Source organism: Poromitra crassiceps, assembly GCF_964638095.1.
Source record: "Poromitra crassiceps genome assembly, chromosome: 9".
NCBI lineage: Eukaryota > Metazoa > Chordata > Actinopteri > Beryciformes > Melamphaidae > Poromitra > Poromitra crassiceps.
The window spans coordinates 28,769,831-28,841,919 of record NC_139630.1 but is presented as its reverse complement, the minus strand read 5'-3'; the positions used below and the strand labels follow the sequence as shown (position 1 = coordinate 28,841,919).

Genomic DNA, 72,089 nt, shown 5'->3' with positions numbered 1-72,089 from the left:
ATTAAAACAGAAGTGGATTTATAGTTAGAAAGAGTGCTAAAGATAGTCCGGTCTGGTTATGACGAGTCTCGCTGGGTACAGTACGCCAAAGCGATATCCATTGACTCGATGATGCTGTTGTATGTTGCGCGTTTCTGTTGCACCAACGCGGAGAGGTCCTGCGGACGAAAAAGCGCGTACCCTCCCAGGTGAGGGGCTTCTTCCCCGCAGCCTGGAGGATGAGTTGACGGTCGGGCCAGCGGAGTAGGCAGATGAAGATGGCCCTCGGTGGCAGGCCGGGGTCTGGACGTGGCCGAGGCGCCCGGTGTGCGGGAGAAAGGAGGAGGAGGAGAAACCGCCACCTCCACAGCCAGCCACCTCACACACCCCAACTGTTTAATAGTGCCCGGCTCGCATGCCTCTCGGTCGGCTGGCCGGACAATATGCACCCCGCTGCAGCAGCAGCTTCGGGAGGTTTTCTCACTGTGTTCGGGACTTCGGCTCTAACTCGGCCAGATGGCTGGACACGAGTGAAACTCTTCACGGTTGCATTATTTTCTTTAGTGAGTGAGTGGATGGACTTCTGCACGTTTTCAAACTTGTTTTCAAGCTGCTCAAAACCTCTGAGCGATGTCGGACTTAATCGATAGTGTTTCACGGAGTAAAAGTTTAGCCCAAGCGGTGTATCTCCAGCCTCCAGCAGGTGAGTCATTTCCTCATTCATGGCGTGATTGCTTCGTCTTTTTCTTTCTGCTTACCTGTGTTGTGTTATGTTATGTTATGTTATGTTGTTAAAAGAGGGCAAGAGAGGAAATTAAAACAGAAGTGGATTTATAGTTAGAAAGAGTGCTAAAAAAGAGAGTTTTTTTTTTTTTTTTTGGAAAAAATCCATAGATAAGACGCACCGTTATATAAGCCGCAGGGGGCAAAAAAGGCCAAAAAACGGGAAAAAAGCCGCGGCTTATAGTCCGGAATTTACGGTAGTTGAAGACAGTATAATGTCGGACGTGGACAAGAGTAGAAACTCGGGGGCAGGTCACCGCCCAAAATGGGGAATGTCCCTGAAAATGGGGGACGTCTCGTCACCTAAACACACATTAATAATGTAACGTTTTAACGTTACCTGATAGAAGACTTGGCGCAGGGTCCACCACTCATCCACTCACTCGATATTTCGGCATCCATCCAAAGCTTTTCTCATTCTGCAAAACATAAGCAGGATTTTTAAAAGTGTGAATCATGCAAAGCTTCACTAACGTTACTGGAGTCCTAGCCCTGAAAAGGGCTTGTGGAGTCCCAGAGTAAATACAATATAATAATAAAATACGGAACTGTAAATTAGCATAATAGGACGAATCTGCGTGACGTCACTTGCCAACCAGAAATGCGGAACCCCGCGGCAGTTAACAGTATGAGTTGTGCCAAACAAACGTAAATATCTCAACAAGGCCAGGTCGACACCTGGCAAAGGGCCGGCATGGTATCGTCACCCATGTCGCGAAAACAACAGGAAAAGTCGTGTAATAATGGATGACAGAAGAACATGGAATTAAAATGCATGTTTTGAGTCTTCATCATACTTTCTGTGGTGTTCAAAGATAGCTGGGGAAGGCTGCCTCAACTGAGTTGGTGCTGATTCTGCTGGCATCTCATTTGACTAAATAGAAAATGAGGAAATGTGTTCAGTAGAGCGCAGAATATAATAATTTCTGTTCAGTCTACTTTAGTAAAATCCTGAGTTTGAGCTTCATCATTAAGTGCCAGATTTACAGTTAATGTCACGTATGTTTATTATTTTTCACAATAAAATGTACAGTAGGCCTATGTGGTATGTGGTGTCAAGTGTTTTCTTGTTTGTTCATACATGTAGGTGAGTTTTTGACAATTAGTATAACATTAATTATGGATTATTCGAAATAAATAAATAATTTTCAGTGTTATTAAAGCTTTTACATGGTAATATGCAGTAATCTGATGTCCCTTATACTTAGTGTATGTGATTTCTTTAACAGTTAACGTTATACAGTTTGCAACCTCATATCACTCTTAAACACCGTCATGACTCAATAGCCTACCTCCTTGGCAGAGGTTAGGCGCTCGCCTCGTCAAACGACGCTGAAAAACGTTTGCTTCTCACAAAATAAATCACACTCACTTGACGTTATCACATTCGCTTAACTGTCACACTTTGTACTAGTCGGATCGTCTGTTGGAGAGATGCTTTGGCAAGTGGACGTGTCTCCCTTTTGCCTGTGTAAACATCGTTTTACAGACGGACAGCTTTGTCACTAGACACAGACAGGCAAGGCAGAGAGGAGAGAGAGAGAGGGCGGGAGGGAGGGAGGAAAAGCCAGCAGCACCCCGCACACAATTTACAGGCAAAATCTGTAGAGATTCAACACATTAATGTTGCTTCCCATGGTCAGGAAAAGTCGCCAGATTTGTTGCTAGTCACCTTTGAGAAATAAAGTCGCCACGTGGGTCTGAAAAGTAGATAAATCTATCGACAAAGTCGCCAAGTTGGCAACACTGCATGTCGGCTGAAGAGAGGAGTGGAGTGGAGAGTGGAGTGTTGTGAGACAGGGGAGGGCGGACTTGGCACGCCCACAGGGAGTTGAAACAGACAGCAAAGCTGCAGCACACAGACTCCGGTGGAGAAACAGAAGGGGCCAGGGGTAGGTGGGGCGGCGCCCTCTAGTGGCCGGCCGCCACTGAGACATTACCGTGTGTGGAGTCGTGCATTATGTGCTTGCGACAGAGGGGATAATATAGGCCCGGCTGCCGGCCCTAAAAACTATACATCACACCACTTATATTTTGACATTCTGAGTGAGAGCAGAAGTAGCTCAAGAGTTCGATGTATAATATATGCATGTCGTGTTAAAAGTTGTGTGAACTGTCGCAGTTTTTAAAATGTAAACAGAGTCAAGCCGGCTAGAGCAGACACTCACGCCTCGCGCCACTTGGGCTCCATTGCCGTTGCCACCCGGTGACGTGGTTGGTTTACCAAAATGCTGCTCGGCTGATCCCTCGTATCCACCTTATTTTTGAATGCCCCACTTACAAATAATTGTGGGTACAAGTTCCGATTTAACGTGTACGGCAACCATTTTAGGGCATCCTCCTCCGTCAGAGTATAGGCTGTCATTCCTCAGTCTAAGCGTTGTCAGTTGTCATGTCTCCTAGTAAACCATGTCGAGTGTGCTCTGAAACACCTTCAGTCCTCACACGAAAACGCTGTCATTCTTCCTGCATTACTGTTTTACTCCTCACGCGTCAGTCATCGCACAATACGGCATCACTCGTCAAATCATCAGTCCTCATTCCTCACTCGTCAGTCATCACTCCTCACGTCTCACACGAAAACGTTGTCATTCCTCCTGCCTCACTTATCACTCAAACTAGCTGTCAGTCCTCACTCCTCACGTCTCACACAAAAACATTGTCATTCCTCCTGCAGGCTAGCTGTCAGTCATCACTCCTCACGTCTCACATGAAAACGCTGTAATTCGTTGTTTTTGTTATTCTTCCGTGTGTGATGGGGAAACCGCAATAATGCCTCTGTGAATTTAGCAACAATTTTTTACAACTTCACTTCCGGTTGAATGATTTTGCCTTCAAAATAAAAGCACATGTTTTTTTATATTTACAATATAGATTAAAGTAGTAATCTATGAGACCCAACAGAATTAAAGCCCCAATCAGTAATTCTTTTGAAATTGTTTACTGTAATATAAGATCTTTTTAGTCATAGGACATGGTAGATTGACTTGTAATCGGGAGACTCTCGACGTGAGGAGTGATGACTGACAGCTAGTCTGCAGGAGGAATGACGTTTTTGTGTGAGACGTGAGGAGTGATGACTGACAGCTAGTCTGCAGGAGGAATGACAACGTTTTTGTGTGAGACGTGAGGAGTGATGACTGACAGCTAGTTTGAGTGATAAGTGAGGCAGGAGGAATGACAACGTTTTCGTGTGAGGAGTGATGACTGATGAGTGAGGACTGATGATTGACGCGTGAGGACTGATGACTGACGAGTGATGCCGTATTGTGCGATGGCTGACGCGTGAGGAGTGAAACAGTAATGCAGGAAGAATGACAGCGTTTTCGTGTGAGGACTGAAGGCGTGTTTCAGAGCACACTCGACATGGTTTATTAGACAACGACAACGCTTAGACTGAGGAATGACAGCCAAACCTCTGAATGAGGAGGACGCCCTAAAATGGTTGCCGTAAACGTGACTTATTGTTACAGCTTGCCATTTCCTTTGTTATACTCTGGCTGCAGGGTGCCGCGTCTATGTGCCGACAGGTCGCAATGCCGATAGCCCACAAGCAGAACCAGCTGAGCGAGGCGGCGTGCAGCGTGTCGGTGGAGCTATACCTCTCCCAGCCCCCACGCCACACTTAACCTCCCCCCATGCCTAAACCTAACCTCCCCCAGACCCTAACCCAAAACCTAACCTCTCCCAGCCCCCACGCCAAACCTAACCTCCCCCCATGCCATGCCTAAACCTAACCTCCCCCAGACCCTAACCCAAAACCTAACCTCTCCCACCCCCACGCCTAAACCTAAGGTCGGCATTGCGGGTGGTCGGCATAGCAGGTGGTCGGCATAGCGGGTGGACCCCGGCTGGGTACCCGAATTATAAACCGGAAACTGGAGTACGTTATAAAAGTTATAAATATAGTCACGTTATAAACAACTAACCAACGCTGGGGGTCCGTATGGAAACAGTGTTACTCGAAATGCTTAAAAGTTAAATCAATTTGGTCATTTAGTGGCGTTTTACTGCCATGTAACATAGCTAGCTAGCCGCTAACATTAGCCTGCGCTCTTAAAGTCCCTGGAAACCAAAAATATTTTATTATTATTTAGCATTTTGAGTTCATCACATCACAGGACCCTATGTTAATAAGCCACCAGCCAAATTTGAACGATGATGAACGTCGCAAAGTATATAAATTTAGGTTTGACAGGTGTGGCAAAACGCATGAAAATCGATTATTTTTTAGAGTGTATTATCTCCCGCGGAATGTGTGGGCGTGTCCCATCTACAGCAGGGAAATTTCTGTCTCGGAGAGCGCGAGAGAGAGGGGGGAGGGAAACGGAGAGAGAGAGATGAGTGCACACACCGTGTGTGTGTGTGTGTGTGTGTGTGTGTGTGTGTGTGTGTGTGTGTGTGTGTGTGTGTGTGTGTGTGTGTGTGTGTGTGTGTGTGTGTGTGTGTGTGTGTGTGTGTGTGTGTTCGCGCGTTGCTCCCCTGGTTGCTCCGTGGCTCTGAGAGGAAGAGATCTCTGTCCGTTCTCTCTCTCTCTCTCTCTCTCTCTCTCTCTCTCTAGTCCGAGAGAGAGAGAGAGAGAGAGAGAGAGAGAGAGAGAGAGAGAGAGAGAGAGAGAGAGAGAGAGAGAGAGAGAGAGAGAGAGGAGCACATGGCTTGAAACCCGACACCTTGCTAATCTCACACACAGGCACAGGGAGACGGACAGCGAGGGAGCGCTGTCACTGGGGGCAAAGAACAGACTTGCCATAGGTGGGTGCGGATTGCACGCGTGTACAAAGGTTATATAGAGCTTATGACGTCATAAGCTCCTACATTTTAGCACCTCACGCGCTGCTCTCTTCAATGAGGAAGTATCTTGTAGAATCTTGTAGAAAAGTGTCGATTTTAAGGCTTTGGGTTGAAAGTAATGCATAATAATTTCGGAGGCATATAATTAGTAACATAAGATCCTAAATAACATAGTTAGAACGTTTTTGTGGATTTTGGTTTCCAGGGACTTTAAAGGGATATTTATCGACGAGATTTCTGCCAAGCTGGACCTGATTAGTGATTTGCTCCGTTCGCCCAGACGGGTGTCAAGCTGTCAGCAACAAGGCTAGGAGGATCACACAGAAAGAAAAACGCATAGGCATCATGGCCGCTACAAATAACAGCTTGCCTTGACTCCATACCATTCCATACACACTTGCCTCTTCGCTTTGTGCAAAACTAGCCGTATCTACACACGCCTCGTGCAGAACGATTACCCGGGGACTTCCCGCTTGTCGATACTCGATTCACCCGCAAGTTTCTTGAAAAAAAAAACTTACTCAAGGAAGGCTTCAAATCTTAGATCTCCACGTTACTCCCAAACAAGTAAACAAGTAACCAAACCGGAAAGGCTCTCCTCCTTCTTCTTTATTGCAATCTTGACTTTGAAGGCGCCTACCGCCACCTAGCGAGTGGAGTGGATACAGTAATGATATTTACACTAATGCCATGGGAAATAATATACCTAAACACCCTATTAGCCTATTTATGCTTCCCACCCAATTCACCCATTTTGTGTGTAAAATGCAGAAGTAACACAGGTTACAACACATTAATTAGGGGCGCGCACCGGAACACCTAAATGGGTTGGAGGTTGGAAACCCTCATTAGTGTTGTGCTTGCACCTGTGTTACTTCCTGTCTTTTGAACACAAAATGGGTGAAATTTGACCTTACATTACACTATCTATAATTCGCTAGAGTCACAGGGCATTGTTAAAATGAAAGCTTCATATTGTAAAACTATTATTCGATTATTAAACGATTATTCTTTTTTCTTTCTTTTTTAATCATCACAGTCCCACTAAATAGTGCATCCATAATATACCACTAGAAACAATTGTTAAAACATGTCAAAACAGTGCATACAATGGATATTTTGTACAAACAAAAATATCAATTAATGTGTGGATATAAAAATGTGCGACCTGTGCCTATATGAACAAATAATGTAAAATAAACATTATATATGACAATGCAAGGCTGTGTGTATGGGCTCTTTATTTGGTGCCTGCTGATAACTGAAAATTCTGATAATTACAAATCCCATTGATATTTGGTTATTAGTATCTAACGTTGAACTATGGCAAAATCCCTAGACCGGAGATAAAAAGAAAAGGCAGATATACTGGATTCTTCACAGTGATTTTTTTAAGGACAGGAACTCTTTATTCCAAATATGTCTAATTTCTGTGTAGTAAACACAAGGGGAAGGAAGGAAGGAAGGAAGCAAAGACCACAGAAGAGTGTGGTGGAGAACCATGGTGGATGTCCAGGGGCCAAGAGGACAAAGTCAAGTAAGTAAAATACAAGGGAAAGTGGTCCAAAGTAGCCTACAACACCTTATTTCAGAAAATAAAACATTGAACAATTTAATTTCTTTATATCTAATTCCACCATAGACTAAATTAAATCCATAATACGGTGTGTGTGTGTGTGTGGGGATTGAGAGGAGGGGGAAAAACGGAAGGAAACTAGAACAACCGCACCGTAGATATATGCCTCCACCAACAAGTGAGCTGTCTACATGCATGTCTGTCCAGACTTTGACGTTTGAGGCAAATGTGAAGAAATTTGGTCAAGGTGTTACTGAGATATGGTGTTACAAAGCTTGAAAATGGCGTTCATGAGGTCACAGTGACCTTGACCTTTGACCACCAAAATGTAATCAGTTCATCCTTGAGTCAAAGCGGACGTTTGAGGCAAATTAGATGAAATCTCTTGCGCTTCCGCCCCTCCACAGAGGGAGGTCAGTAGAACAGGACAAATGACTGGAAAGAGTACAATGGGCCACTTCAAATGGACTGAACCCAAAGAGAGGACTGGAGCACATATCATCACTGGAAAATAGATTTAATAAGGTGCAAAGTCTGACGTTTCGAACCACACAGCGTCTTCTTCAGAGTCAAACCACTCAGTTTGAGTGGTACAGAAACAGGAATCAAATCAAAATACACATTATAGACCATCAAAATGAAAATGTCATGCTTTTAACTGTGTCATTATGCAGTGTATACACTGTACTTCCTGACTTCCCCCTATTTTAATTACTGGCACACTCAGCTTGTTTACATGTTTACATCACAGCTTCGTAGCAATTACTGTAAGAAACCACCCCAGTTTGATAATTAACAAAACCTTTCTTTTCATTGAGAGTAAAATATGATTATCTTTTCAATAAAAGTAAGCTACATCTACTAGCAATAGATTAGGAATGCTTCTTTTTACATGAGGTAGTCAGACAATGGACTAATTAAGAATGAAATGAATATAAAATGAAATAATTAAAAGCACATAGAACAGATTGCAATAATTTCCCTAAGGCACAGCTCAGCCATAATACAAAAGGGAGGGGGGTAAAGGAAGAAAAAAACTAGGGATGCACGATATATCGGCAATCATATCGGTATCGGCCGATGTTGGTCATTTTTTAACATATCGGTCATATCGGTATCGGTCAGATGTTGCAATGTTAATATCGGTTATCATTATCAGCCAAATTCTTCACATTGATATGAAATAATGCAGTAAATCTATGATTTATGGGCTTTTCCAAAGGCTTTGCAAATAAAGAAATGCATAACTTTTTCAAATTCAGTGTTAACATGTGTTTTTCAGTATGTACAAAATGTGATGATCATAAAAATGTGGTTTTATACAGATCATATCGACATCGGTAAATATCGGTTATCGGCCATAACAGCAATGTTAATATCGGTTATCGGCATCGGCCAAAATTTTCATATCGGTGCATCCCTAAAAAAAACTAAGGAAAAATAACATCATACACATTCAAACTCAGACATTCCTAATATGCATAAATGACCAATATACAAAATAAAATAAAACATCTGACTGACATTAGCTGGAAGCATTAGTTGTGGAACTTTTTAAACAAATCCATATTTGCAGCTCTTCACAATCTTCAAACATTTTAAGAGTCCCAAATCCTTGCTGCAGTTACTCAAATTCCCCTTGTTTTGAAATAAAAGAGAAAAACAAGGCAGCTTTAAAATAATAGTTTGAAACCGTACGTCCATCTCTAGATTTTATATAAAGATTCAATGAAGAGCTTTTTAAATGCAACCATCATATGAGAGACACAGAATCCTGACAAGAAAACGTTTTGAGCTTTTGTACTTCGTGACGGTTTTCCTCCTCACGGAAGTGACCGTTATTTTTGAAAACTTCACTTTTGTCTACCCAGCTGTCTACGTAGTTAGAACATTTGGGGTGTGCACGGCCAGGCGAAAACTCGCCGTATGGGAGCCTCGCAAAGGGATGTGTCTGCTGCTGGTCTGACGTCACTTGGCCGCACGGACGCTAGCGGTCCTCGCGGATGCGTCAGGTATAATAATTTGCACTTTATGGAGGTAGGCTACAGGGGGCGATACATATCTGGTGTCAGCCCTTGTTTTGTTTAACTGCCAATCACCAAACACCAAACACAAAGTGCTCAACCAATGCTCTGGTGTCCGTGTATGACCTCTTTTGTAGCAGCGTTAGTGGCTGGAGAGCCATTTATCAAACAGAGAGACACTCAACAAGTTTACTACAGATCACTTTAAACATTTTCCAAGTAACCCAGGCAAGTGTATAGTGTTTGAATCTGTTCAGGGTTCAATGCTATTGCCAAGGATATTTGTTTAGCCTCTGATACGATCCATCATGTAGGACACCAAATATCATTCTCCTCTTTAACATCGACTTCTTCTTTTGGCTGCACATCTCCATGATGCAAATCAGACCCTCCTGGATGAACATAGATGTTAGCTGGTCCGTTTTGTGACACAAGGCTGGTCTCACCACTCTCAGGGTCCTGCCATGTGGCCCACGCAGCACATGGGACCTGGTATTCCATGTCCTCAGTGTTCGGTTCTGTTTTCACGTCACCATCATCTGGATCATATTTTTCCTCCTTAATGTCCATGTTAAATGATCCATTTTTCTGGAGAATGTCACATTCAACCCTCACTGTACTCCCATCGATCAGCATTATTGTCCCTGCTTCTAGAGGGCCTGCCTCAGCTAGACCAGGGTCTTCATAAATGAAAGTACCATCTCCTTTAGACTCTGTCTCGCCATAATGGAAAACAGGCTCCTCATCAGTTTTGACCAAAGATTTGGCCCCATCGAGAACACAGACACGATTGCCATCTGTATGGTATCTCATTAACTGCACAAATCTACCCATTTTGACACCTTTCTTGTGTGGTTCTTGAAGGGAAAGTTTGGCTTTTTTCGTTTCATTTCTCTCTGGTCTGACAGGCCTTTTTGAAGCCTTTTTTGTGTACTTTTTTGAGTACACAAAAAAGGGTAGCTTAAAGACGTTCTCTCCAAAGATTGGATATCTCCGCGTGCCCATGGCTTTGACCATGGCTTTGACTTTGTATGCAATCATTGAGGAAAATAGCCCACCACATTGCATGTGATGTTGTGAGCTAAGATCAAAGTTATAATCAAGGATGTCATACAAAGTATATGCATAGTTAATTTCTTTTTTTGTCTGTAGTGTATGTTTATGCAGCTCATACACTACAGCCCTAGTCAGTAACTTCAAGTCAAGTTTTACTTTGACTCCTGATTTGGATTTTACATCAAGGACCAGACCTATTTTTGTGCAAAGATTTTTTAATGCAAAATTGCACGTATATCTTTTTCGTTTTGCCAAAGGCCTTGTGGAAGTGGCACTTGCCTTCCGTCTTTGCAGAGCCAGCTGTCTTTTTTCTGTTATTTCTTTCCATCTTTCACATTTCGTCACGATTGACTCAATTTTCCGCGCTTTTGTGGTGCCAGCATAGAAGGTGCCAGGAACTTTTTGGTGGCACGGCTGAGTTTCAAAAACTTGATCAAACCATGCAGGCCCTCCTTCCATTTGTCTTATAACTGGACGAGTATAGAAAAACTGCTGGGTAAGATCAGCCTCTCTGCTTTGTATGCCAAGGTTGAAATTGTGTTCAAGGACATCATTCATGATGCTATTTATTTTTCCACACAGTTCTGTTGCAAAATTGGCCACTTCCGTCATAACCCAGAATGTCAGCAAATGCAAACCAAGTTTCTCCCTTGGCTGGTCTTGATCCACACAGAGGCTCAGACCTATTTTCTTGCAGTAGGGGTAACTGTTCATTCCTATTCCTTCTGATGTTTGGCCAGTAGAGGGCAGATTCCTAATAGGTTTGTGTAAACCTGTGTCCGTCTTGGCATGTAGACGATGCATGAGATCAGAGCCAGATTCATCCTTTCCACAAAGTTTATGATTTCTTTCTTGATCGCATTTTGGGCAATATGCAGGTTTGGTATAGTTTGCTTTGTCAATATACTTTTGGTCAGGCAGCTCAAAGGCTGCATTTAGCTTGTCTTTCCTTATTTTAGTTGAATTTGATATTTTTCTCAATCTTTTCAGAGTTTTGTGTGCAAAGGCAAACCGAGAAAGCTCATTTTTCAAACAGAGATCAAAATTATATTCCAGTATATCTGTGATGAAATACTTTTGGGCTGCAGACATTTCTCTTGCAAAGTGATTGATTTCAATCATTATACCATTGGTCAGTAATTTTGGATCAAGATTTAGTTTTACACCAGAACCTACATTGAAATCTATGCCCATTTCCTTGGATCTGGAGTATGAGTAAAATGGGCAGGTTTCCACATGAGGCATTGAGAGGATTTGTTGAGAATGCTTCGCACGCAATTTCCACAACGTTTTATCTTGTTCTTTTTGTTGGCTCTCAATACAACTGGCTGAACTTTGGCCTGTGATTGGTTTGTGTATGTATGTATTGCTATGTAGAATAGGGAGCATGTTGACATCCCTATCCCATCTCAACCGTACTCTTTTTTTTGTAGGCTTAAGGCAGGTTTTTAGACGCTTTTCCTCCAATATAGCAGGGATTCGTGCAAGAATGCATCTAGCAACATCCGTTTTCCCATCTTGCAAATCAAGATCAAAGTTGTGTCTGAGAACATCAAGAACAATCTGCTCAAATGTTCCACACAACACTTTTGCAAAGTTTGTCACTTCAGTCATCGCTCCTTTAGTCAACGTGTTGAAATCTAGTTTCTCGTTTTCTTGGCCTTTGTTGAAATGTAGATTAAGACCTATTTCCTTGCAGTGGGGATAAAGCTCCACACTTTTCTCAGTAGAAAGTGTGTGAGTCTCAGCTTGTGAATCTCGAGGAGACACAGGAACACTGTTGTCATCCACTTCCATTTGCAAAGTACTGTCAATTTCAGGATTAACACTGCCGCTGCACTTGTACTGATTTGCAGTGTTAGTTGCTAACTTATTCAGCACTGGATCAGGAAGTTCAAAAACCTCTTTTGAGAATTTGAGGATATCTTCACGATTCCTCTGCAGTCCAAAATCAAAATTGTACTCAAGAATTTCCACAATGAATTCCTGCTGGGATGAATTCATTGCTATGGCAAATTTAGCAACCTCAAGCAAAAGAGAATTCTTCAATGATTGAGCATTGAGGTTTTGCTTCAACCCAGATCCAACATTGAAATTTAAGGGAATTCTCTTACATATGGAGAATGTATATTCCTTGGCTAGTATGGACAGGATTTGATTTGCACAATTAGCGCGCAACTTCCACATCTCCTTATCTATTCCCGCTTCATTTTGTTCATTATTAGTCACATCGTCATGATCTTTAAGTAGTTGTATGCTTTCTTGATTACCAATATTTTCTGGGTCTGCGATATCATCAGATTCCAAGTCAGACTCTCCTAGTGGACACGTGTAGGAATGCACATCACTCAGACCCTCGTCCCACTTTGCAATTCGACTGGTGTACAAATCTGTTCTATTAAAGAATCCATTTCTTTCTTTTGCTTTTAAAAGAGCCATCTTTTTTTGCTTATTCTTTGAATCAGATTGTCTTCTTTTGGTTACTTCCGTGAACTGAGATTTAGGGGCGGGGCGCTGTCTTTTCTTTGCTTTTTTTCTTACTTTCATTTGAAAAGTTGTCGCAAATGGAACGACCTTACTTTCAAGCCAAGTGTTTGATTCGATAGTACCACGCTTCATATTTAGCATCGTCTTTCTCTGAATCTCGTGTATCTTCTTGGACATAGCTACATGCCTGGGTTTTGAACTTTTCAGATCAAGTTCAAAATTATGCTCCAACACATCAAAAATTATAGCATAGTAAAAACCACACAACATGTTGGCGATTTGATCTACTTCTAACATGACTCCATTTGTCAGCAAACCTAAATCTAGACTTTGCTTTGACCTTAAGCCAAAGTTCAGCCCAATCTCTTCACAGAAAGGGTATAAGTTGGAGAAAAGGTCTCCTTTCGATTCTTCTGCTGATGCCATTCTTGGAGATTTGACTTCATCTGGATGTTCAAGTCCACCATCTACCTCTGAGAGGCACTCTGTCTTAACATGTTCATTAGATGTGATGTTCTTATCCTTTTTGTAGAAGTTTGAAGATCTCAGATTTGACGTTGGCTCGCTTGGTAGGCTCAGTTGCTTAAATGAGATGCCACGAAGACTAAAACGTTCTTGTTTATCTATGAACGGTCTTTTTGCATCCTGAATTCTCGGACGAATTCTGTTTAAAAATTCATCCCGCTGTTCTTCATTTTCAAATTCAAGATCAAAATTGCTCTCCAGGATGTCAGTGATGAATTTCCCTCTACTCTTGCTTATCGCTTTAGCAAAGGTACAGACATCAAATAGAACCCCATTTGTCAATAACTCTAAATCCAGTTTTTGCTTAGGTTGGGACGCTACATTAAAATGCAAGCCTATTTTTTTGCTGTAATGGAATGAGTCATTAAAACTTAGAGACCTCATTACATGCCTGATGCGCAACTGCCATATCTCATTATCCATCTTCTTTTTTGCTACCTTTGAAATCTACAGTTGAGAAGTATCCAGGATCAAATCCATGGTTGTCCTTCACACTGTAGTTATACTTGTTGTCTCCTGTCCTCCCTGTATATAAGCACAAGAAAGAAAAAACATTTTAGTACTTTAACATTTCAAATAGAGAGTGGTATTATAGAATACTATGAACATAACAGAATTGGTAGAAATGCACAGTAGGCCTATTCATAGCTTTCATGGAGCGTTACGTGCTGCCGGGAACGCCCACCTGACGGTCAAAAAAAAGAACTTGTTCATTCCGCTGCCCGCCGGATACCTGTTGTGCTATCGGTTGCACTAACCGACGAGGAGACACGCCTGGCTTGTGCTTTTACAGAATCCCGTCGGAGAAAGAAAACTCAGAAAGGAGGAGGTTGTGGATTTGTGCGATTAGACGTGGTTCAGTCGCTGGGGAGGGCAAATGGCTTTTTTTCTACCATCAAAGTACACACGTCTTTGCGGCCAACATTTCATCAAAGGTAAGCTCAAGTAACGTTACAATAATGATTAAAATACCTCGTTAACGTTACTTGAGCTTACCTTTGATGGCGAGAACAAAAATGTGGATCTAGCTGTCAAGGAAGTAAGTTGGAGTGTTCATCTTCCGTACGATCTTTTTGTGCAACATGCAACCATGCACGTGACATAGGAGAACGCCAGGATTGGAGGGGGGGTTTCTGTTTTCCCCCGTCTTGGGCGTGGTTTCTGAATGATGACGCGTAAAAAACTGTAAAACTAATTAAACCCTACTCCTCCCACATTTTTTCTTCAAACGACACCAAACTTCTGCATCGTTAGACTGTCCTACACAAAAGTATCAAAACAAGATTTTCGATCGGTCAAAAATTGAGCCCACAGTGCATCAAAACGTTGAATTCTGGCCCCGTGTATAGCCTAATTGCCTTAATTACCTATGGCAATTAGGTTGTATTTGTGATGTCATCAGTCAGTCAAGCAATTGTGATCCATCACTGATGTCACTCGAGCAATTGTGATGTCATAATAGCTCAAAGCCTTAAGACTTGCCCGGCCACGACCCATTGCTGCGCAGCAGCTATAATTATCTTTGTATTTGTGGAGATATTGACAGTTTAGATTTAAATATTTTAATGAAGGCCCCTGTCTGTTTAATTTATTTGTTAACTGGGTTGCTTTTACATGCGACTAACACTGCAATTGGATTGAATGTTATGCTTGTGTAGTCTATTGTGTAGACAATTATCTTTTACTTTTATTTCAGCGCATTAATCTAGTAATTATGCCTAGTATGTCAGTTGGTGGATTAATTGTATCAGAGGCAGAGACACACCTTTGCCTGCATGCAGTCAGTGCGCACAGCGCGAGAGGCAGGAATGCAGACTCAATATCATGGGAGAGTGAAAAGAAAACTGTGAAAGATAGCAGCAGATGCAAAACCACTTGGTTCATTCAAGTGCCCTATTTCGGAATCAAAAAAGGTGACTGTCTCCTAAAAGTGACTAGTTGAAGACAGTATAATGTCGGACGTGGACAAGAGTAGAAACTCGGGGGCAGGTCACCGCCCAAAATGGGGAATGTCCCTGAAAATGGGGGACGTCTCGTCACCTAAACACACATTAATGTAACGTTTTAACGTTACCTGATAGAAGACTTGGCGCAGGGTCCACCACTCATCCACTCACTCGATATTTCGGCATCCATCCAAAGCTTTTCTCATTCTGCAAAACATAAGCAGGATTTTTAAAAGTGTGAATCATGCAAAGCTTCACTTACGTTCCTGGAGTCCTAGCCCTGAAAAGGGCTTGTGGAGTCCCAGAGTAAATACAATATAATAATAAAATACGGAACTGTAAATTAGCATAATAGGACGAATCTGTGTGACGTCACTTGCCAACCAGAAATGCAGAACCCCGCGGCAGTTAACAGTATGAGTTGTGCCAAACAAACGTAAATATCTCAACAAGGCCAGGTCGACACCTGGCATAGGGCCGGCATGGTATCGTCACCCATGTCGCGAAAACAACAGGAAAAGTCGTGTAATAATGGATGACAGAAGAACATGGAATTAAAATGCATGTTTTGAGTCTTCATCATTCGTTCAAATATACATACTTCAGCATGCGCTGGGACGCGTCATCAGTGATGTTGACTGGGGTCGCAAGGTGTTTCGGGTCATTCCAACATCATACACCCTCGCCCAGTAGACCCGGCCGAGGCCGATTAAGACCCCGACCCGCGTCCCGGAAGCAGCCGCTACGGATCAGCCTTCCTACTCTGTCTGCAACGTTGCCCGCGGAAGGGTTGATCACTCCCAATCCGCTGCAATAGAGCCAGTGCTACGTCGCAGCATTGAAAGACCCTTCGGTGCATGGAGGCTAAGGCATTGTGGGTTGTCTCCCAGCCGCTCTCCTCCTTCGTCTTACCGGGCCCTCTCCCAACAACACAGGCAGCTAGTCTGTACCTGGTTGTCAGGCATCCAATGGAAAAATAGATGCCTCAAGAAGGCCTGTGCGCTGCACGTCATCCGGCTGCGCCGAGCACCTCGCTCTAGCCTGGAGGACCCCAGGCCGCGCCGATGTTTACAGATTTTCGGGAGACTAATCCGTAGCGTTTGTGGATTTCTCCCTCACGAGAGAGCCAGTCTGGGTTGCTAACCCATCCCGTACCGGGTTGCCGTCTCTCCGACCGTCAACTGTCTCTCCAGTTTGTCACCAATCTATTCCTTGGTTGTCACCTAGTCTATTCCTAAGCGTCACTGGCCAGGGAAACCAGGGTTCTACGTTCAAATATACATACTTCAGCATGCGCTGGGACGTGTCATCAGTGATGTTGACTGGGGTCGCAAGGTGTTTCGGGTCATTCTTTCTGCGGTGTTCAAAGATAGCTGGGGAAGGCTGCCTCAACTGAGTTGGTGCTGATTCTGCTGGCATCTCATTTGACTAAATAGAAAATTAGGAAATGTGTTCAGTAGAGCGCAGAATATAATAATTTCTGTTCAGTCTACTTCAGTATAATCCTGAGTTTGAGCTTCATCATTAAGTGCCAGATTTACAGTTAATGTCATGTACTGTATGTTTATTATTTTTCACAATAAAATGTACAGTAGGCCTATGTGGTATGTGGTGTCAAGTGTTTTCTTGTTTGTTCATACATGTAGGTGAGTTTTTGACCATTAGTATAACATTAACTCATTCTCTGCCAAAGACGTACTCGGACGTACTTTTTACAATGGCGTTCTGTGCCAAAGACGTACTCGGATGTACTTTCATGTTTTGCTTGTTTACATTAGATCAGACCCTTTCCCAGCCTGTGACATTGTTTCAAGTCAAACTGATAAAAGGAACCCGCTAAATCACGTTTAGTATTTATAGTATAGTCACCCATTTAGCTCATTGAGTGCCAATGACAGCCTGAAAAAGCCCCGTGATCAAAGAGAAAACCGCTCATGCTGCAGCCCAGAGCCATGTAGATTGTTCTGGCTGCAACTGACGGTGCCTGCGAACACAGTCAATCCGCTCCCACAACTGAGCCCTTCTGCCTCTGTCTGTCTGTCAGCATAGTTTCTCCACGCGATTAGCCGCTAGAAAAGCAGCAGCCGACACTGAAAAGCCAAACCTTTCCCTGCAGTCCGCATGTGGCTTTTCCATGTTGCGCTGCCTGGGAGGCGGCGCACAAAAAGCACTCCGAAAATAGACGCTGGGTGCGTGAGGCTGTGTGTTACTAGTGTGGGGAGGAGTTTTCAGCTGAGGGGGGGAGAGGGGGGTGGGGCACGCAGGGCAGGACACAACTACACCACGTCACTACATCAGAAAATATTAGCTAGAGTCAGTGAATGTGCTTGAAATGCTTCATTTCACAAAAGGCTGAATATCTCAGCTTATAATTTGAAATGCCTGAAAACGCTGAAAACAACCTATCTTCTCCGGCTCATAACTAAAGAACGGAAAATGGTATCAATAAACTTTTTTTTGCTGATGATACAATAGAGTCTCCTTGTTCTTTTTGCGTGTTCGGTGTTTACATAGTAATATCACACAATATTCTGTGGGCCTCGAGAAATCACTGAAAACGCTCTGAAACTCTGGCACTGGGAGCGTCGTTCTCCAAAAGTGGCTGGCACTCAATGAGTTAATCATGGATTATTCTAAATAAATAAATAATTTTCAGTGTTATTAAAGCTTTTACATGGTAATATGCAGTAATCTGATGTCCCTTATACTTAGTGTATGTGATTTCTTTAACAGTTAACGTTATACAGTTTGCAACCTCATATCACTCTTAAACACCGTCATGACTCAATAGCCTACCTCCTTGGCAGAGGTTAGGCGCTCGCCTCGTCAAACGACGCTGAAAAACGTTTGCTTCTCACAAAATAAATCACACTCACTTGACGTTATCACATTCGCTAAACTGTCACACTTTGTACTAGTCGGATCGTCTGTTGGAGAGATGCTTTGGCAAGTGGACGTGTTGTGTCCCTTTTGCCTGTGTAAACATCGTTTTACAGACGGACAGCTTTGTCACTAGACCCAGACAGGCAAGGCAGAGAGAAGGAGAGAGAGAGGGAGGAAAAGCCAGCAGCACCCCGCACACAATTTACAGGCAAAATCTGTAGAGATTCAACACATTAACGTTGCTTCCCATTGTCAGGAAAAGTCGCCAGATTTGTCGCTAGTCGCCTTTGAGAAATAAAGTCGCCACGTGGGTCTGAAAAGTAGATAAATCTATCGACAAAGTCGCCAAGTTGGCAACACTGCATGTCGGCTGAACAGAGGAGTGGAGTGGAGTGTTGTGAGACAGGGGAGGGCGGACTTGGCACGCCCACAGGGAGTTGAAACAGACAGCAAAGCTGCAGCACACAGACTCCGGTGGAGAAACAGAAGGGGCCAGGGGCAGGTGGGGCGGTGCCCTCTAGTGGCCGGCCGCCACTGAGACATTACCGTGTGTGGAGTCGTGCATTATGTGCTCACGACAGAGGGGATAATATAGGCCCGGCTGCCGGCCCTAAAAACTATACATCACACCACTTATATTTTGACATTCTGAGTGAGAGCAGAAGTAGCTCAAGAGTTCGATGTATAATATATGCATGTCGTGTTAAAAGTTGTGTGAACTGTCGCAGTTTTTAAAATGTAAACAGAGTCAAGCCGGCTAGAGCAGACACTCACGCCTCGCGCCACTTGGGCTCCATTGCCGTTGCCACCCGGTGACGTGGTTTGTTTACCAAAATGCTGCTCGGCTGATCCCTCGTATCCACCTTATTTTTGAATGCCCCACTTACAAATAATTGTGGGTACAAGTTCCGATTTAACGTGTACGGCAACCATTTTAGGGCATCCTCCTCCGTCAGAGTATAGGCTGTCATTCCTCAGTCTAAGCGTTGTCAGTTGTCATGTCTCCTAGTAAACCATGTCGAGTGTGCTCTGAAACACCTTCAGTCCTCACACGAAAACGCTGTCATTCTTCCTGCATTACTGTTTCACTCCTCACGCGTCAGCCATCCCACAATAATAATACGGCATCACTCGTCAATCATCAGTCCTCAGTCATCACTCCTCACGTCTCACATGAAAACGTTGTCATTCCTCCTGCAAACTAGCTGTCAGTCATCACTCCTCACGTCTCACATGAAAACGCTGTAATTCGTTGTTTTTGTTATTCTTCCGTGTGTCATGGGGAAACCGCAATAATGCCTCTGTGAATTTAGCAACAATTTTTGACCACTTCACTTCCGGTTGAATGATGATTGCCTTCAAAATAAAAGCGCATGTTTTTTTATATTTACAATATAGATTAAAGTAGTAATCTATGAGACCCAACAGAATTAAAGCCCCAATCAGTAATTTTTTTGAAATGGTTTACTGTAATATATCTTTTTAGTCATAGGACATGGTAGATTGACTTGTAATAGGGAGACTCTCGACGTGAGGAGTGATGACTGACAGCTAGTCTGCAGGAGGAATGACAACGTTTTTGTGTGAGACGTGAGGAGTGATGACTGATGAGTGAGGACTGATGATTGACGAGTGAGGACTGATGACTGACGAGTGAGGACTGATGATTGACGAGTGATGCCGTATTGTGCGATGGCTGACGCGTGAGGAGTGAAACAGTAATGCAGGAAGAATGACAGCGTTTTCGTGTGAGGACTGAAGGCGTGTTTCAGAGCACACTCGACATGGTTTACTAGGAGACATGACAACTGACAATGCTTAGACTGAGGAATGACAGCCAAACCTCTGAATGAGGACGCCCTAAAATGGTTGCCGTAAACATGACTTATTGTTACAGCTTGCCATTTCCTTTGTTATACTCTGGCTCATACATGGGCAACATACGGCCCGCGGGCCGCCCCCTGGGTGGCCCGCGATGGAATTGCAAAAAAAAAAAAAAAAAAGGGTTTTTTTTTTACAGTGCACCTGAACGCAACATGCAAGATACCCGGCTAAAGTAATCTCATGTGTAAGAAATGACTGTTCTAGATTGAAGTAGAAATTTAAATAATTAACTTGTTGGTTTTGGATTTATTTAGCTTCAAGAGTGCATTTTTGTTCTTGTGTGACCCTCAACACAGGCTTTGAGAATCCCGGGCCACTTACTGATACTTATGCTTAAATTAACCCACTCATATTCTGGTTTATTTCAAGAAAAACATTTTGGCTAGTGGAAATTCTAATTTGCTGGTAACTTTAAAATCTAGCAGCCATATTGGCAGCTGGTGAAAAAAGTTACTTTCAAGCCCTGCAGGGAGAGCAGGTGGTGACATAGGAGTGAGTGAGAAAAGGATCAAATATTGGTGGTTAAGACTGAATAATGACATCACAGCTGTTAATTTAAAAATGAGTTATTCCTCTAAACCTGGCTTAAAATGCCCAACATTTTTCGCGCTGGCGCCGTTCAGCCCTCAGCAAAAACTGGTAGCGAGGACATTTTTTTGTGGCCCTCTCTATCATCAAAGTTGCCCATCCATGGGTTATGGCATGACAATATTTGTTCGGCCCCCGGCAACAATCTGGGTTTCTCATGTGGCCCCCCATGAATAGTTGCCCACCCCTGCTCTGGCTGCAGACCCGAATTATAAACCGGAAACTGGAGTACGTTATAAAAGTTATAAATATAGTCACGTTATAAACAACTAACCAACGCTAGGGGTCCGTATGGAAACAGTGTTACTCGAAATGCTTAAAAAGTTAAATCAATTTGGTCATTTAGTGGCGTTTTACTGCCATGTCACAACAGCTCTTAAAGGGATATTTATCGACGAGATTTCTGCCAAGCTGGACCTGATTAGTGATTTGCTCCGTTCGCCCAGACGGGTGTCAAGCTGTCAGCAACAAGGCTGGGAGGATCACACAAAGAAAAACGCATAGGCATCATGGCCGCTACAAATAACAGCTTGCGCCTTGACTCCATACCATTCCATACACACTTGCCTCTTCGCTTTGTGCAAAACTAGCAGTATCTACACATGCCTCGTGCAGAACGATTACCCGGGGACTTCCCGCTTGTCGATACTCGATTCACCCGCAAGTTTCTTGAAAAAAAAACTTACTAAAGGAAGGCTTCAAATCTTGGATCTCCACACGTTACTCCCAAACCGGAAAGGCTCTCCTTCTTCTTTATTGCAATCTTGATTTTGAAGGCGCCTACCGCCACCTAGCGAGTGGAGTGGATACAGTAATGATATTTACACTAATGCCATGGGAAATAATATACCTAAAGACCCTATTAGCCTATTTATGCTTCCCACCCAATTCACCCATTTTGTGTGTAAAATGCAGAAGTAACACAGGTTACAACATATTAATTAGGGGCGCGCACCGGAACACCTAAATGGGTTGGAGGTTGGAAACCCTCAATAGTGTCCTGCTTGCACCTGTGTTACTTCCTGTCTTTTAGACACAAAATGGGTGAATTGGGTGAAATTTGACCTTACATTACACTATCTATAATTCGCTAGAGTCACAGGGCATTGTCAAAATGAAAGCTTCATATTGTAAAACTATTATTCGATTATTCTTTTTTCTCTTTTTTAATCATCACAGTCCCACTAAATAGTGCATCCATAATATACCACTAGAAACAATTGTTAAAACATGTCAAAACATTGCATACAAAGAATATTTTGTACAAACAAAAAATATCAATGAATGTGTGGATATAAACATGTGTGACCTGTGCCTATATATGAACAAATAATGTAAAATAAACATATATGACAATGCAAGGCTGTGTGTGGGGGGCCTTTTTTTGGTGCCTGCTGATAACAGAAAATTCTGATAATTACAAATCCCATTGAAATTTGGTTATTAGTATCTAACGTTGATAGTGCACTATGGCAAAATCTCTAGACCGGAGATCAAAAGAAAAGGCAGATATACTGGATTCTTCACAGTGATTTTTTTAAGGACAGGAACTCTTTATTCCAAATATGTCTAATTTCTGTGTAGTAAACACAAGGGGAAGGAAGGAAGGAAGCAAAGACCACAGAAGAGTGTGGTGGAGAACCATGGTGGATGTCCAGGGGCCAAGAGGACAAAGTCAAGTAAGTAAAATACAAGGGAAAGTGGTCCAAAGTAGCCTACAACACCTTATTTCAGAAAATAAAACATTGAACAATTTAATTTCTTTATATCTAATTCCACCATAGACTAAATTAAATCCATAATACGGTGTGTGTGTGTGGGGATTGAGAGGAGGGGGAAAAACGGAAGGAAACTAGAACCGCACCGTAGATATATGCCTCCAACAACAAGTGAGCTGTCGACATGCATGTCTGTCCAGACGTTTGAGGCAAATGTGAAGAAATTTGGTCAAGGTGTTACTAAGATATGGCGTTACCAAGCTTGAAAATGGCATTCATGAGGTCACAGTGACCTTGACCACCAAAATGTAATCAGTTCATCCTTGAGACCAAGTGGACGTTTGAGGCAAATTAGATGAAAATCGCTTGCGCTTGCGCCCCTCCACAGAGGCAGGTCAGTGTTCTCAGAACAGGACAAATGACTAGAAAGAGTACAATGGGCCACTTCAAATGGACTGAACCCAAAGAGAGGACTGGAGCACATATCATCACTGGAAAATAGATTTAATAAGGTGCAAAGTCTGACGTTTTGAAGCACACAGCGTCTTCTTCAGAGTCAAACCACTCAGTTTGAGTGGTACTGAAACAGGAATCAAATCAAAATACACATTATAGAACATCAAAATGAAAATGTCATGCTTTTAACTGTGTCATCATTATGCAGTGTATACACGGTCACTATTTCAATTACTGGCACACTCAGCTTGTTTACATGTTTACATCACAGCTTAATTTACTGTAAGAAACCACCCCAGTTTGATAATTAACAAAACCTTTCTTTTCATTGAGAGTAAAATATGATTATCTTTTCAATAAAAGTAAGCTACATCTACTAGCAATAGATTAGGAATGCTTCTTTTTATTCGAGGTAGTCAGACAATGGACTAATTAAGAATGAAATTAATATAAAATGAAATAATTAAAAACATATAGAACAGATTGCAATAATTTCCCTAACGCACAGCTCAGCCATAATACAAAAGGGAGGGGGGTAAAGGAAGAAAAAAACGAAGGAAAAATAACATCATACACATTCAAACTCAGACATTCATAATATGCATAAATGACCAATATACAAAATAAAATAAAACATCTGACTGACATTAGCTGGAAGCATTAGTTGTGGATCTTTTTAAACAAATCCATATTTGCAGCTCTTCACAATCTTCAAACATTTTAAGAGTCCCAAATCCTTGCTGCAGTTACTCAAATTCCCCTTGTTTTGAAATAAAAGAGAAAAACAAGGCAGTTTTGAAACAATAGTTTGAAACCGTACGTCCATCTCTAGATTTTCCATAAAGATTCAATGAAGAGCTTTTTAAATGCAACCATCATATGAGAGACACAGAATACAGACAAGAAAACGTTTTGAGCTTTTGTACTTCGTGCGGTTTTCCTCCTCACGGAAGTGACCGTTATTTTTGAAAACTTCACTTTTGTCTACCCAGCTGTCTACGTAGTTAGAACATTTGGGGTGTGCACGGCCAGGCGAAAACTCGCCGCATGGGAGCCTCGCAAAGGGAGGTGTCTGCTGCTGGTCTGACGTCACTTGGCCGCACGGACGCTAGCGGTCCTCGCGGATGCGTCAGGTATAATAATTTGCACTTTATGGAGGTAGGCTACAGGGGGCGATACATATCTGGTGTCAGCCCTTGTTTTGTTTAACTGCCAATCACCAAACACAAAGTGCTCAACCAATGCTCTGGTGTCCGTGTATGACCTCTTTTGTAGCAGCGTTAGTGGCTGGAGAGCTATTTATCAAACAGAGAGACACTCAACAAGTTTACTACAGATCACTTTAAACATTTTCCAAGTAACCCAGGCAAGTGTATAGTGTTTGAATCTGTTCAGGGTTCAATGCTATTGCCAAGGATATTTGTTTAGCCTCTGATACGATCCATCATGTAGGACACCAAATATCATTCTCCTCTTTAACATCCACTTCTTTTGGGTGCACATCTCCATGATGCAAATCAGACCCTCCTGGATGAACATAGATGTTAGCTGGTCCGTTTTGTGGCACAAGGCTGGTCTCACCACTCTCAGGGTCCTGCCATGTGGCCCACGCAGCACATGGGACCTGGTATTCCATGTCCTCAGTGTTCGGTTCTGTTTTCATGTCACCATCATCTGGATCATATTTTTCCTCCTTAATGTCCATGTTAAATGATCTATTTTCCTGGAGAATGTCACATTCAACCCTCACTGTACTCCCATCGATCAGCATTATTGTCCCTGCTTCTAGAGGGACTGCCTCAGTTAGACCAGGGTCTTCATAAATGAAAGCACAGTCTCCTTTAGACTCTGTCTCGCCATAATGGAAAACAGGCTCCTCATCAGTTTTGACCAAAGATTTGGCCCCATCGAGAAAACAGACATGATTGCCATCTGTATGGTATCTCATTAACTGCACAAATCTACCCATTTTGACACCTTTCTTGTGTGGTCCTTGAAGGGAAAGTTTGGCTTTTTTCGTTTCATTTCTCTCCGGTCTGACAGGCCTTTTTGAAGCCTTTTTTGTGTACTTTTTTGAGTACACAAAAAAGGGTAGCTTAAAGACGTTCTCTCCAAAGATTGGACATTTCCGCGTGCCCATGGCTTTGACCATGGCTTTGACTTTGTATGCAATCATTGAGGAAAATAGCCCACCACATTGCATGTGATGTTGTGAGCTAAGATCAAAGTTATAATCAAGGATGTCATACAAAGTATATGCATAGTTAATTTCTTTTTTTGTCTGTAGTGTATGTTTATGCAGCTCATACACTACAGCCCTAGTCAGTAACTTCAAGTCAAGTTTTACTTTGACTCCTGATTTGGATTTTACATCAAGGACCAGACCTATTTTCGTGCAAAGATTTTTTAATGCAAAATTGCACGTATATCTTTTTCGTTTTGCCAAAGGCCTTGTGGAAGTGGCACTTGCCTTCCGTCTTTGCAGAGCCAGCTGTCTTTTTTCTGTTATTTCCTTCCATCTTTCACATTTCGTCACGATTGACTGAATTTTCCGCGCTTTTGTGGTGCCAGGAACTTTTTGGTGGCACGGCTGAGTTTCAAAAACTTGATCAAACCATGCAGGCCCTCCTTCTATTTGTCTTATAACTGGACGAGTATAGAAAAACTGCTGGGTAAGATCAACCTCTCTGCTTTGTATGCCAAGGTTGAAATTGTGTTCAAGGACATCATTCATGATGCTTTTTATTTTTCCACACAGTTCTGTTGCAAAATTGGCCACTTCCGTCATAACCCAGAATGTCAGCAAATGCAAACCAAGTTTCTCCCTTGGCTGGTCTTGATCCACACAGAGGCTCAGACCTATTTTCTTGCAGTAGGGGTAACTGTTCATTCCTATTCCTTCTGATGTTTGGCCAGTAGAGGGCAGATTCCTAATAGGTTTGTGTAAACCTGTGTCCGTCTTGGCATGGAGACGGTGCATGAGATCAGAGCCAGATTCATCCTTTCCACAAAGCTTATGATTTCTTTCTTGATCGCATTTTGGGCAATATGCAGGTTTGGTATAGTTTGCTTCGTCAATATACTTTGGGTCAGGAAGCGCAAAGGCCGCATTTAGCTTGTCTTTCCTTATTTTAGTTGAACTTGAAATTGCACTCAATTTTTGCAGAGTTTTGTGTGCAAAGGCAAACCGAGAAAGCTCATTTTTCAAACAGAGATCAAAATTATATTCCAGTATATCTGTGATGAAATACTTTTGGGCTGCAGACATTTCTCTTGCAAAGTGATTGATTTCAATCATTATACCATTGGTCAGTAATTTTGGATCAAGATTTAGTTTTACACCAGAACCTACATTGAAATCTATGCCCATTTCCTTGGATCTGGAGTATGAGTAAAATGGGCAGGTTTCCACATGAGGCATTGAGAGGATTTGTTGAGAATGCTTCGCACGCAATTTCCACAACGTTTTATCTTGTTCTTTTTGTTGGCTCTCAATACAACTGGCTGAACTTTGGCCTGTGATTGGTTTGTTTATGTATGTATTGCTATGTGGAATAGGGAGCATGTTGACATCCCTATCCCGTCTCAACCGTACTCTTTTTTTTATAGGCTTAAGGCAGGTTTTTAGACGCTTTTCCTCCAATATAGCAGGGATTCGTGCAAGAATGCATCTAGCAACATCCGTTTTCCCATCTTGCAAATCAAGATCAAAGTTGTGTCTGAGAACATCAAGAACAATCTGCTCAAATGTTCCACACAACACTTTTGCAAAGTTTGTCACTTCAGTCATCGCTCCTTTAGTCAACGTGTTGAAATCTAGTTTCTCGTTTTCTTGGCCTTTGTTGACATGTAGTTTAAGACCTATTTCCTTGCAGTGGGGATAAAGCTCCACACTTTTCTCAGTAGAAAGTGTGTGAGTCTCAGCTTGTGAATCTCGAGGAGACACAGGAACACTGTTGTCATCCACTTCCATTTGCAAAGTACTGTCAATTTCAGGATTAACACTGCTGCTGCAGTTGTACTGATTTGCAGTGTTAGTTGCTAACTTATTCAGCACTGGATCAGGAAATTCAAAAACCTCTTTTGAGAATTTGAGGATATCTTCACGATTCCTCTGCAGTCCAAAATCAAAATTGTACTCAAGAATTTCCACAATGAATTCCTGCTGGGATGAATTCATTGCTATGGCAAATTTAGCAACCTCAAGCAAAAGAGAATTCTTCAATGATTGAGCATTGAGGTTTTGCTTCAACCCAGATCCAACATTGAAATCTAAGGGAATTCTCTTACATATGGAGAATGTATATTCCTTGGCTAGTATGGACAGGATTTGATTTGCACAATTAGCACGCAACTTCCACATCTCCTTATCTATTCCCGCTTCATTTTGTTCATTATTAGTCACATCGTCATGATCTTTAAGTAGTTGTATGCTTTCTTGATTACCAGTATTTTCTGGGTCTGCGATATCATCAGATTCCAAGTCAGACTCTCCTAGTGGACACGTGTAGGAATGCACATCACTCAGACCCTGGTCCCACTTTGCAATTCGACTGGTGTCCAAATCTGTTCTATTAAAGATTCCATTTTTATCTTTTGCTTTTAAAAGAGCCATCTTTTTTTGCTTATTCTTTGAATCAGATTGTCTTCTTTTGGTTACTTCCGTGAACTGAGATTTAGGGGCGGGGCGCTGTCTTTTCTTTGCTTTTTTTCTTACTTTCATTTGAAAAGTTGTCGCAAATGGAACGACCTTACTTTCAAGCCAAGTGTTTGATTCGGTAGTACCACGCTTCATATTTAGCATCGTCTTTCTCTGAATCTCGTGTATCTTCTTGGACATAGCTGCATACCTGGGTTTTGAACTTTTCAGATCAAGTTCAAAATTATGCTCCAACACATCAAAAATTATAGCATAGTAAAAACCACACAACATGTTGGCGATTTGTTCTACTTCTAACATGACTCCATTTGTCAGCAAACCTAAATCTAGACTTTGCTTTGACCTTAAGCCAAAGTTCAGCCCAATCTCTTCACAGAAAGGGTATAAGTTGGAGAAAAGGTCTCCTTTCGATTCTTCTGCTGATGCCATTCTTGGAGATTTGACTTCATCTGGATGTTCATGTCCACCATCTACCTCTGAGAGGCACTCTGTCTTAACATGTTCATTAGATGTGATGTTCTTATCCTTTTTGTAGAAGTTTGAAGATCTCAGATTTGACGTTGGCTCGCTTGGTAGGCTCAGTTGCTTAAATGAGATGCCACGAAGACTAAAACGTTCTTGTTTATCTATGAACGGTCTTTTTGCATCCTGAATTCTCGGACGAATTCTGTTTAAAAATTCATCCCGCTGTTCTTCATTTTCAAATTCAAGATCAAAATTGCTCTCCAGGATGTCAGTGATGAATTTCCCTTTACTGATGCTTATCGCTCTAGCAAAGGTACAGACATCAAATAGAACCCCATTTGTCAATAACTCTAAATCCAGTTTTTGCTTAGGTTGGGACGCTACATTAAAATGCAAGCCTATTTTTTTGCTGTAATGGAATGAGTCATTATAACTTAGAGACCTCATTACATGCCTGATGCGCAACTGCCAGATCTCATTATCCATCTTCTTTTTTGCTACCTTTGAAATCTACAGTTGAGAAGTATCCAGGATCAAATCCATGGTTGTCCTTCACACTGTAGTTATACTTGTTGTCTCCTGTCCTCCCTGTATATAAGCACAAGAAAGAAAAAACATTTTAGTACTTTAACATTTCAAATAGAGAGTGGTATTATAGAATACTATGAACATAACAGAATTGGTAGAAATGCACAGTAGGCCTATTCATAGCTTTCATGGAGCGTTACGTGCTGCCGGGAACGCCCACCTGACGGTCAAAAAAAAGAACTTGTTCATTCCGCTGCCCGCCGGATACCTGTTGTGCTATCGGTTGCACTAACCGACGAGGAGACACGCCTGGCTTGTGCTTTTACAGAATCCCGTCGGAGAAAGAAAACTCAGAAAGGAGGAGGTTGTGGATTTGTGCGATTAGACGTGGTTCAGTCACTGGGGAGGTCAAATGGCTTTTTTTCTACCATCAAAGTACACACGTCTTTGCGGCCAACATTTCATCAAAGGTAAGCTCAAGTAACGTTACAATAATGATTAAAATACCCCGTTAACGTTACTTGAGCTTACCTTTGATGGCGAGAACAAAAATGTGGATCTAGCTGTCAAGGAAGTAAGTTGGAGTGTTCATCTTCCGTATATACGATCTTTTTGTGCAACATGCAACCATGCACGTGACATAGGAGAACGCCAGGATTGGAGGGGGGATTTCTGTTTTCCCCCGTCTTGGGCGTGTTTTCTGAATGATGACGCGTAAAAAACTGTAAAACTAATTAAACCCTACTCCTCCCACATTTTTTCTTCAAACGACACCAAACTTCTGCATCGTTAGACTGTCCTACACAAAAGTATCAAAACAAGATTTTCGATCGGTCAAAAATTGAGCCCACAGTGCATCAAAACGTTGAATTCTGGCCCCGTGTATAGCCTAATTGCCTTAATTACCTATGGCAATTAGGTTGTATTTGTGATGTCATCAGTCAGTCAAGCAATTGTGATGCCATCACTGATGTCACTCGAGCAATTGTGATGTCATAATAGCTCAAAGCCTTAAGACTTGCCTGGCCACGACCCATTGCTGCGCAGCAGCTATAATTATCTTTGTATTTGTGGAGATATTGACAGTTTAGATTTAAATATTTTAATGAGGGCCCCTGTCTGTTTAATTTATTTGTTAACTGGGTTGCTTTTACATGCGACTAACACTGCAATTGGATTGAATGTTATGCTTGTGTAGCCTACTGTGTAGACAATTATCTTTTACTTTTATTTCGGCGCATTAATCTAGTAAGCCTGTCAGTTGGTGGATTAATTGTATCAGAGGCAGAGACACACCTCTGCCTGCGTGCAGTCAGTGCGCGAGAGGCAGGAATGCAGACTCAATATCATGGGAGAGTGAAAAGAAAACTGTGAAAGATAGCAGCAGATGCAAAACCACTTGGTTCATTCAAGTGCCCTATTTCGGAATCAAAAAAGGTGACTGTCTCCTAAAAGTGACTAGTTGAAGACAGTATAATGTCGGACGTGGACAAGAGTAGAAACTCGGGGGCAGGTCACCGCCCAAAATGGGGAATGTCCCTGAAAATGGGGGACGTCTCGTCACCTAAACACACATTAATAATGTAACGTTTTAACGTTACCTGATAGAAGACTTGGCGCAGGGTCCACCACTCATCCACTCACTCGATATTTCGGCATCCATCCAAAGCTTTTCTCATTCTGCAAAACATAAGCAGTATTTTTAAAAGTGTGAATCATGCAAAGCTTCACTAACGTTACTGGAGTCCTAGCCCTGAAAAGGGCTTGTGGAGTCCCAGAGTAAATACAATATAATAATAAAATACGGAACTGTAAATTAGCATAATAGGACGAATCTGCGTGACGTCACTTGCCAACCAGAAATGCGGAACCCCGCGGCAGTTAACAGTATGAGTTGTGCCAAACAAACGTAAATATCTCAACAAGGCCAGGTCGACACCTGGCATAGGGCCGGCATGGTATCGTCACCCATGTCGCGAAAACAACAGGAAAAGTCGTGTAATAATGGATGACAGAAGAACATGGAAGTTAAAATGCATGTTTTGAGTCTTCATCATACTTTCTGTGGTGTTCAAAGATAGCTGGGGAAGGCTGCCTCAACTGAGTTGGTGCTGATTCTGCTGGCATCTCATTTGACTAAATAGAAAATGAGGAAATGTGTTCAGTAGAGCGCAGAATATAATAATTTCTGTTCAGTCTACTTTAGTAAAATCCTGAGTTTGAGCTTCATCATTAAGTGCCAGATTTACAGTTAATGTCACGTATGTTTATTATTTTTCACAATAAAATGTACAGTAGGCCTATGTGGTATGTGGTGTCAAGTGTTTTCTTGTTTGTTCATACATGTAGGTGAGTTTTTGACAATTAGTATAACATTAATTATGGATTATTCTAAATAAATAAATAATTTTCAGTGTTATTAAAGCTTTTACATGGTAATATGCAGTAATCTGATGTCCCTTATACTTAGTGTATGTGATTTCTTTAACAGTTAACGTTATACAGTTTGCAACCTCATATCACTCTTAAACACCGTCATGACTCAATAGCCTACCTCCTTGGCAGAGGTTAGGCGCTCGCCTCGTCAAACGACGCTGAAAAACGTTTGCTTCTCACAAAATAAATCACACTCACTTGACGTTATCACATTCGCTTAACTGTCACACTTTGTACTAGTCGGATCGTCTGTTGGAGAGATGCTTTGGCAAGTGGACGTGTCTCCCTTTTGCCTGTGTAAACATCGTTTTACAGACGGACAGCTTTGTCACTAGACACAGACAGGCAAGGCAGAGAGGAGAGAGAGAGAGGGCGGGAGGGAGGGAGGAAAAGCCAGCAGCACCCCGCACACAATTTACAGGCAAAATCTGTAGAGATTCAACACATTAATGTTGCTTCCCATGGTCAGGAAAAGTCGCCAGATTTGTTGCTAGTCACCTTTGAGAAATAAAGTCGCCACGTGGGTCTGAAAAGTAGATAAATCTATCGACAAAGTCGCCAAGTTGGCAACACTGCATGTCGGCTGAAGAGAGGAGTGGAGTGGAGAGTGGAGTGTTGTGAGACAGGGGAGGGCGGACTTGGCACGCCCACAGGGAGTTGAAACAGACAGCAAAGCTGCAGCACACAGACTCCGGTGGAGAAACAGAAGGGGCCAGGGGTAGGTGGGGCGGCGCCCTCTAGTGGCCGGCCGCCACTGAGACATTACCGTGTGTGGAGTCGTGCATTATGTGCTTGCGACAGAGGGGATAATATAGGCCCGGCTGCCGGCCCTAAAAACTATACATCACACCACTTATATTTTGACATTCTGAGTGAGAGCAGAAGTAGCTCAAGAGTTCGATGTATAATATATGCATGTCGTGTTAAAAGTTGTGTGAACTGTCGCAGTTTTTAAAATGTAAACAGAGTCAAGCCGGCTAGAGCAGACACTCACGGCTCGCGCCACTTGGGCTCCATTGCCGTTGCCACCCGGTGACGTGGTTGGTTTACCAAAATGCTGCTCGGCTGATCCCTCGTATCCACCTTATTTTTGAATGCCCCACTTACAAATAATTGTGGGTACAAGTTCCGATTTAACGTGTACGGCAACCATTTTAGGGCATCCTCCTCCGTCAGAGTATAGGCTGTCATTCCTCAGTCTAAGCGTTGTCAGTTGTCATGTCTCCTAGTAAACCATGTCGAGTGTGCTCTGAAACACCTTCAGTCCTCACACGAAAACGCTGTCATTCTTCCTGCATTACTGTTTTACTCCTCACGCGTCAGTCATCGCACAATACGGCATCACTCGTCAAATCATCAGTCCTCATTCCTCACTCGTCAGTCATCAGTCCTCAGTCATCACTCCTCACGTCTCACACGAAAACGTTGTCATTCCTCCTGCCTCACTTATCACTCAAACTAGCTGTCAGTCCTCACTCCTCACGTCTCACACAAAAACATTGTCATTCCTCCTGCAGGCTAGCTGTCAGTCATCACTCCTCACGTCTCACATGAAAACGCTGTAATTCGTTGTTTTTGTTATTCTTCCGTGTGTGATAGGGAAACCGCAATAATGCCTCTGTGAATTTAGCAACAATTTTTTACAACTTCACTTCTGGTTGAATGATTTTGCCTTCAAAATAAAAGCACATGTTTTTTTATATTTACAATATAGATTAAAGTAGTAATCTATGAGACCCAACAGAATTAAAGCCCCAATCAGTAATTCTTTTGAAATTGTTTACTGTAATATAAGATCTTTTTAGTCATAGGACATGATAGATTGACTTGTAATAGGGAGACTCTCGACGTGAGGAGTGATGACTGACAGCTAGTCTGCAGGAGGAATGACGTTTTTGTGTGAGACGTGAGGAGTGATGACTGACAGCTAGTCTGCAGGAGGAATGACAACGTTTTTGTGTGAGACGTGAGGAGTGATGACTGACAGCTAGTCTGCAGGAGGAATGACAACGTTTTTGTGTGAGACGTGAGGAGTGATGACTGACAGCTAGTTTGAGTGATAAGTGAGGCAGGAGGAATGACAACGTTTTCGTGTGAGATGTGAGGAGTGATGACTGATGATTGACGCGTGAGGACTGATGACTGACGAGGTTTTATTACTTTATTCAGGGTTAAAGTGGGTGCATCTCATTGTAAAATTGGACTCGGCCCAAATTGGGCTTCAAACGGCCCAAATTGAGCTTCAACCGGCCCAAATCTGGCTTCAACTGGCCCAAATCTGGCTTCAAACGACCCAAATCGGGCTTCAGACGGTCCAAATCTGGCTTCAAACAGCCCAAATCTGGCTTCAAACGGCCCAAATTGGGCTTCAAACGGCCCAAATTGGGCTTCAAACAGCCCAAATTTTTCGCCGCCGCCCTTCGGACGCCGGCACGCACGTCGGCCTCTATCGGCCTGGCCTACTTGGTATCTAATGCCCGGCCTGAATTATGATCCCAGTCCGCCCCTGCTTGCATGTACAGTTTAACAATCACTTGTTTGCTGACATGTACAGTAATTCTAACAATTGTTTGTTTCCCACATGTAATGAAATGTGAGATACACTAGTATCGTTCATAATTAATGATTTTGCAGTCTTTCGTTTGACAGTTATTGAAAGTTTTACGGGGGGGGGGGCACCACAAAACAATTACGCTTAGGGCACCCAAATGGCCAGCAGCGGCCCTGCCATTGTTATACTCTGGCTGCAGACCCGAATTATAAACCGGAAACTGGAGTACGTTATAAAAGTTATAAATATAGTCACGTTATAAACAACTAACCAACGCTGGGGGTCCGTATGGAAACAGCGTTACTCGAAATGCTTAAAAGTTAAATCAATTTGGTCATTTAGTGGCGTTTTACTGCCATGTAACATAGCTAGCTAGCCGCTAACATTAGCCTGCGCTCTTAAAGGGATATTTATCGACGAGATTTCTGCCAAGCTGGACCTGATTAGTGATTTGCTCCGTTCGCCCAGACGGGTGTCAAGCTGTCAGCAACAAGGCTAGGAGGATCACACAGAAAGAAAAACGCATAGGCATCATGGCCGCTACAAATAACAGCTTGCCTTGACTCCATACCATTCCATACACACTTGCCTCTTCGCTTTGTGCAAAACTAGCCGTATCTACACACGCCTCATGCAGAACGATTACCCGGGGACTTCCCGCTTGTCGATACTCGATTCACCCGCAAGTTTCTTGGAAAAAAAAAACTTACTAAAGGAAGGCTTCAAATCTTAGATCTCCACGTTACTCCCAAACAAGTAAACAAGCAACCAAACCGGAAAGGCTCTCCTCCTTCTTCTTTATTGCAATCTTGACTTTGAAGGCGCCTACCGCCACCTAGCGAGTGGAGTGGATACAGTAATGATATTTACACTAATGCCATGGGAAATAATATACCTAAACACCCTATTAGCCTATTTATGCTTCCCACCCAATTCACCCATTTTGTGTGTAAAATGCATTAGTAACACAGGTTACAACACATTAATTAGGGGCACGCACCGGAACACCTAAATGGGTTGGAGGTTGGAAACCCTCATTAGTGTTGTGCTTGCACCTGTGTTACTTCCTGTCTTTTGGACACAAAATGGGTGAAATTTGACCTTACATTACACTATCTATAATTCGCTAGAGTCACAGGGCATTGTCAAAATGAAAGCTTCATATTGTAAAACTATTATTCGATTATTAAACGATTAATCTTTTTTCTTTCTTTTTTAATCATCACAGTCCCACTAAATAGTGCATCCATAATATACCACTAGAAACAATTGTTAAAACATGTCAAAACAGTGCATACAATGGATATTTTGTACAAACAAAAATATCAATTAATGTGTGGATATAAAAATGTGCGACCTGTGCCTATATGAACAAATAATGTAAAATAAACATTATATATGACAATGCAAGGCTGTGTGTATGGGCTCTTTATTTGGTGCCTGCTGATAACTGAAAATTCTGATAATTACAAATCCCATTGATATTTGGTTATTAGTATCTAACGTTGAACTATGGCAAAATCCCTAGACAGGAGATAAAAAGAAAAGGCAGATATACTGGATTCTTCACAGTGATTTTTTTAAGGACAGGAACTCTTTATTCCAAATATGTCTAATTTCTGTGTAGTAAACACAAGGGGAAGGAAGGAAGGAAGCAAAGACCACAGAAGAGTGTGGTGGAGAACCATGGTGGATGTCCAGGGGCCAAGAGGACAAAGTCAAGTAAGTAAAATACAAGGGAAAGTGGTCCAAAGTAGCCTACAACACCTTATTTCAGAAAATAAAACATTGAACAATTTAATTTCTTTATATCTAATTCCACCATAGACTAAATTAAATCCATAATACGGTGTGTGTGTGTGGGGATTGAGAGGAGGGGGAAAAACGGAAGCAAACTAGAACAACCGCACCGTAGATATATGCCTCCACCAACAAGTGAGCTGTCTACATGCATGTCTGTCCAGACTTTGACGTTTGAGGCAAATGTGAAGAAATTTGGTCAAGGTGTTACTGAGATATGGTGTTACAAAGCATGAAAATGGCGTTCATGAGGTCACAGTGACCTTGACCTTTGACCACCAAAAAGTAATCAGTTCATCCTTGAGTCAAAGTGGATGTTTGAGGCAAATTAGATGAAATCTCTCGCGTTTCCGCCCCTCCACAGAGGGAGGTCAGTAGAACAGGACAAATGACTGGAAAGAGTACAATGGAGTACAATGGGCCATCACTCTCTCACATTCCCCCTGCTCTTCCCCCTTCTCCTGCTCTCTCCTCTGCTCTCTCTTCATTTCTATATTTTCTATATTATCAATTGTTCAAATGTTATCTTTATTCTGTATATTCTTGTTACTGTTGTGTTAGCTAGAATCAGCTGGACATACTTTCTGTGAAGCCCTCTGAGACATGCTTGTGAATTAGGGCTATATAAATAAACTTGACTTGACTTGACTTGACTTGGCCACTTCAAATGGACTGAACCCAAAGAGAGGACTGGAGCACATATCATCACTGGAAAATAGATTTAATAAGGTGCAAAGTCTGACGTTTCGAAGCACACAGCGTCTTCTTCAGAGTCAAACCACTCAGTTTGAGTGGTACTGAAACAGGAATCAAATCAAAATACACATTATAGACCATCAAAATGAAAATGTCATGCTTTTAACTGTGTCATTATGCAGTGTATACACTGTACTTCCTGACTTCCCCCTATTTTAATTACTGGCACACTCAGCTTGTTTACATGTTTACATCACAGCTTCGTAGCAATTACTGTAAGAAACCACCCCAGTTTGATAATTAACAAAACCTTTCTTTTCATTGAGAGTAAAATATGATTATCTTTTCAATAAAAGTAAGCTACATCTACTAGCAATAGATTAGGAATGCTTCTTTTTATTCGAGGTAGTCAGACAATGGACTAATTAAGAATGAAATTAATATAAAATGAAATAATTAAAAACATATAGAACAGATTGCAATAATTTCCCTAACGCACAGCTCAGCCATAATACAAAAGGGAGGGGGGTAAAGAAAGAAAAAAACGAAGGAAAAATAACATCATACACATTCAAACTCAGACATTCCTAATATGCATAAATGACCAATATACAAAATAAAATAAAACATCTGACTGACATTAGCTGGAAGCATTAGTTGTGGAACTTTTTAAACAAATCCATATTTGCAGCTCTTCACAATCTTCAAACATGTTAAGAGTCCCAAATCCTTGCTGCAGTTACTCAAATTCCCCTTGTTTTGAAATAAAAGAGAAAAACAAGGCAGTTTTGAAACAATAGTTTGAAACCGTACGTCCATCTCTAGATTTTCCATAAAGATTAAATGAAGAGCTTTTTAAATGCAACCATCATATGAGAGACACAGAATCCTGACGAGAAAACGTTTTGAGCTTTTGTACTTTGTGCGGTCTTCCTCCTCACGGAAGTGACCGTTATTTTTTTAAACTTCACTTTTGTCTACCCAGCTGTCTACGTAGTTAGAACATTTGGGGTGTGCACGGCCAGGCGAAAACTCGCCGCATGGGAGCCTCGCAAAGGGATGTGTCTGCTGCTGGTCTGACGTCACTTGGCCGCACGGACGCTAGCGGTCCTCGCGGATGCGTCAGGTATAATAATTTGCACTTTATGGAGGTAGGCTACAGGGGGCGATACATATCTGGTGTCAGCCCTTGTTTTGTTTACCTGCCAATCACCAAACACCAAACACAAAGTGCTCAACCAATGCTCTGGTGTCCGTGTATGACCTCTTTTGTAGCAGCGTTAGTGGCTGGAGAGCTATTTATCAAACAGAGAGACACTCAACAAGTTTACTACAGATCACTTTAAACATTTTCCAAGTAACCCAGGCAAGTGTATAGTGTTTGAATCTGTTCAGGGTTCAATGCTATTGCCAAGGATATTTGTTTAGCCTCTGATACGATCCATCATGTAGGACACCAAATATCATTCTCCTCTTTAATATCCACTTCTTTTAGCTGCACATCTCCATGATGCAAATCAGACCCTCCTGGATGAACATAGATGTTAGCTGGTCTGTTTTGTGACACAAGGCGGGTCTCACCACTCTCAGGGTCCTGCCACATGGCCCACGCAGCACATGGGACCTGGTATTCCATGTCCTCTGTGTTCGGTTCTGTTTTCACGTCACCATCATCTGGATCATATTTTTCCTCCTTAATGTCCATGTTAAATGATCCATTTTCCTGGAGAATGTCACATTCAACCCTCACTGTACTCCCATCGATCTGCATTATTGTCCCTGCTTCTAGAGGGACTGCCTCAGCTAGACCAGGGTCTTCATAAATGAAAGTACCATCTCCTTTAGGCTCAGGCTCCTCTTCAGTTTTGACCAAAGATTTGGCCCCATCGAGAAAACAGACACGATTGCCATCTGTATGGTATCTCATTAACTGTACAAATCTACCTGTTTTGACACCTTTCTTGTGTGGTTCTTGAAGGGAAAGTTTGGCTTTTTTCGTTTCATTTCTCTCCGGTCTGACAGGCCTTTTTGAAGCCTCAGCAGAGAACACAAAAGGTAGCTTAAAGACGTTCTCTCCATTCTCTGGACATCTCCGCTTGTTGTCCGCAGTTTCGAAAACTTGATCAAACCATGCAGGCCCTCCTTCCATTTGTCTTCGAACTGGATTTGTATAGAAAAACTGCTGGGTAAGATCAACCTCTCTGCTTTGTATGCCAAGGTTGAAATTGTGTTCAAGGACATCATTCCTGATGCTTTTTATTTTTCCACACAGTTCTGTTGCAAAATTGGCCACTTCCGTCATAACCCAGGATGTCAGCAAATGCAAACCCAGTTTCTCCCTTGGCTGGTCTTGATCCACACAGAGGCTCAGACCTATTTTCTTGCAGTAGGGGTAACTGTTCATTCCTATTCCTTCTGATGTTTGGCCAGTAGAGGGCAGATTCCTAATAGGTTTGTGTAAACCTGTGTCCGTCTTGGCATGTAGACGGTGCATGAGATCAGAGCCAGATTCATCCTTTCCACAAAGTTTATGATTTCTTTCTTGATCGCATTTTGGGCAATATGCAGGTTTGGTATAGTTTGCTTTGTCAATATACTTTTGGTCAGGCAGCTCAAAGGCTGCATTTAGCTTGTCTTTCCTTATTTTAGTTGAATTTGATATTTTTCTCAATCTTTCCAGAGTTTTGTGTGCAAAGGCAAACCCGAGAAAGCTCATTTTTCAAACAGAGATCAAAATTATATTCCAGTATATCTGTGATGAAATACTTTTGGGCTGCAGACATTTCTCTTGCAAAGTGAATGATTTCAATCATTATACCATTGGTCAGTAATTTTGGATCAAGATTTCGTTTTACACCAGATCCTACATTGAAATCTATGCCCATTTCCTTGCATCTGGAGTATGAGTAAAATGGGCAGGTTTCCACATGAGGCATTGAGAGGATTTGTTGAGAATGATTTGCACGCAATTTCCACAACGTTTTATCTTGTTCTTTTTGTTGGCTCTCAATACAACTGGCTGAACTTTGGCCTGTGACTGGTTTGTCTATGTATGTATTGCTATGTGGAATAGGGAGCATGTTGACATCCCTATCCAGTCTCAACCATACTCTTTTTTTTGTAGGCTTAATGCAGGTTTTTAGACGCTTTTCCTCCAATATAGCAGGGATTCGTGCAAGAATGCATCTAGCAACATCCGTTTTCCCATTTTGCAAATCAAGATCAAAGTTGTGTTTGAGAACATCAAGAACAATCTGCTCAAATGTTCCACACAACACTTTTGCAAAGTTTGTCACTTCAGTCATCGCTCCTTTAGTCAACGTGTTGAAATCTAGTTTCTTGTTTTCTTGGCCTTTGTTGACATGTAGATTAAGACCTATTTCCTTGCAGTGGGGATAAAGCTCCACACTTTTCTCAGTAGAAAGTGTGTGAGTCTCAGCTTGTGAATCTCGAGGAGACACAGGAACACCGTTGTCATCCACTTCCATTTGCAAAATACTGTCAATTTCAGGATTAACACTGCCGCTGCAGTTGTACTGATTTGCAGTGTTAGTTTCTAATTTATTCAGCACTGGATCAGGAAATTCAAAAACCTCTTTTGAGAATTTGAGGATATCTTCACGATTCCTCTGCAGTCCAAAATCAAAATTGTACTCAAGAATTTCCACAATGAAATCCTGCTGGGATGAATTCATTGCTATCGCAAATTTAGCAACCTCAAGCAAAAGAGAATTATTCAATGATTGAGCATTGAGGTTTTGCTTCAACCCAGATCCAACATTGAAATCTAAGGGAATTATCTTACATATGGAGAATGTATATTCCTTGGCTAGTATGGACAGGATTTGATTTGCACAATTAGCGCGCAACTTCCACATCTCCTTATCTATTCCCGCTTCGTTTTGTTCCATATTAGTCACATCATCATGATCTTTAAGTAGTTGTATGCTTTCTTGATTACTAGTATCTTCTGGGTCTGCGATATCATCAGAGTCCAAGTCAGACTCTCCTAGTGGACACGTGTAGGAATGCACATCACTCAGACCCTGGTCCCACTTTGCAATTCGACGGGTGTAAGTTGCCTCAAATAGAACGACCTTACTTTCAAGCCAAGTGTTTGATTCGGTAGTACCACGCTTCATATTTAGCATCGCCTTTTTCTGAATCTCGTTTATCTTCTTGGACATAGCTACATGCCTGGTTTTTGAACTTTTCAGATAAAGTTCAAAATTATGCTCCAACACATCAAAAATTATAGCATAGTAAAAACCACACAACATTTTGGTGAAGTGTTCTACCTCTAACATGACTCTATTTGTCAGCAAACCTAAATCTAGACTTTGCTTTGACCTTAAGCCAAGGTTCAGCCCAATCTCTTCACAGAAAGGGTATAATTTGGAGAAAAGGTCTCCTTTCGATTCTTCTGCTGATGCCATTCTTGGAGATTTGACTTCATCTGGATGTTCAATTCCACCATCTACCTCTGAGAGGCACTCTGTCTTAACATGTTCATTAGATGTGATGTTCTTATCCTTTTTGTAGAAGTTTGAAGATCTCAGATTTGACGTTGGCTCGCTTGGTAGGCTCAGTTGCTTAAATGAGATGCCACGAAGACTAAAACGTTCTTGTTCATCTATGTGTTTAGGTCTTTTTGCATCCTGAATTATCTGACAAATTCTGTTTGCAAATTCATCCCGCTGTTCTTCATTTTCAAATTCAAGATCAAAATTGTTCTCCAGGATGTCAGTGATGAATTTCCCTTTACTGATGCTGATCGCTCTAGCAAAGGTACAGACATCAAATAGAACCCCATTTGTCAATAACTGTAAATCCAGTTTTTGCTTAGGTTGGGACGCTACATTAAAATGTAAACCTATTTTTTTGCTGTAATGGAATGAGTCATTATAACTTAGAGACCTCATTACATGCCCGATGCGCAGCTGCCAGATCTCATTATCCATCTTCTTTTTTGCTACCTTTGAAATCTACAGTTGAGAAGTATCCAGGATCAAATCCATGGTTGTCGTTCACACTGTAGTTATACTTGTTATCCGCTGTCCTCCCTGTATATAAGCACAAGAAAGAAAAAACATTTTAGTACTTTAACATTTCAAATAGAGAGTGGTATTATAGAATACTATGAACATAACAGAATTGGGAGAAATGCACACGTCCCCATTAAACATTAATGTAATGTTTTAACGTTACCTGATGGAAGACTTGGCGCAGGGTCCACCACTCATCCACTCACTCGATATTTCGGCATCCATCCAAAGCTTTTCTCATTCTGCAAAACGTAAACAGGATTTTTAAAACTGTGAATCATGCAAAGCTTCACTTACGTTACTGGAGTCCTAGCCCTGAAAAGGGCTCGTGGAGTCCCAGAGTAAATACAATATAATAATAAAATACGGAACTGTAAATTAGCATAATAGGTCCCCTTTAACAGCTTGCCTTGACTCCATACCATTCCATACACACTTGCCTCCTCGCTTTGTGCAAAACTAGCCGTATCTACACACGCCTCGTGCAGAACGATTACCCGGGGACTTACCGCTTGTCGATACTCGATTCACCCGCAAGTTTCTTGGAAAAAAACTTGATAAAGGAAGGCTTCAAATCTTGGATCTCCACACGTTACTCCCAAACAAGTAACCAAACCGGAAAAGCTCTCCTTCTTCTTCTTTATTGCAATCTTGACTTTGAAGGCGCCTACCGCCACCTAGCGAGTGGAGTGGATACAGTAATGATATTTACACAAATGCCATGGGACTTTGAAGGCGCCTACCGCCACCTAGCGAGTGGAGTGGATACAGTAATGATAGTTACACTAATGCCATGGGAAATAATATACCTAAACACCCTATTAGCCTATTTATGCTTCCCACCCAATTCACCCATTTTGTGTGTAAAATGCAGAAGTAACACAGGTTATAACACATTAATTAGGGCCGCGCACCGGAACACCTAAATGGATTGGCGGTTGGAAACCCTCATTAGTGTTACTTCCTGCCTTTTAGACACAAAATGGGTGCAATTTGACCTTACATTACACTAAATATCTATAATTCGCTAGAGTCACAGGGCATTGTCAAAATGAAAGCTTCACATTGTAAAACAAACGTGTTTCACACGTGACGATTATTATTTTTTCTTTCATTGCATACAATGAATATTTTGTACGAACAAAAATATCAATGTGTGGATATAAAAATGTGTGACCTATATGCCTATATGAACAAATTATGTATATGTAAAATAAACATATATGACAATGCAAGGCTGTGTATGGGCTTTTTTTTGTGCCTGCTGATAACGGAAAATTCTGATCATTACAAATCCCATTGGAATTTGGAATTATTAAGTATCTAACGTTGAACGTGCGTTTTAAGTTCAGGAACTCTTTATTCCAAATGTCTAATGTCTGTGTAGTAAACACAATGGGAAGGAAGGAAGCAAAGACCACAGAAGAGAGTGTGGTGGAGAACCATGGTGGACGTCCAGGGGCCAAGAGGACAAAGTCAAGCAAGTAAAATACAAGGGAAAGTGGTCCAAAGTAGCCTACAACACCTTATTTCAGAAAAGAAAACATTGAACAATTTAATTTCTTTATATCTCATTCCACCATAGACAAAATTAAATCGTGAGTGTGTGTGTGTGTGTGTGTGTGGGGAAGGAAACTAGAATGACCGCACCTTGGATATATGCCTCCGCCAACAAGTGAGCAGTCGACATGCATGTCTGTCCAGACTTTGACGTTTGAGGCAAATGTAAAGGAATTTGGTCAAAGTATTACTGATCTATCTAATTCCACCATAGAAACAATTAAATCCATTTCATTCAGCCATGCCACTCAGACCTCAAAATGCCTCAAAGCAAAGGGGCAGGTGTGCTGTAGACTCATAAGGTTCTGAGCTGGAGAGCTGGAAGGGAAGCTAAAGATGTTAGAAAAACAAATCTGTTATCTAGTTCAGTGGTTCTCCAATTCTTTCACATTTTGTCTCACTGTCCCCCATATGATAATACGATTGATTATTTTAAATGTTTTATTACAAAAGTGTATATAACCCATGACCAAAATAGTCATTGTGTTACTTATGAATGGAATTATAGCTAAAATAAATTACTCCCCTTTTGGCTCCTTATTTGAGAACCACTGTTCTAGTTTACTGATGTCGGTCACCTGACTAATGTTTAAATAACCTTATCAATCAAATCTGTATGACAAAGCTGTAATGGTATCAATTGACTGTTTTTGGATTGGTAATTGGAAAGGCTTTGTCAAAAGTACAGTTTGATAAAGTGATGGAATTGATCTATTTTTCCTCATCTTTCACTTGGATAATTTTTGGTTTTCATTTACAGGAACACTGTAGTGATATCTTTGCTGAGTGGTTTTCCCTTTGGAAGTGCTGCAGTTAGGTGCTCATGAGGCTTCATCCATCCTGACTGCAGATGGTCTCCATCCAGCGGTGGTCCAGGTGGTAGGTGAGTGCTTTTACCTCTACTCTACTACATGTTGGCTTTTAATGCTCGATTTGCAATAACAAACCAAGGCCATCTTGAACTATATCCAAAGGTAAAGCATCAGCTTGCTTCAGGCACTGATCTCACACGTAGACAAGGTGTAAAGGTTAAAAAGCCTTTATTCTCTACGCATAAAATGATCACCGCCGACTAGGCATGGGTCGATTTCCGGTTTTACCGGTTCGGTTCGGTATACGAGCCCAAACCGGTTTGATCACGTGCGAACCGAAAAAACCTAAAAAAAAAAAAAAAACTAAAAAAAAAAATTTGCCAGTCCATTCTGATTGCACTATTGTTCGTATTAGCCTCTTCTCAAGTTGCACTAGTAGGCAAAAGTCTTATTTTGTTTATTATGTTGATGTTTGAAGAAAAGTTAAGCTGAATAGTTATGAGAAATAAAAACAGTGTGTTGTTACAGTTAAAAGGTTCTGCTTATTTGTATTCAGTGTTCGTGCTGGTTGGCAGCATACCAGCTTAGAGGTGCATTATCGCCACCAACTGCAGCCGCTTTTATACGTTTTTTGGGGGAATATCGAACCGGTTTCAAAATGTTCAAACCGACCCATGCCTAGGCCCTATATTGTGTGAATTTGTGAGTTTTGAAGTTTATAAGGCAGCTCAGCTGTAAGCCAATCCATTCTGATTGCACTGCTTGTGTTTTTATTAGCCTTTTCTCAAGTTGCACTATAGGCAGAAGTCTTATTTAATTTATTATTTTGATGTTTAGAAGAAAAGTTGAGCTGAATAGTTATGAGAAATAAATACAGGGTGTGTTTGTTACACAGGTGTCCTGCTTCTTTTTATTCAGTATCATTGCTGGTTGACAATACCAGCTTAGAGGTGTATTATCGCTATCAGGTGGACTGAAGTTGCACTACAGACAGTTATGGGCCACACTCGGGAGCCCTGCTTAAAAAAATTTTTTTTATTTTATTACAAAAAAAAAATCGGTATACCGGTTCGATCCGGTTTAGACGGCAATATCGAACCGGTTTTAAAATTTTCAAACCGACCCAGCCCTACCGCCGACCAGTTTCAGCCTTGCAGGGCCTTCTTCGGGGCATGTAGGAAAGACAGCAAAGACATCTTGAACTAGTTTGGCTCCTGGGCAAGATTAATTTATCCCCAGTGAAGTAAATGGATAGGACATAACAATGAGGCAGACGGCAGTTGTATCATTAAAGACTTTATATATTCAAAAGGTACTGTACGAAAACAGGAATCAAAATAAACAGTCGATCAAAATTAGGCCCTTAACTGGGCTCTTATCGGTGTCATTATTAGGCAGTGGCTACACTATTATTTTAATTACCGATACTGACACACGTTTACATCACAGCTTTGAAGGACTTAAAGAAACCAACCCGCTTTTTCTTTTCAAGAGTCAATTATGATTCTCTTTTCAATGAGAGCAAGCTACATTTACTACACAAATGACAATAGATTATGAATGCTTCTTTTTACATGCAGGTAGTCAGGCAATGGACAAAAAATAAAGAATGAAATTAATATGAAAATAATAGTTCAAAATGTACATAGAACAGATCACAACAAATTTAAATGGCTATATATTGCAGTACATTTATTTTACAGCCATAATACTGTGTGTGTGGGGGGGGGGGATTGAGAGGAAGAAGAAAAAACTGAAGGAAAAATGGCATCATACACATTCCTTCAAACTCAGACATTCCTAATATCCATAAATGACCAAAACATAAAAGAAAATGTGTGTCTGACATTAGCTGGGACCATTTCCAGCTGTGGAACAAGGCCATGCTTTCAAACACAAGATTGACAGCTCTTCACTGTCTTCAAACATTTTACGAGTCCCAAATCCTCGCTGCAGTTCACGCTCATTCCCCTTGCATCGTTTAGAGGAAAGAACAAACAAACAAAAATGGCAAAACAAAGCAGCTTTGAAACAACATTTCTAGAACAACCTGGAGAAGAAGAACAGAGCAGGAGATGACGGCTGAGGGGTTGTCATGGCAACAATTTGACCGAAGGCCACAAGACCGGAGAGGATGAAGGGTTTTCGTCGATGGCCTATGTTCTAGGAATACTAAGACCTAAGTACCCTAAGTAAGTACAGAATTTCTATGCAATTTGTCACTATGTTCTCCCCAAGTCAAAGGATCTAACAAAACAAGATTTTTTATGGTTTTAAAATGTAAAGGGGTTAACATTCGTTTTGCATTTTGTTTTGCTGCAACCAGCAGCACTTTGTTGGTCGGTCGGTCGGTCACTCAATAAAAAGTTCACCACCCTTTAGCGGACACAGTTTTCGCCCTAGGAGGCTGGCAGAGGCAGAGTAGGCTGCCCCTGCCACCCAGCATTTCAGAAATTCACATATGTGGTCAACGCTATTGCCAATTTGCACTTGTTTTTTTATTTTTTTACTGCCAATCACCAAAGAGAAAATGCAACACTCCAACGTTCTATAGTAATTTCTTTGAATCGTATTCAGTGTTCAATGCTATTGCGAATGGTATTTGTTTAGCCTACCAAATCATTATCCTCTTTAATGTCAACTTCTTCTTTTAGGAGCACATCTCCATAATCATTCTCCTCTTTAACGTCCACTTCTTCTTTTGGCTTCACATCTCCATAATCATTCTCCTCTTTAACGTCCACTTCTTCTTTTGGCTGCACATCTCCATGCTGCAAATCAGACCCTCCTGGATGAACATAGATGTCAACTGGATGTGACACAAGGCTGGTCTCACCACTCTCAGGGTCCTGCCATATCGCCCACGCAGCACATGGGACCTGGTATTCCATGTCCTCAGTGTTCGGTTCCGTTTTCACATCACCATAATCTGGATCATCTTTTTCCTCCTTAATGTCCATGTTAAATGATCCACTTTCCTGGAGAATGTCACATTCAACCCTCACTGTACTCCCATCGATCAGCATTATTGTCCCCACTTCTAGAGGGCCTGCCTCAGCTAGACCAGGGTCTTCATAAATGAAAGTACCATCTCCTTTAGACTCTGTCGCACCATAATGGAAAACAGGACCCTCGTCAATTTTGACAAAAGATTTGGCCCTGATATTGCCATCTGTATCGCATCTCATTAACTGGACCGATACACGCTTCATAACACCTTTGTTGTGTAGTTCTTGAAGGGGAAGTTTGGCTTTTTTCGTTTCTTTTCTCTCCTGTCTGACAGGCCTTTTTGAAGACTTAGGAGCGAACACAAAAGGTAAGTCAAAGACTTCATCTGGTCTCTCCGGACATCTCCGATAGTGCTTGGCCATGGCTTTAACTTCGTTTGCAATACTTAGGGAAAACTCACTGCGCCTGTGATTTTGTGATCGAAGATCAAAGTTATAGTCAAGGATGTCATACAAGGTAGATACATAGTATTCTTTTAATCTTTTATGTGTATATTTATGCAGCTCATACACTACAGCCCTAGTCAATACCTTCAAGTCAAGTTTGACTTTGACTCCTGATTTGGATTTTACATCAAGGTCCAGACCTATTTTCTTGCAAAGAGGATAGCGGCGGTCCATACGGCCATAGTATCTCTGTATTGCTGAAGGCCTTTTGAAAGTGCCACTCTCCATCCGTCTTTGCAGAGCCAACTGTCTTTTTTGTGTCGTTTCCTTCCAGTTCCAGCTTTCACATTTCTTCACGACAGAGTCCATTTTTTGCTTTCTCGTGGCACCAGGATCTTTTTGGTGGCACGGCTGAGTTTCGAAAACTTCATCAAACCATGCAGGCCCTGGCACTTTTGGACCAAACTTAAGTTTGCAGAGAAACTGCTGGGCAAGATCAATCTCTCCACTTTGTATGCCAAGGTTGAAATTGTGTTGAAGGACCTCATTCATGATTTTCATTTTCATTCGACCCCCGCACAGTTCCGTTGCAAAAAGGGCCACTTCCTTCATAACCTCAAGTGTCAGCAAATGCAAACCAAGTTTCTCCTTTGGCTGGTCTTGATCCACACTGAGGCTCAGGCCTATTTTCTTGCAGTGGGGGTAAGTGTTCATTCCTATTCCTTCTGTTGTTTGGCCAGTAGAGGGCAGATTCCTAATAGGTTCTTGTGCATCAGTAAAGACTGTCTCTGTCTTGGCATGTGGATGACGCATGAGATCAGAGCCAGATTCATCCTTTCCACAAAGTTTATGATTTCTTTCTTGATAGCATTTTGGGCAATATGCAGCTTTGGTATAGTTTGATTTGTCAATATACTTTGGGTCAGGGAGCTCAAAGGCCGCATCTATCCTGGTGAACTGTTTCTTTCTTCTAACATAAGTTCGTTGGTTGAATTTCTCCAGAGTTTCATGTGCAAAGGCAAACCGAGAAAGCTCATTTTTCAAACCGAGATCGAAATTATATTCCAGTATCTCTGTGATGAAATACTTTTGGGCTGCAAGCATCTGTCTGGCAAAATTATTGATTTCAACCATTATCCCGTTGGTCAGTAATTTTGGATCAAGATTTTGTTTGACCCCAGATCCTACATTGAAATCCATGCCCATTTTCTTGCATCTGGAGTACAAGTAAAACGGGCAGGTTTCCACGTGAGGCATTGAGAGGATTTGTTGAGAGTGATTACCGCGCAATTTCCACAACATTTTATCTTTTTCGTTATATTTTTTGCTTTTCCTTCCTCTTTTTTTCTTTTGTTGGATCTCAATGCAGGTTTTTAGACTCTTTTGCTCCATTATAGCAGGGATTTGTGCAAGAATGCATCTAGCAACATCCGTTTTCCCATCTTGCAAATCAAGATCAAAGTTGTGTCTGAGAACATCAAGAACAATCTGCTCAAATGTTCCACACAACACTTTTGCAAAGTTTGTCACTTCAGTCATCGCTCCTTTAGTCAACGTGTTGAAATCTAGTTTCTTGTTTTCTTGGCCTTTGTTGACATGTAGTTTAAGACCTATTTCCTTGCAGTGGGGATAAAGCTCCACACTTTTCTCAGTAGAAAGTGTGTGAGTCTCAGCTTGTGAATCTCGAGGAGACACAGGAACACCGTTGTCATCCACTTCCATTTGCAAAGTACTGTCATTTTCAGGATTAACACTGCCGCTGCAGTTGTACTGATTTGCAGTGTTAGTTGCTAACTTATTCAGCACTGGATCAGGAAGTTCAAAAACCTCTTTTGAGAATTTGAGGATATCTTTACGATTTCTCTGCAGTCCAAAATCAAAATTGTACTCAAGAATTTCCACAATGAAATCCTGCTGAGATGAATTCATTGCTATGGAAAATTTAGCAACCTCAAGCAGAGGAGCAGCCGTCAATAACTGAACATTGAGGTTTTGCTTCAACCCAGATCCAATATTGAAATCTAAGCCAATTTTCTTACAGTGGCAGAATGAACAATATTCCTTGGCTGGTATGGACAGGATTTGATTTGCATGATTAGCGCGCAACTTCCACATCTTTTTATCTATTCCCACTTTGTTTTGTTCTGGAGTCAGATCGTCATGATCATGAAGAACATGGTCATCCATTGGGGTCTGTGTTTGATCTTTGGCAAATGGCTGACTCAGATCTGGACTTACAGAGCGAGTGGGGCTGAGCAGTTCCTCCTCATGTACACCCAGTGGTCTCAATCCTGATTCTCTAGCTACGTTCGGGCTTGGAGAATGACGTGTTTTCTTTCGTATGCTTTCTTGATTACCAGTATCTTCTGGGTCTGTGACACCATCTGAGTCCAAGTCAGACGCTGCTAGTGACCATGTGGAGGAATGCACCTCTCTCAGACCCTCGCCATATGACTTAGTGGGGGTGGGAGGAGGTGGGGGGGCGTTCTTCCGGGGGCGTCCGCGTTTCCTTTTGCCGCGCCGTATGTTACCTCCGCTTGAAATGTCACTGGAAACTGCATATCGCTGATCTTCCTTCCTTTCTTTTGCTTTCAAAAGAACATTCCTCTTCAATTCAGATTGCCTTCTTTTGGTGACTTCCTTCCATTGAGATTCAGGGGCTGGGCATGGTCTTTCTTTCTTATTGTACGGTCTTACTTGTCCTTTTCTTTCAAATGAAAAGATCTCCCTTTTAAACCTCTTTGATTTTGTACCACAACGCATATTTAGTATTAGCTGATTCTCGATTTTCCGGATCTTGTACAGAGCTTGATAGCGGTTTCCCTGACTTTCCCAATCCGTTTCAAAATTATGCTCCAACACATCAAGAACCATTTGATTGTAAGAGCCACAGAACGTTCTGGCGAAGTGGTCTATTTCTATCATCACACCATTTGTCAGCAAACCTAAATCTAGACTTTGCTTTGACCTTAAGCCAAACTCCAGCCCAATCTCTTCACAGAAAGGGTAGAAGTTGGAGATAAGGTCTCCTTTCGATTCTTCTGCTGATGCCATTCTTGGAGATTTGACTTCATCTGCATGTTCAATTCCACCACCTACCTCTGAGAGGCACCCCGTCTTAACATGTTCAGTAGATCTGACCTTCCTATCATTTTTGTAGCCATCCAAGAATCTCGGATTTGACGGTTGACACGGTAGGCTCAGTTCAGGAAGAATAAAACGTGCATCTTCTATACCGCAGGCTTTGCGAGGTTTTTTTGCCGCATAGTAAATTCTCCTATCAATTCGGTTTGCAAATTGATCCCGCTGTATTTCATTTTCAAATTCAAGATCAAAATTGCTCTCCAGGATGTCAGTGATGAATTGCCCTTTACCCTTGCTTATCGTTTTAGCAAAGTTACAGACATCAAATATAACCCCATTTGTCAATAATTGTAAATCCAGTTTTTGCTTAGGTTGGGATATTACATTAAAATGTAAACCTATTTTTTTGCTGTAATGGAATGAGTGTTTATATATTGGATACCTCATTACATGCCTGGTGCGCAACTGCCAGACCTCATCCATCAGTTTTTTGCTACATTCAAAATCTATAGTTGAGGAGCATCCAGGATCAAATCCATGGTTGTCGTTCACACTGCAGTCATCCATGTTGTCTCCTGTCCTTCCTGTATTTAAGCCTAGGGAAGAAAAAGAAAAAAACATTTTAGTACTTTAACTGTACATTTCAAATAGATAGATAGTGGTAGGGGTTGTTTAGATCGACATGTCGATGTTCCTACCACAAAGTCGACGCCTACCGGGAGACATCGACTAGCCGTCACTAGCCTTGTCTTTTTCACTCAGTTCTACATATTTACTTTTTCTAGATTAATTTGGTAATCAAAGTAGCAAGCAACATTATTTGGCTTATAACTAAATGGTATGTGCCTTTGCACGTTCGTTGTTGTTTTTCTTGCTATCAGAGTACTTTTATTGTTGCAAGCGGCTCCATTGTTAATTAATGTTATGCAACGCTAACCGTTTTGCTACGGTTTCCATGTTGAATGTCACATTTCCTCCATGATTCCATGCACCAGTTTCCATTCCGAATAGACATTTTGCTACGTGTTGTCGGGGCTGAACTCGACCCGTCTCTTTGCCCGTCTGTGCCAGAGTAATATAGAAGAGAGAGTGGCGCCAACAGAAATCCAAAATGCGTGACTCACGTAGCTATAGTGTGTGCGGGGGAATAGTCCCAGGAAGTACGTTTGAATGCATAAAATAAAGCTGAGAATATCCAATTTGATTCTTTAAACGTCTTACCCTTTTAAAGTACATCACAAATGGTCCATTCTGGTGCAACCCGAGAGCGCTGCTTAATCCAGAACATATAACTATTGAGAGGTAAAAAAAAACTGCAGTGGGTTGCACCAGTAAGTTGAAACGTAACCTAGTTTGAGCGTAAAGTCTCACTAAGTCTGAGTTTACGCACTACTAAAAATATATGGGTTGCACCAAGTGAAATAGTTACAACGTAGGCATAAGTTAGAATTCAAATCTTACACCTACTAATTACTAGGTGTAAAGTCCTCCGTAAAGTAGGTAATTGGCACAGCTGGCAATATTGGCACCATGGCGCAGCGTTGTTTTGCGTCGGTAACGTGTTCTCCGTGATAATTATTTTTATTAGTTTCCCACAAGCTGCGGCACATACAAATTCAAATAACAGTAACAATTTAGCAAGGCAGGATGGTGGTAAATTAGCCTACAATGCATGATGATGAAGAGCTCACAGATAAACCTTATTATGAACAGTATTATGAACCTAAACAAACGTTACTCAATAATGTTCTCATTTGGTTAGTGTTGATGAAATACGAAAGCACTAATTTGCGGTGGGCAACATGGCCCGACTGTTTTCATTCCACTTAATTAAACAACGGTAAATAAACACAGTTTCCACCGTGCTTTTCACTGATTGGTCACATATACTGTACACGTCATTTTCTGCTAAACTATTATGGCTAGTCTGAGGTTTAAGGACTACTAGTTAAGAAGTACCTTACGTCTCGGTGGTGCAACTAAACAAAGACACAACTTTAGTGTCAAACTAATGAGTTTGAATGTAGCAGTTAGTGTGGACTTTACACCCTAACTTAAGAGAGAACTTACGTTCAGCTGGTGCAACAGGCTGCTGGTCCATTAGAGTCAATGGAGATGATGCAACTCTTATATCTCCATGACTCTGGTCTGTGCCATCGGTGTGTAACCAATCAGGTAGTGCTGCTGTGGACGGAACAATGGACAGAGACAGAGACAATGAAAGGGCTGTTTGATGGCAAAGTAAAGCGCTGAAAATTGTCCAAATATAGCGTACAGCTACACTGACATTGATTTGTTTCGGTGAGCCTTCTTTTAGGTGGCTAAATGACCGGTAAACAGGGTTCCCGCACCATTGGCTCATTAAAAAATATTGTCTAAAAATAGTTTTACTGGGTCAAACCAAACGGTACAGATATATTTAGAAACAGGAGAGCTCACATAACATTTCACTGGGACTAAAACGTAAAAAAATGCGGGTTTAAAGAAAATATTTTTTCGATGTTTTTTTTTAGTTTTGGTCCGAGTGAAATGTTCTATGGTCTCTCCCGATTATTGCGTTAGCTGAACCGTTTGGTTCAACGAAATACAACTATTTTATAAGCATTTTACGAAATGTCTATGGGAAAATAAATGGCGGATGAAGATCTCTGGTACAGTGCTGAAGCAGGAAGTGACGTTCCACTTTGCCTCTCTACGCCTATTTTCACAAACTTTCAAGGCCTTTTCCCCCCCTAGCCTAAATTCACAAACTTTCAAGGACCCGTGGGAACAGTGTGTGTGTGTGTGTGGGTGGGGTGATTTACCAGGCTCTAGGGGTTCTGGTTTGTGCTCTCCGGAGATGCTCATCTCTGTCGTTTGTTGAGTGGCAGGAAGAGAGCCTTGAACAGTTCTGCAGGTTTACACAGAGGGAAAGCAAACGGATGAGTTGGAGGAAATGGGCCAGCGAGCCAGCAGCTCACACAGACCCCAAGTTAAAGAACAAATAATTGGCTCGTTCACTGCCTGGATCAGTCAAACACTGGCGAGCAGCACTCACCTAGACATGCCTGGCGAAGAGACAGGGGAGGCATCGACCTTGACTAGACGGACTTCTAGTCTTCTTTGGATGGCCCAAGGCTCTGAGGTAGGACTACCAGCTGAGCCTGGATGAGAAGACAAGAAGTACAAGCCATTAGATAGGAGGAAAACACCTAGACAAAGGATATCAAAACAAACCGCCAAATATACATCATCATGAGTGAAGTGAGAGAACAAAACTTTGTACACCACTAAGCCGGTACATGAGAGAAGGCAACATTGATTCAATAATTCATTACAAATCAATTAAATTGCCTGCCCCCAATTCTAAAATATGAAATGTGTAAGGTGACCACTTTGCTTTTGTAATGCGTTTCTGTTCCGACTGTACTGGGACGTGGGACAATGATGTCTTCTCAGAAAAATAAGTTCCAACAGGTTGCCAGTTGCCAGAGGTCAAACAGTGAGGTGATTGACCCCTGAAGTTTCTCAACCCCCACTCAACCCTGTACATGAAGAAAAACAGCTGTCTTTCACTCAACCCTGTACACTGTGATGAAGAAAAACAGCTGTCTTTCACTACACAGAGTGGAAAAACAGAGAGGAACGGCAGGGGAAAGGGAGCTGGGAAAATACACTGACTCGACTAGAATTGGTTGCATTTCAAAACAATGTCTATATTTCATTGTCTCTCCTTACCTGCAGCTCTAAATATAGGGGCCGCTGTGCTATATTTATATTATATTATTTTATACTTTACATGAACTCAAGGCTTAATGTCAACACAATTTGGACTGCCATAAATACAACTTTTTCCTAGGTTTGAGAATAGCTTCAGAAGAACATATACTACAATATACAGCGGAAACTTCTTAAAAAAAAATCTTACTACAATTAGAATTCCACCAATGTTTTTAGTGCAGTGTGTGTTCGTTCCGTCTTACCCATAGGGCTGAGTGGGCTCATACGGTTGCTGCTCTGCTGCCGTGGCAGGTGTTTGTTGTAGCAAACGGAACACATGCCATTGGTTCCAGGGTTGCCAAAGAAACCGCAGCCTGTGGGACAAAGTATGGGCATCGGGCTCTGGTTCGTCTCTTGGGCCATTGCTGACACAATGAGAGAGAGACAGAGAGAAAATGCATATTAGACAAATAAATAGAGAGAGACAGACATACAGACAGAATGCACATTAGATAGAGAGACACACACACACACACACACACACACACACACACAGAGCACATCTTTATACACATAACCTGGCTGTCTGTGTAAGAAAAAACAGCAATTAGGTAAGGGAAACCCTGCTATTTACTAACGTTAAGTTAAGTAAGTTACCTCCGCTTGAAATGTCATTGGAAACTGCATATCGGTTAACTTTCTCTGAGAAAGGGAAATACTTCCGGGGTCGTCCTCGTTTCCTTTTGACCGGTGGTGTCTTGTCAGGTGCAGGTAACTGCACAGTGGCAGGGTCCAGCTCCATGCCCTCCTCTTCCTGTAGCAGTGTAACAGCGTCTTCCTCCCCCTCCTCTTCCTGTAGCAGTGTCACAGCGTCTTCCTCCCCCTCCTCTTCCTGTAGCAGTGTCACTGCCTTTTCCTGCCCCTCCTCTTCCTGTAGCAGTGTCACAGCGTCTTCCTCCCCCCCCTCTTCCTGTAGCAGTGTCACAGCGTCTTCCTCCCCCGCCTCTTCCTGTAGCAGTGTCACTGCTTTTTCCTCCCCCTCCTCTTCCTGTAGCAGTGTCACAGCATCTTCCTCCCCCTCAACTAGTTCCTCCTCATCCTCATCCATGTCAGCTTCAGCCTGATCCTCGTCTGAGACAAACAAAAAATTCCGTCAGATGAAACTTAATGATCCAAAGTGGGAAATTGCGATGTTGCAGTACATTTTAATAGGATATCACAATTTAGAGCAGTGGTTCCCAACCTTTTTGTCTTAAATAGTCAGGGATCCAGTCACCCAAAATTTGAGAGGACCTGACATGGCATGCTATACTTTTTGTTTGTGTTTTATCTATTCATTTGGACATTAAGGTCCACTGAATGAGAGGTCTGCTCTGCTGGAAACCTTGCGAAAAAAAGTTGTGGCCATTTTTGGATATGAAGCCTTCATTTTTTGACCGAAAAATGTGAAAGAGTTTTGTTTCCTCAAAGTCCTCAGTGGGTTGCGTAGGCTGTCAATAAATTCATCCCAGGTACACAGAACATGTGTGTTGACAACACCAAGTTAAGAAATACACTTACAAAACCTTTCCAAATGATTTATAGCCATTTTCTATTACAAAAAAGCACTCGTTTTTTGAATTTTCTCCATTATTTTCATCTTTACTTTGTTAGTAAGCAATTATATCCTGAAATATGACATCAGCCAATGTGTCATTCTTTTCAGCAGATATTATAGTCATTCCACACTAAAGATGATTAAAATCAACTCAAAATCAATGGATCTGTGGTGATTTTATTACCTTTATGCTCGAAATTCATCGAAACATGTTTTTAGTTTTAACAAAACCCTGTACCCCAAAGACAATACTTGTAACACAAGAAATTCAAAACAACAAAATGATTTTAATCACAAAATGTACACTGGATGACAAGCCAACAAAACAATTATTGTTATACAGCTTAATTTGGATAGATTGTGACCAGAATCTAGAAAACATTAAATTAAACATTAGCTGAACAAAATTATTGAACACAACACAAGAACACAAGAAAAAAGACTGGCAACAAGGTCTATAATATAACAAAATTAACTTTGCAATGAACACAATAACTCAATCACTGTCACTGTCTTCAAGTGTGAGAAATAACTCAATCACTGTCACTGTCTTCAAGTGTGAGTTCAATCCTTGAACATTTGTTGGGGTCCCCAGTGCAGAGACATGCGATGACACACTTGACATTGGCTCTCACACAAGAGCATCCTCGGGCACACATGCTTTTCTTGCAGTGACAGTATTTCGTGTGTTTGAATTCTGCAGGTTTTGCCTCCTTCAGCATCATGGTGGCCATCAGCTCCTTTGATATTGCCAAAGAGATGGGCTCGCAGTGCATCCAAATTACCACTGAAGTCACTCCTCTCATACAGTGACACCATGTACCGCCTAGCCGCTGTCACAACATCTTCTTTAACATCCAGGCTTTCCCCAGGGTTACCGTATCTGCACAGGGGCAGAAGGTCTTCCAGGTGATCAACGGCAGTTTTGTAGGCGTGCTTTTTTCCTCTTCTGTAGAGCTAGCTGTAGAGATAGCTCACTGTGTCACAGCACAAGCTCAAGGTCCTGGGACTAAACACAGCAATGTGTGACTGGATCCTGGACTTTCTGACAGACCGCCGCCAGGTGGTGAGAGTGGGCAACCTCACCTCCTCCCCACTGACCATCAGCATAGGAGTGCCCCAGGCATGCGTCTCCAGCCCCTTCTGGTACGACCTCTACACCCACGACTGCGTGGCGACTCAAACCTCGAACACCATCGTGAAGTTTGCAGACGACGCAGCAGTCGTGGGGCTGATCTCCAGGAGCGACGAGACGGCCTACAGAAAGGAGGTGGAGGCCCTGGAACAATGGTGCCAGGACAACCACCTCTCTCTAAATGTCTCCGAGACCAAGGAGATCATTGTAGACTACAGGAGGGGAGGGGGGGGCGCACACCCCCCAATCACCATCAATGGCACAGTGGTGGAAAAGGTGGACAGCTTCAAGGACCTGGGAGTCAACATCCACCAGGACCTGACATGGGCCAGCCACACCGACACTGTTGTCAAAAAGGCCCAACAGCGACTACACGGACTCAGACGCCTGAAGAAATTTGGGCTAAGGCCAAAAATCCTCAGGGACTTCTACAGAGGCATCATTGAAAGCCTGCTGACTGGCTGCTTCACCACCTGGTATGGGAACTGTACCACCATGGACCGCAGGGCACTAAGAAGAGTGAGGCGCGCGGCCCAGCACGTAACAGGATGTGAGCTACCAGAACTGCAGGAACTGTACAATCAGCGGTGCCTCAGGAGGTCCCTGAAGATCATCAAGGACACATACCATCCCCACAACAGCCTGTTCTCCCTGTTACCCTCAGGGAGGAGATACAGGGTTCCAAAACCACGAACAAATCGCCTGAGGGACAGTTTCTTCCCGCAGGCCACGAGACTCCTTAACACACACAAATAAACAATCATGTAGCAGCTGCTACCATTACATATGATAATTATGCCTATGTTATTTGCACCTGTGCAAACAGAATGTTTATTTATGTTTTAAGGTGTCTACGCTAGAAAAGAAAAGGAAAAGTTTACTGTTATTGCTTGCATCTATATGCCCTGTTTTTGCACTGTTATACTGCACTATGTTGTACCGGAGCCTACAGCACAAGATTTTCACACGTGATACTTGTACTACGGAGTGACAATAAAAATCTTGAATCTTGAATCTTGAATCCAGTCAGTATGTAGGTGCTGAGGAGCATGGAGGAAAGATCTGCAGCTTGAACATCATAGTTTACTGCCAGGGCGTCTGCGATTGCATCTTCTTTACCCACAGCTCCTGCAGGCCATCCATGTAATTTTCCGTGATCCTGGTCGCACTGTTCTGTTAAAAGCAGATTGTCAGGTTGAGCTTCCAGAACTATCCTGTGAGAAGCACGAGGAGGCAGATACCAGGATGTTTGCCCACATTGCATACTCATTACAACATCTGCACCACAAACAGGCTGTAGTGGTGGCTACTGACACAGACGTGATCATGATGTGCATATACTACATTGCACACATGGATGGCCTGCAGGAGCTGTGGGTAAAGAAGATGGATATCTACCTGCTCATGCAATCACAAACGCCCTGGCAGTGAACAATGATGTTCAAGCTGCAGATCTTTCCTCCATGCTCCTCAGCACCTACTGACTGGATGTGACACAGTGAGCTATCTCTACAGAAGAGGAAAAAAGCACGCCTACAAAACTGCCGTTGATCACCTGGAAGACCTTCTGCCCCTGTGCAGATACGGTAACCCTGGGGAAAGCCTGGATGTTAAAAAAGATGTTGTGACAGCGGCTAGGCGGTACATGGTGTCACTGTGTGAGAGGAGTGACTTCAGTGGTAATTTGGATGCACTGCGAGCCCATCTCTTTGGCAATATCAAAGGAGACATGCGTTGCCTTCCACCTACTGAAGATGCCTTCGTTCCAGTTACACCTTCGCCGAGCCCTGCATCAGTTGGCTGTATGCAAGCGAGCACACATGTCTCAACCAACCTACCCTGTTGCCACTGACTTCGGCAGAGAGCTTGTCAGTGGTAAGCTGATGGCAACCATGATGCTGAAGGAGGCAAAACCTGCAGAATTCAAACACACCAAATACTGTCACTGCAAGAAAAGCATGTGTGCCCGAGGATGCTCTTGTGTGAGAGCCAATGTCAAGTGTGTCATCGCATGTCTCTGCACTGGGGACCCCAACAAATGTTCAAGGATTGAACTCACACTTGAAGACAGTGACAGTGATTGAGTTATTTCTCACACTTGAAGACAGTGACAGTGATTGAGTTATTTTGTTCATTGCAAAGTTAATTTTGTTATAATATAGACCTTGTTGCCAGTCTTTTTTCTTTCTTTTTTAATGTGTTGTGTTCAATAATTTTGTTCAGCTAATGTTTAATTTAATGTTTTCTAGATACTGGTCACAATCTATCCAAAGCTGTATAACAATAATTGTTTTCTTGGCTTGTCATGCAGTGTACATTTTGTGATTAAAATCATTTTGTTGTTTTGAATTTCTTGTGTTACAAGTATTGTCTTTGGGGTACAGGGTTTTGTTAAAACTAAAAACATGTCTCGAGGAATTTCGAGCATAAAGGTAATAAAATCACCACAGATCCATTGATTTTGGGTTGATTTTAATCATCTTTAGTGTGGAATGACTATAATATCTGCTGAAAAGAATGACACATTGGCTGATGTCATATTTCAGGATATAATTGCTTACTAACAAAGTAAAGATGAAAATAATGGAGAAAATTCTAAAAACGAGTGCTTTTTTGTAATAGAAAATGGCTATAAATCATTTGGAAAGGTTTTGTAAGTGTATTTCTTAACTTGGTGTTGTCAACACACATGTTCTGTGTACCTGGGATGAATTTATTGACAGCCTACGCAACCCACTGAGGACTTTGAGGAAAGAAAACTCTTTCACATTTTTCGGTCAAAAAATAAAGGCTTCATATCCAAAAATGGCCACAACTTTTTTTCGCGAGGTTTCCGGCAGAGCAGACCTCTCATTCAGTGGACCTTAATGTCCAAATGAATAGATAAAACACAAAAAAAAAGTATAGCATGCCATGTCAGGTTCAACCCATTTTCTTGAGCTTTTGGGCCTGTGGATCCCTGACTATAAAGGAACACTCCGGCAATTTTCAACCAGCTTTGCATCATTACAAAATCAGTCGTATATCAGAAAGGTGTAATTCAGTTAATCGGGGCAGTTAATGCAAACAACAATTCCAACTTTAAGAACATTTATACAGACATCACAAAATGAAATGCAATGACTTTCAAGTACTTTTTCAATCACTTTTTTTAGGCTAAACAAATAAACAAACTGTGAGAGAAGCTCAAAATTGAAAGATTCACACAGGAGCAAAACCGTGGTAAGTGAGCAGGAGTGTCACAGATGGGACTACTATCCCAAAGACTATGGCCAATAGAGTAGCGCAGGAATGAGTCCGTTAGACCTGGACACTAGCACTTCAGGCTCATAATAAGGCAACGGGATTTTTGTATGGGGACTTCAGTTACATCATAGACTGTACAGGTTAAATCAGGGAGTATCCCTGATTTAACCTGTACAGTCTATGCCCGGGGGCCACTTATAAGTGCCTCGGCGGCAAGCTGGCGGTGCTATTTGACAATTTAGCTGGAGTTCAGTCAAACCTTAGTTAATGTTAAGTTTTCATTGTGAATTAGATAATGGCCAGGGGGCCACTCTATCGCAGCAGGCCGCATCTGGCCCCCGGGCCGCAAGTTGAATATCACTGGGTTAAATGCATGAAATAAGGTCTGTGGGTCACAAAAGTTGATGAAACAGCTTAGTTTGTGTTCAGTAAGTTAATCTTCACAAATGAGATGAGGACCACTTTTATTAATTTTGAAGTATTTTATGAAAATTGTGTTAAAAAAACGCATTTATGCCTCAAAAGTCATGTGTTCCTCATTTGTGAAGATTATTTTGCTCAACACAAACTTCGCTGTTTCATAAACTTTTCCACAGACCTTAAATTCATGCATTTAACCGAAATTCCCATACAAAATCCCATTGCCTTTTACAACTACGAACCAGGAAGTGCAGGGACTTCTTCTGGCTAAAGCCTACAAAAACACGGCATCCCTGCGGCCAATATCGCGCCAGATCCGGGCGCGTGTATCTCCAGAATGTTTGTGTTACAATGTCATGGTTCCCCCATAGAAAGACGGTTCAGGGTGTAGTAGAGGTAAATAGAGGTGGGTAAACAATCCAAGGGGAGTAGTTTGCCCAGCTTGCTTCCCGTCATGACTGATATAGCGTTAGTTAAACTATCTGCCTCATTTTGAGGTTCAACTGCGTGTACCCTCCACTACGCCCTAGGTATTCCAGGCTCCGTAAACGTTACACTTACCGCATCGCTTTGCGCAAAACTGATCGGATCTGTAACGCCGCCTCATGCAGAACGATTCACCGGGTAGTTTTTCCCACTTGTCGATAACGTTACTATGCACGATTCACCCGACCGGGCTTCAAATCTCCGCCCTTCTACTATCTCTGCTATCTACTCCAAGTCAAATAACACAATGCAATGGATGGGATATCTGGATCAGCTCTGGATGGACTGACGCTAGAGGGACTGACGACGAGACCGGAAGAGAAGGTATCTCCTTCTTCTAAGCTCGGTTTATTGGCGGATCTCAAACAACTTCAAGGTGCATACCGCCACCTACTGCACAAGAGTATGTAACTTCATGGGTTCCCAACAGAAATCTAGGGACCCTAGCCAGTGGTTCTCAAATGGGGGTCCGGGGACCCCCAGGGGTCTGTGGCACTTTGCCAGGGGGTCCGCGGAAAGTTTTTAGAAAAATAAAATAAAAACGTTTTGTGTGTGTGTGTGTGCGTGTGCGTGTGTGTGTGTGTGTGTTCAAAAGCTTCATAGTTCAACGAAAATATTGTATGCTTCAAATCTAAAATGGACATTCAAATTCCGGTACACCATCGATAATATCATCAGTGACATCGACAGTGATGTCACATGTAACAGTATTGTAACGTATCCGGTATCTCATGAGGCAGAGGCTTCTTGATGGTACAAGGGTCTTTATTCACAGTTAGTTATATTACAACTCTCAGCGGTTGTCACGCTCAAAGCTAGCAGCTTTCCCTTCGAGTAGTGTGTGAAGACTGACGCGCATGCTCAGTTCACTCCGGAAGTATCCCCACAGCATAGTGTTCCCCAATACAACACTCCCACACATCAGTTCCTATCTGCAGTCGAGACACTACCAATGCTCACCCCTGTATGTGTACTGCTGATTCGCTACATACTCCCCGCCCAACAATAAGGTCAACGCCCACGTTGATAACACATCACACACCCCCTTGTACCAAAACATCTTTTTTTCTTTAACAGCTTCTTTGTTTTTTTTTCAATCACAGCATGTTGCACTCTCAGACTTCCCCACATCTCCTCCCCCACAATATCTCATGTCATGCACCTCTTTTACTTTCTGTTACAACAATACAACATCTCCAACCACCATCTCCTCTCTTTTTTTTTTTTTTTTTTTAGTACAACTCAAAGTTGTTGAATCGTCCTGGAGCCCTTGGCTCTCTCCGTGGCCGTGTTAGTCTCTGTGAATCTGTCTGCGGGGCTGATCCCACCTGCAGTGTCTCTGGGCTTTCACGTCCCTGGGTGGGGCCCCCCCGGTCATAGCCGGACGCCCCTCTCTGTGGGAACAGAGTCCTTCTTTCAGTCGGTCTAGGTGAAACCGCCGGGCGGCCGAGATCTGGGGGGAAGGTGCACCCCCCCCGGTATGGGGCCAACCTGTCTCTGTGGAGTACCTTCCTGCCACCAAGTGGCATCTGCACTCGGTACACCACTTCCCCCATTCTCTCCATGACCCTGCATGGGCCTGTCCAGTGACAGTCCAGTTTAGGGCTACGCCCTTTTTTTCTCTGGGGTGTGTACACCCAGACCAACTCCCCCCCTGGAAATGGTTTCCTTTTGCCCTCACATCATAATTCCTTTTTTGTTTCATGCCTGCTTTCTCTAGCTGGTCCCGAGCGAAGTGGTGAGCGGACTCTAAGCGATCTTGTAGCCTCCTGGCGTACTCTCGCCCTGGGGGAGCGTCCAGTGCATCTGGTGGCTTGCCGAACGCTATTTCTGCTGGTGTCCGCAGTTCTCGACCTAACATGAGCAGAGCTGGGGTGCAGGAGGTGGACTCGTGTGTGGCGGATCTGTAGGCCATGAGGATGAGCGGCAGGTGCGTGTCCCAGTCCCTCTGGTGTTCCTCCGTGAGGATGGCCAACTGCTTTTTCAGCGTTCTATTGAATCTTTCTACAAGGCCATCGCTCTGGGGGTGCAATGCTGTGGTCCGTGTCTTTTTAATGTTCAGTTTCTCGCACATGGTGGCGAACACTCGTGACTCAAAGTTTCTCCCTTGGTCACTGTGTAGGGTCTCTGGTGCTCCGAACCTACTGAACATGCCGGTTACTAGTGCGTCGACCACCGTCCCCGCCTCCTGGTCGGGTAGTGCGTACGCCTCTGGCCATTTTGTGAAATAGTCCATGGCGACCAGGACGTACTTGTTTCCACTGTCTGAGCAGGGAAAAGGTCCCATCACGTCTACCCCTACCCTCTCCATGGGGGCTCCTGCTGCTAGCTGTTGGAGCGGGGCGCGAGACTGATCTAACGGGCCTTTGTATGCTGCGCAGAGGTCGCAGCGTCGACAGAAGTCCTGTACGTCTCTCCCCATCCTCCCCCAATAAAAGCCTTGTCTGATACGGCGGAGCGTTTTGTTTACCCCAAAGTGCCCAGCCCCTACAGTTCCATGGCAGCTCCTGCACACCTCCTCCCTCAACGTTGTCGGCACTACTTTCCGCCACTTATGCTCTCCTGTCGCTGGCTCCTTCCATGACTTCATCAGCACTCCGTTACTCAAACTCAGGGTGTCAAACCCCGCCCACAGCCCTTTGGTTGTGTCGGTGGCCCCCGCCACCTCTTCCCAGGGCGGCTTCTGGCCCTCTTCTACCCATTGCAGTACTGGTGACAGCTCTCTGTCGTTTTCTTGGTGGCCCCTCCAATCCGCTGCCTCTGCTACCCGCAGCGTCCTGCACACTGGCCCATCCCCCGTGTGGTTAGGGCAGATCCTAGCTTCCTCTTGGAGCTCTCTCTCTCTTCCTTCTCTCTTTTCGCAGTACGTACACCCTCTCTCTGCACAGGGTCGTCGTGACAGGGCGTCTGCGTTGACGTGGCGCGCCCCTGCCCTGTGTTCTATCATGAAGTTGTAGTCTGCCATTTTCTCTAACCAGCGGCACACTTGTCCCTCCGGCTCTCTGAAGGACCATAGCCACTGCAGCGCCGAGTGGTCGGTCCGTATGGTGAACCGTGGCTGTCCCAGGAGGTAATATCTAAAGTGTCTTAGTGCTTCTACTACGGCGAGGAGCTCCCGGCGGGTGACGCAGTAGTTACGTTCTGCTTTATCGAAAGTCTTGCTATAGTACGCCACCACCCGCTCCCCGTCCGGCCCCGCCTGGGACAGCACGGCCCCCATACCCCCATTGCTGGCATCAGTGTCTAGTAGGAACGGCAGGGCGGGGTCTGGTGCTCTAAGCACTGGAGACTCGGTCAGTGCTTTCTTGAGGGCTTTGAATGCTAGGTGGCATTCTGTCGTCCAGTGGAAGTCTGCGTTCTTCTCTTTTAACCTGAACAGTGGTTCCGCTATTTTAGAAAACCCGTTCACGAATTTCCTGTAGTATGCGGCTAGCCCTACGAAGCTCTCGAGTTCGCCTTTGTTTCTGGGGGTGGGCCACTCCATGACCGCCTGAGTCTTCTCTTCTAGGGTGCGAATGCCCCCCGCGCCGATGCCATGCCCTAAGAACTCCACCCTCCTCTTCAGGAAGTGGCACTTGTCTGGGTGTAACTTTAGACCCGCCTCTGCTATCTTCTGCAGGACTTTTCGTAACGCCCCCACTGCTGCCTGGAACGTGCCCCCGTGTGTCAAGATGTCATCTAAATACACGACGCATTCGGATCGGGGAATGTCTCCCAGCAACTTCTCCATTAACCTCTCGAACGTTGCTGGTGCATTGCACAGCCCGAAGCTGAGTACTCGAAACTGCCACAGCCCCTTCTCTGTGCGGAAGGCGGTCTTTTGCTTGGCATCGTCGCGGAGGGGCACCTGCCAGTACCCGCTACGGAGGTCTAGGGATGAGAACCAGGATGACTCTCCCGCGGCGTCTAACAGTTCCTCTATGATGGGCATCGGGTATGCGTCTTTTTTCGTCACTTTGTTCAGCCCCCTATAGTCTACACAAAATCGCATTTTGGGGCTATTTTTCTTTTTCACCAGCACTACCCCTGACGCCCACGGGCTGTCTGATGGCTCAATGATCCCCGCCCGCAGCATGTTCTCTACAGCTTCGTTCGCTATCTCTCTCCTCGCCGCTGGGACCCGACGGGGATATGACCTGACGGGTCGCGCCCCCTCCGTGTCTATTTCGTGTTCCACCAGGTGGGTACAGCCTAGCTCATCATCTGACATGGTGAAAATGTCTTTATAATCCTCTAGTACCCTCCACAGTTCATCGCTCTGCTGGGTCTCTAACCCTTCGCTCTGGCGTTTGTGCAATCCCCTGAGCATCTCTAACCTCTCTCTCTCCCCCTCTGCCTGTTGCGCTGGCTGAGGGCAAGTGTTTGGAGGTGGGCTAGGGGTGGGGCTTTGTGGGGGGGCTTGGTCTGCTGGGTGGGGCTCATGCACTACGGTGACGCGATATACAGTGATGTTATTTACATTAGCTCTCTCCTCTGGAACGGTGGGAGGGTGGCCCATCTGGACTACTGGCCCCCCTGCAAATGTCAATGTGCTTTTTCCTAGGTCTACTGTGCATTTGTTTAGCGTCAAGTAGTCTTCCCCTAGGATGCAGGGTCCCGTCATTTCTACCACCCACACCGGAAAGTCCACTGTCTGTTCCCCCACTGTTATCATTACGTGTCCCCTCCCCCTCATTGGCATCAACTCACCGGATACTGTTCTTAGTAGTTGTGCTGCTGGCTGCTCCAGGCGCGTCCCCTCTGGCATCATGTTGACGTTCACCAGCGTTGCCGTACACCCCGTGTCCACCAGGGCGGCGCAGTATCTCCCCTGTATGTAGACTGGAACATGGCAGCCGTTCATCGCGCGCGGCCCGCTCTGCATGCTGACAGCTCCGGCGATGTCGTCTACTTCGGGGCCCGGCGGAGCCCCACCTCCCCGTTGCTGTCGGTGGGCCCCCTCCTGTGATGACGTGGCTACGGGGACTGTGGCATCGTAGACCCGTCTCGCCCCATCTGGACGGGCCCTGTGCCGTTTCCCTGGTTCCACGCTCTCCGGCGGCAGTCTGCTTCCCGATGTCCCGGGCGTCCGCATCCCCAGCAGATCATGTTCCCTCTGGCCCAGCTGTTGTTCCGCTGAGTGGGCTGTCGAGCGGGGTTGGGCTGCAGGGTCGCTCTGCGGAGCAGTTGTTCTGTCAGCTGTTGTACTGACTCGGACAGTTCTTTCACCCTGTCGCCCTGCTCTCTCACCGTGTTGCTTTGCTCTGCCCAGGCCGTCTTCCACACTGGTTCTTCTTGTAACTGGCTCTCTGCGGCCATTCTGACCACTGGGGCGGCCTCCATTATGCCGCTGCTCTTGTCCCAGCCTTCTACTGTCTCTATCTCCAGTGCCAGCCCCAGCGCTGCTCCCAATGTTTTCGGGTGTCCCAGCGTTACCTTCTGGCTTAGGCTCCGTGGCTCGATGGCCTGGACAAAGTAGCTTAGGGCTAGTCCATCCAGCGTCTCCGTCGGTAGCTGGCTGTATGCGCGCCGGCTGAGAGTCTCAATGTCCGTTGCCAGTGCACGTAGTGACTCACCCTGTCGTCTGCGTCTGTTACACAGTTCTGCGGCTACGATGGCCTGCTCCTCGCATCGGCCGAAATGTCTCTGCAGGACCCCCATCACCACATCCCAGTCCTTTGTATCAGCTATTGCCGACACGCACGCTGTAGCCTCGCCCTCGAGGGCCATGACGAGGTAGCTGGCTCTCTCCCTTCTCGTCCAGCCATTCCAATCTGCAGCCTCTGTAAACTGCTTGCAGTATGCCTCCCATTCGACTTTACCGTTGAATTTTGGCGGGGTGATTTCCTTTCTTCCCCGCCGCTCGCCGTCCTTTGCCGCCTCGACCCGTGTCCCGTCTTTGTCCTCGGGCCGTAGGCTGGCTCCGCTGGGCTGTGGCACAGCCTCCATGGCTACAGCGGCAGTGTCAACCCGCTCGATCTTCACTCTCACCGGTCCCGGTTCTTCCGCTCCTTCTCCCGCCTCGCTAGCTTGCCTGCTAGCTCCCTTGGGCTGCGGGCTAGCTTCCGTGGCTACGGTGCTAGCTCTGTCTGGCTCGGATTTTATTTTCACCAACCCCAGGCTTTCTGTTGTTTTTCTTTCTTGGTTCCCTGTGGTAGCAGCTGCGTCTACCCAGACATCATCCTCCTCGGCCGGCTGGTAGTCTGCCCCGGCTCTCGCCTCTCCCGCCTCTCGATTGAGCCGCTTGCGCTCTTTCTTCAGGAACTTGTTAACCATTTCGCCAAATCTGGAGGCAATATTCACCGTTTAAACTTCTGACGCCAGTGTAACGTATCCGGTATCTCATGAGGCAGAGGCTTCTTGATGGTACAAGGGTCTTTATTCACAGTTAGTTATATTACAACTCTCAGCGGTTGTCACGCTCAAAGCTAGCAGCTTTCCCTTCGAGTAGTGTGTGAAGACTGACGCGCATGCTCAGTTCACTCCGGAAGTATCCCCACAGCATAGTGTTCCCCAATACAACACTCCCACACATCAGTTCCTATCTGCAGTCGAGACACTACCAATGCTCACCCCTGTATGTGTACTGCTGATTCGCTACAGTATGCTCCCCCCCCAATTCTGACTTTACCCTCAGAATCCTGATTGCAAGTTATAATCTCAAACATTTTCATCTAAAATAAATAAATAATTAAAGTCACTATCTATCTGATAGTGAGCCTATAGAGACAGTCGGCATGGGTGGGAACACCCACAAAATGTTAACCGGCTGGCGCGCGAGTGGGGTAAAACTGCTGATATATCTCATGGGCTGACTCACCAAAAGACGGTGCTGCGGCTCTAATCGTGCATTCCTTTATAACTGGGAACTGGTAATGTTACCGGTTCAAAGTTCATGAGCTGGGACGTGACGTCACTAGAGCTGGTATTTCCCATTCCAAACTCGTAGGAGTCTCAGCAGCCCCGACCTAAAAAAATCCAAGATGGCTGATCCGCGCAACAACAGTAGGCCTAGTTATAATCGTATAAATGCTATTTAGCACTTCTGTCTTGTTTGTGTCTCATTAAATCAGCTGTACACACAGCACGGCCTACTTTTTTTTTTTTTTTTCTTCTCTCGATTTTTTATCCCATTTTTATCCCCCATTAGTGCTCACTTGATTTCTCAATCCTGGTTGCTACTCCATCCTCTGCCGATCTGGGGAGAGCCGAGACTGGCTCCATGCTTCCTCCGAGACATGGGCAGTCAGCCAGCCACTTCTTTTCACCTGACAGAGGAAGCTTCACTGGTAGGACATAGCACGTGGGAGGTTCACGCTATTCCAACCAGTTCCCCTCCCTCTGAACAGGCGCCCTTAACGACCAGAGGAGGAACCACATTAGCAACCAGGATATTGCATGTTTTTGTGAAGGGGGTTCCTATATGAAGGAGCACGGCCTACTTCTATCTGTATGGACATGAGGCTGCAGTGTTTGTATGCGCAAAATGCCACGAAATGCCTTGTTATCAACTGTTATTGCTAACAATGGCTAGCCTGGCTAGCGAGTGGATCTGACCAGTGAACAAACAGTGAACTTCCCAGCTCAACTTTTCTGCAAATGGAATGCTAACAAAACGGATGTGACGTAATTTAGCCTCCACATCCCAGTTCTTTTGCGATAAAGGAACGCACGATAAACTACAGGTTTGGGGGTTCTAGAGCAGAACACAAGACTGCTCAGATGTGCGTTTACTGCGGTGGTTAAATCAGGCCCGCTCCAACCCATTACGCAGAGTACGCAGACTGCGTAGGGCATCACGTGACTGAGGGCACCAAAAACAAAAAAAAACAAAAAAAATTTTTTTTTTTTTTTTTGGTGCCCTTAGTCAGGCCACTCACTGAACAGCAGGCCAGGCGCCGCCTACTGGTTTACTAGTGGTTTTATTACTTTATTCAGGGTGCATCTCATTGTAAAATTGGACTCGGCCCAAATTGGGCTTCAAACGGCCCAAATTGGGCTTCAAGCGGCCCAAATCTGGCTTCAACCGGCCCAAATCTGGCTTCAACTGGCCCAAATCTGGCTTCAACTGGCCCAAATCGGGCTTCAGACGGTCCAAATCTGGCTTCAAACAGCCCAAATCTGGCTTCAAACGGCCCAAATTGTGCTTCAAACAGCCCAAATTTTTCGCCGCCGCCCTTCGGACGCCGGCACGCACGTCGGCCTGTATCGGCCTGGCCTGCTTGGTATCTAATGCCCGGCCTGAATTATGATCCCAGTCCGCCCCTGCTTGCATGTACAGTTTAACAATCACTTGTTTGCTGACATGTACAGTAATTCTAACAATTGTTTGTTTCCCACATGTAATGAAATGTGAGATACACTAGTATCGTTCATAATTAATGATTTTGCAGTCTTTCGTTTGACAGTTATTGAAAGTTTTACGGGGGGGGGGGGGGGGGGGGGGGCACCACAGAACAATTACGCTTAGGGCACCCAAATGGCCAGGAACGGCCCTGGGTTAAATCCCCGATCGTGTCTGCCTGGGCTGGGCTATCAGCTAAATTCTAACTTTGCTGAATGGATAGAACGGGGGATTTCTCTGACAACTCTGCGATAGTTGGATGTATCAAAGATGGCGATGAAGAAGAGTATCAGGATGTGGTGGCTAACTTTGTCACATGGTGTGAGCAAAACCACCTGCAGCTCAACGTGTCAAAGACAAAGGAGCTGGTGGTGGACCTGAGGAGGGTCAAGGCTCCGGTGACCCCTGTTTCAATCCACAGGGTCAGTGTTGACATAGTGGAGGATTACCCTGTTTCAATCCACAGGGTCAGTGTTGACATAGTGGAGGATTACCCTGTTTCAATCCACAGGGTCAGTGTTGACATAGTGGAGGATTGATTGATTGATTGATTGAAGTGTTTATTTCGAATATGAAAGCAAAATAATAAAATAAAAGCCATTTCAGAAACAAAGAAAAATAGAATATATACATATTCGAAAAGGAGTGGGAAGAAGTAAAACTTATTAACTCCCACCCCTTCTCCATAAATAATAAATAATAACAAGCTTCCTGGTCTAACCCTGTCTATACACTACTGTGTAATATTTACTAGTAATTCTGTTTCAGATTTTATAATAATATGAAAATATAAATATAATATATACACATCATACAATAACATGTATACATATATACATATTAATATACACACACATTCATATATTTATCTAAATATATGACTACAATACTCATTATATACGCATAGGATTACAAGTACCTTGGAGTGTACATTGACAATAAACTGGACTGGGCTAAGAACTCTGATGCACTCTACAAGAAGGGGCAAATCCGTCTCTACTTCCTGAGATGGCTGAGGTTCATTCAACGTCTGCCGGACCATGCTGAGGATGTTCTATGAGTCGGTGGTGGCCAGTGCCTTCCTGTATGCTATAGTGTGCTGGGGCAGCAGGCTGAAGGCAGCGGACGCCAACAGACTCAACAAACTGATCCGTAAGGCCAGGGACATTGTGGGGCTGGAGCTGGGCTCTCTGACAGCGGTGTCGGAGAAGAGAACGCTGTCCAGGCTACGCTCCATCATGAGCAATGACTCTCACCCACTCCACGGCGTGCTAGTCAAACACAGGAGCACGTTCAGTGAGAGGCTGATCCCACCCAGATGCAACAGAGAGGCACAGGAAATCATTCTTGCCTGTGGCCATTGGACTCTTTAACGCCTCACTTAGAAGAGCACCACCACATGTAATGGGCAAGCTGACTTAATAATAATTACAGTGTGCAATAACTGCAATTTGACACGTACTGTACATTCTACTTTATTATACTTTATTTTAGTTTACTCTATTGCATTTTACTTATTGTATTGACTGTTTACGTTTAGGGAGATACTGTGTGATACCGTGTTATGCTAATATATATATATATAAAATAAATTTCAGACAACCCTATTTGAATTCCAGGCGACCCTAAGGTTGGGAACAACTGCTCTATTCCCTTTACCCGTTATGCCCCATTGGTACAACTTTTGGACGCTTTTAATATTCGTATTGCGCTAATTTGTGCATCGTTCAGAACCATCAAGATAAGAGAAAAATGCTCAGAACGGTATTAAATTTGGCCCAGGTGCCCCCCTCCCCTCCGTTACACTCATGTTAAAAGAGGACATTTCCTGTCACCCTGTAGAAGGCGGTTGGTGAAAATGACATGGCCTCATGTCTTATCGTCTGCATTTTCCATCGCTTTATCATCAGTTTTAATGATAAATTTGATGATAAAAAGACATTTTTCAACTTCCAGATATTTTTTTTTATAAAAGCATGAATTCTCTGATGGATTTATCGAGTCAGACTCAAGGCTTCAAATTTGTAGTTTTTACTGTAGTAGTATTTCCCAGTATTTCCCCAAGTGTTACGGGTATCAATTACATGGTTTGAAGCTGTTAAAGGTAAACATTTCCCAGAATACCCCGTCCCCCACCCACAGGAAATGAGTCCATGATTTTTTTTTCCAGCGTCGTGAAGACCTTTATTTACCCAATTCAAACATACATGTATAATGTGATAAAAACATGTGGGGGGAAAACGTAAAGTGAATAAAGTTACTGTAAATGAGGGTCAGTGAATTAAACATAAAAGCGGAAACAAGTGAACCTGGACCAAGTATACTTTCTTAATGAAAATGTGTGTTTTTGTGCCCAGTATGATAGAACATTAAATTCTTACAATTATTCTACTTGCTTTAAGAAAAAGGATATAACACACGTTTCTGGGAAGAGTACTAACAACTCTAACTCAGCAAGTCCAATTACAGTGTAAATTCACACTGAATGAATTAATATTGAATTAAACCAGACAGGAATTCAATGTCAAATTAAAAAGCAATTTTTCATTGCTGATTGTATTTAAATGTGGACAACTAAGTAATGAAAAAGATACAAAAAGTACAGCAAACCTTTTCTGACACATTACATTAGAAATTGTATGTTGAGTCAGAACTTTGCCCTTTTATCTGTGAATGTCCTGACTGATGTTAGATTTTGAAATACTCAGTTTCTTTCATGTTGTAAACTGATGATCTCCATCTTCCAACCATCCTGAACAGCATCCACTTTTCCAAAATCTCAAGGAGCTTCATGAGGCATCGATGCCTGATGCAACTTTTCAATAGCAATATATGACAATAGTGATGTTCATAATTATACAATTGAAATGCAGGATAATATATGATACAAACATGCAATTTTCAAATAATAGTCCCTCATTTATTTCACCTTCGTTATTTCATTTAGAACAGACTTGTTATGAAACTCACTCGATCAGTGGTCTCACAATGTTTCTGTTGATAGACAATGATAATAGCCTATTGAAATATTGTCCAGCTCAATATTAAGTGACCTCTGCTGTGTGGAGTATCATGTGTCTCTTCAGGGCTCGTTTATCACCAAAGCTGTTATCACAGACCGAGCATTGAAATGGTTTATCTCCTGTGTGGACTCTCATGTGTTTTGTCAAGTGTGGTTTCTGACCAAAACGGTTACCACAGACTGAGCATTTAAATGGTTTATCTCCCGTGTGGACTAGCATGTGCTTTTTCAAGGTTCCTTTATCACCAAAACATTTACCACAGACTGAGCATTTAAATGGTTTATTTCCTGTGTGGACTCTCATGTGTGTCTGCAAGTCTCCTTTACGACCAAAACTGTTATCACAGACTGAGCATTTAAATGGTTTATCTCCTGTGTGGACTCTCATGTGTGTTGTAAGATGTGATTTCTGACCAAAACTGTTGCCACAGAC

The 72,089-nt window shown here is 43.1% G+C and overlaps 1 protein-coding gene across 1 annotated transcript; it reads right to left on the bottom strand.

Annotated features, from left to right (window-relative positions):
- Window positions 1–33,811: 33,811 nt before the first annotated feature.
- Window positions 33,812–54,132, bottom strand: LOC310782239 (AN1-type zinc finger protein 5-like; the record flags this gene model as incomplete). Its single annotated transcript, XM_083642920.1, has 6 exons — window positions 54,085–54,132; window positions 53,691–53,852; window positions 52,766–52,871; window positions 52,533–52,618; window positions 51,799–51,912; window positions 33,812–33,831 (listed from the first exon to the last, which is right to left on the bottom strand). The coding sequence occupies exons 2-6, from the start codon at window positions 53,848–53,850 to the stop codon at window positions 33,812–33,814; spliced, it is 486 nt and encodes a 161-aa protein (XP_083499046.1). The 5' UTR covers window positions 53,851–53,852; window positions 54,085–54,132.
- Between the last annotated feature and the right edge of the window lie 17,957 nt (window positions 54,133–72,089).